The sequence below is a fragment of the Cyprinodon tularosa genome, unplaced genomic scaffold (assembly GCF_016077235.1).
Source record: "Cyprinodon tularosa strain WSP-4 unplaced genomic scaffold, ASM1607723v1 ctg358, whole genome shotgun sequence".
NCBI lineage: Eukaryota > Metazoa > Chordata > Actinopteri > Cyprinodontiformes > Cyprinodontidae > Cyprinodon > Cyprinodon tularosa.
This window is the reverse complement of record NW_024039072.1, coordinates 557,222-618,169: the sequence shown is the minus strand read 5'-3', so window position 1 is coordinate 618,169 and position 60,948 is coordinate 557,222. Positions and strand designations below refer to the sequence as shown.

The window sequence follows — 60,948 nt, the reverse complement described above, 5'->3', positions numbered from 1 at the left end:
ATGAAGAAACCTCCAGCAGAACCAGGCTCAATATGAGCAACCGTGTGCGGAGGCCGACTGGGGTTCAAGCAGATAGAAGCAGAGATACAAAAAGCAGCTGTAAAAGGGCAGCCCCGTCCAGGAAACACACAGCCAGGCAGACGAACTCTGAGCCAGCTCCCATGTCAGAGGATGAAGAGAGCACATCCAGCCAGTCATAGTCAGAGAAACAGGACTACACTGAAAAACAGGCAGATCTCCAACATCTATAAACAAAGATGTTGATGGCAGCTGCACAGCTGATATTTCTCTCCAGGATGGTGTCACAGCCAAACAGGAACAAACGAGGCAAAACTACTATGAGAAAAAGCACAGAGAGCATAACGTTAGAGATTGAACTGACAGATTCTGCAGAGTCGGAGAATAGAGGTAGAATGAAGCAAAAATGATGAAATAGTAATGGTATGTGAGGATTGTTTGAACTAAATCAGAGCCTATTTTGTTAGTCACCCTTGTTGTTTTTTGCACTGAAATATATAGAATATTTCCTAATAGAACATTTTAGAAATTCCCATTTTTGTAGACTTGATGATTTGCAATGATAATTTTTCATATCTTATATGATATTATATGATTTCCTTTATACAACAGCAATATTCATTATTTTTTAAAGAACGATGAATGAAGTTTCCAAAAGATCTTTTTAAAGTATTGGTGAGCAGTCATGAGATAATTTTCAGGGACTTCTAGTGACCCAGTCTTGGTAGATTGGTATGAGGACGCAGCTGCTGAAATCGAACGCACCCATTCCTCTCGCGTCCGCTTTCCGTGCGTAATGCGGAGAGGAGTGGCTTTAATTTGTTGCTGGTCATATGATGTTATTTAAACAAACAAGATCTAGCTGGCAAGAAGAAATCCATTCCAGTTGGCAGGAGATCCCAACGCTGGCAGCAGAGGTAGGTGGACATAAGCGGCAGATTAATTATTTATTTTCGGCTCATTTTGTGCGTAAGTTTCGTTTCTTCCTCGCGCAGCCCCGCCGTTGACAAACACTGCGCAGCTAATCATGGCCGACTTAGAGGATTCTGGGTTTTCTCTCATGAGCCTGGAGGATGAGCTGACCTGCAGTATCTGCCTGAGCCCCTTTGACTGTCCGGTCACCATCCCCTGCGGACACAACTTCTGCCAGGACTGCCTGCTTTCCTCTTGGACAGACTCCTACAGCTGCCCGCAGTGTCGGACCCCCTTTGAAAACAAGCCGGAACTGAAGAAGAACACGGTCCTCAGCACAGTGGTGGAGACCTTCAGGGTCAGGGCCACTAAAGGAGAAGGTGTTCAGCATGTAGATGAGGAGGAGGAGGGTGATGATGATGATTATGAGGAGGATGAGGATGATGATGAGGAGGAGGAGAATAATGTAATCCGCTGTGACACCTGCATGGAGGCAGAGGCGGCTCAGACCTGTCTCACCTGCATGGCCTCCTTCTGTGAGGAGCACCTGCGGCCCCACAAAGAAAACCCCACATTCCGCCTCCACCAGCTGACGGATCCCATAGAGGATCTGTCTAAACACATCTGCTCTGACCACCACAAGCTGATGGAGCACTTCTGCTCCAACCATGGCCGCCTAATCTGCAGCCTCTGCCTGCAGCAGGTCCACAAAGGCTGTGCTTTCACTTCTCCAGAGGAGCAAAGAAGCCTGAAAGAGGTATGTGGGGTCTTATTTCAACAGATTTTTATTTTCTGACAGCTCTGATGCTCTATAGAATATCCTTCAGGAATAGTTGAGCACATTTGCTTTTACCAATAAGAATAGTACTTTCCTGCGTAATTATTCTATTTATGTAATGGTCCTCACAGTTCTATTAGTTTTTATCCATAGTAATTAAGATGTTTTCTGATTCAAATGACTGCTCCTCCTCTGCATGCCATCCTGTTAACCACAACTTTGTATCTAAGGAAAACCAGTTGATTGCATCGACTCATTGACTTGAATGCAATCCCTCACACCAACCATGCTTGTAGCGACAGTGGAGAGGAAAAACTCCCTTTTAATAGGAAGAAACCTCCAGCAGAACAAGGCTCACTGTGAGCGGCCATCTGCCGAGGCCGACTGAGGTTCAAGGAGACGGAAGCAGACATACAGAAAGAAACAGATACAAAAGGCAACTATCAACTAGCTCCACAGGCATTAAGGAAACACACACCCATGTTAGAGGATGAAGAGAGCACATACAGTTAGTCACAGTCAGAGAAACGGGACTACACTGAAAAACAGGCCAAGCTCCAACACCTATAACCAAAGGTGTTGATGGCAGCAGCACAGCTTATATTTCTATCCAGGATGGAGTCGCAGCCAAACAGGAACACACCGGATGAAACTACTATGATGAGAAAAAGGGTTAGGGTTATTGGAAAAAACAAGTATTGCACAATGTGAGAATAGAGATACAGTAGAATGATGAGAAAGGGATCCCTATGTCCTCTAGTCTAAGCTTATAGTAACATAACTATAGAAATAGCCCAGGATAACCTGAGCCACTCTAACTATAAGCTTTATCAGAAATTAAAGTTTTAAGCCTACCCTTAAAAGTAGACAGGGTGTTTGCCTCATGGACCAAAGAGTAGGTAGTATTCCCGTAGGCATGTATTGCCATTTTCTCTCCAGTTTCCTAGCATTTTGCTTCAGAGTGTGCAGCTCTGCATTAAATCAGGCAGCCAGCCTTCTATTTTTTAAAGTTTTTTTCCTTTTCAAAGGGGCTGCATCGTCTAAGGCAGTACACAGAGAACTAGCAACCCCATCAACAAAATAATCAATTTGTGAAGGGGAATAAACTATACTTTTGCCCTCTGCAGCATTGCTCAGTGACACAAAGCGTAGAGAAAGTGAAACGGATTCTTTAAAATGTACAACTGTATTATCTGATAGTGCCAGAGTGAAACCTTCTTTTAAGAATTCTGTTGAATTAATCCTGAAGACATTCAATGCCATATATCAGCACAAGGTCCAAAGTATGAAGATGAATATGTGTGGGACTGTTTACATTTTGAAAAAACCAATAGCATCTAAGATATCATTAAAGGCTGCACTTAAGCTATCACCTTCAATGTCTGCATGGATTTTAAAATTCTCCACTATGATGATCCTGTCAGTATTCACACCAAATCAGATAGGAACTCTGAAAACTCATCTAAAATGTCAGAGTAAGGACCTAGTGGATGATAAAAAGTTAACAAAAGAAGGGGGTTTTGTGGCTTTGCTATTTGAATGAGGGAAACTAAGGGTTAAATGTTCAAAGAGATGTATTATTAGCTACCTTTGGAGTAATCATTAAGTCCGACTGGAAGTTGCTGCTTGTTGCCCTCCTTGCCCAGAATTACTACAATTTATGAATTTTTACATCTGGAAAAAAATACCAAAACAGAATAACTAACTTTAACATCATAGTTCAAATTCACTAGCTTCTGCAGTCTTATTTGTTGCCTTGTCATTGTCAATGGACATGAAAGGTAATTTCTTTATTTTCTTAAACTAGTTTTTAGTTTGATTATTATTAATATTAAGCTTATATTATGTCCAGGGGTGCAAGTGGTAGTTTCCAGTAGTCCTGCTATATGAAATAAAATGTATTGACTGATATTGATTGTTGTTGTTGTTGTTTTTTTTATTATTCACTTCATAGGAAACAGAGAAAACAAGGAAATACATCTTATTTAAATAGAAGCAGAAACTATTAGTAAGAAATACTCAAAGAAAATCTATGTGCCTTTTCATCTGGGTCTTTATCCAAAAATAAATGATACGCAACTAAATATTTATTCTGGATATAATTTAGGGATTCCTTTGGTAGAAATTAAAGGAAGTTTTGCATCACTTACTATGAGCTGGAAGAAATCAAATCCTAATAGCTAGACAAAGGTATTTTTTTACTTTTTAATTGGCAGATGGTGTTTATCCACCCCAAACTGTTTATTAAGTAGCATGTGCAGACACAGTTGAGCATTGAGCTGCTGAGTGCACCACTGGGGTGGAGCGCAAGCGCAGACATGGAGCTAAGAGACTGCTCTCTAGACGAGCTCAGCTGGCAGAGCAGAGTTTTTAAGAGTTGAGAGCGCATCAGACATGTATTGAATGAGATTAAAACATTTTACATTTGTCTCACCTAACTCTCAGAATTGTAACTATGGACTAAAGTTGGCACAAAATAGCAGACAGAACTAACTGCATCTATTGGGTTGCTAAGTTTGATTATTTTTACTCTTGCACGCTACCAACTTTGAATTCCTTGTCTTTTTGTTTGCCAAGTTATCTAAGCTATTTTATTTTCATTTATTATTTCTGGTCTTTCTTAATCAGAGATGGACTGATGGATTAATAGATTTATGCATTTTTCACAACTTTGTGCAACAATTCAAAGTCCTTTATATGGATGAAACTGTACAATACAAACAGAATAATAAGATAAAATCCAATTACACTACTTCCAAATATCAAAGGCTGCACGAATTTGTTAATTCAGTTAGAGCCATACATTGTTTTGTTTTTTCCTGTATGTATAATGTTTCTATAAGATGAAATTAATAATAAGCGAGTTTTCTATCATATGCTGGCCTCTGCAATTTATTTGAAAAATGTGAAAGAGAGCCATGATTAAAAAAAGGATGACTATTTGTGTACATATTTTGTCTTTTGTTTTTAGCTTAATTCAAACATAAAAGTGACAGCAACTATTTATTTTTTATAAAGATTGCTTTTTTCCAGTCCTCTACTAGGCCTAAAGTGGTTCCCAACCTTTTTGGACTTGTGCAGACCTTTTTGCATTTTGTCTTACCATTATCATTCTAATTTCATTCTTTGATTTCTTCCTCTGTAGTCTGAGTTCAGAGACAAGTTGGGTATACTGGACTTAAAGATCGACAAGACTGATAACATTGTGCTTCAGATGAATGAACTCCAGGGCAAGCTCAAGGTAACTTTTTCTCCCCTCAAACCAAAGTTTATAAAATGCAGATGAATCATTCCAATTGTTTTTATAACCACCATCCAGGATGCAGCAAACAAGAAAAAGATGGCGCTGGCTGCCGTATACCAGCAGATAAGGGAGATGTTGGCTCAGGATGAACGTGTGGCCCAGCATGAGGTGGATTGTGAGTTAGAGGCTGGTCAGAACAAACTTGGAGACCTTACCAAGAAGTTCAACGACAACAGTGAGAGGATGAAGAAAGCCAGAGAGGAGGTCTACAATCTGCTGAGTCATGCTCAAACACCAGCCTTTCTTCAGGTGGGTTCAAGTTACTTCCTCTTTTTGTAGCACCACCAGAAACATGCTCTTTTTTTTTCACCAAAATCCACATTTATAACAATGAATTATGAGTTTCTCTTATTACTTAATCTATTTATTTTTTCCACAGGCATCTTTTGAGCTGCCCAAGGTGGTTAAGTTTGACCCCCACCCCCCTCGAGTCAACCTGGACTCCAAGAGGGTGATGGCAACCCAGAGCTTTGCTACTACCCTGCAGGAGAGCCTGACGATGCTCTTCAATCAGCCTTTTGAGGCCAGAGGGCCACTGCTTAAACCAGGTAAATATACCAGTACATCATAATCAGTAATGTTGTGTTATTTTTTTCTCCATACAATAGAGCTAAGGCTGTTTGATAAATATATTTTTTCCCGACAGAACTGAACACCGGCTCTGATGCATCTGGTGGGTGAAAGTTATACAGAAAAAATGGATATATCAGAAATAAATACCTTTTACTTTGACATAGATGCAGCCACTTTTAATGATTAGAAGTGTGGGAAATATTCTGTGTCCTGATATGAGCTTTGTCTTTCTTCAGGGAAGGCAGAAGCTTCTCTCCCAAGGGCTGAAAACAGTACATCCTGGACTGAGTCCCGTATGTATATATTTATTTTGCCACAAAACGGGCTTAGATCAGATTTTCTGAAGACTTTTCACCAGTCCTTATCAAATCTGTCGGGTCTCACCGGAGCAATCTCTAGTCGGAGCGCTAGTGTTTTAACAAGCAACATAAGCACATCCTGAGCACATTTTAATTGGATGCAATTGATAGACTTGGAGTATTTATATAATTTATTTGGAATGAGATTCGGGACTGAATTGTAGATGCTTGGAAGATTAAACCACATCTTCCCCCTCTGTTCAGTGATGGTTTTTCTCTTTTTAACAAAGATTCAATTCACTTTATTTATATAGCGCCAATTCACAACACAAAATGAGTTGATTGCATCGACTCATTGACTCGAATGCAACCCCTCATGCTAAGAATGATTGTAGCGACAGTGGAGAGGAAAAACTTCCTTTTAACAGGAAAAAACCTCCAGCAGAACCAGGCTCAGTGTGAGTGGCCATCTGCCGAGGCCGACTGCTTCTGTCTCCTTGACAGAGATACAGGCGGCCCCGTCCAGGAAACACAGCCAGGCAAACGAGCCAACTCCCATGTCAGAGGATGAAGAGGGCACATCCAGTTAGTCACACTCAGAGAAACAGGACTACACTGAAAAACAGGCCAATCTCAAACATCTATGAACAAAGGTGTTAATGGCAGCAGCACAGCTGATATTTCTTTCCAGGATGGTGTCACAGCCAAACAGGAACAGACGAGGAAAGATGGCTTCCTGTCGCCCTCTTTCAAATAATCTTTCCAATATCTTTCTATTAATAATTTTTTTTTCTTACATAAAGAATGCTGGAGTTCAGGGGGAATATATTTGTTAGGTACTTTATTCTTTGCTTTTTTTTACAAACTTAAGAGTTTAATATAAGAAAAGTCATAGTAGTATTGAAAGCAAATATGTTTTATTATACATGTATGTAATGAAAAGGCAACAAATTCTCTTAATTTCATCTGTGTTCCAGAATCCTATCAGCCACCAGATCAGAGACCTCCACCCAGGTCTCATAGTCCAGGTTGTCCACCTATCCAGACAGTCTACCAGCCGGTCCATATTCCATTTTACATACAGGGAAAGCCACCATGGAATCCAAAGCCGGGTCAGTCCACTGGTTTTACCAGGCCTCCGTTCTTTCCTGGACAGAAACCATGTGAGTAGCAAAAAACCCAAACATCAACACTCAAACCCAGCATATCTTACCAAAAATAAACCACCAAATAATTAAAAAGCTAAATGGTAGCATACTAACTGTTGGTGTTTGAAGAGCTCCAGCTCAGAATTTTTCAAACTTTAGCAGCTCACAGACAACCAAGAAAATGGCAGGAAAACCTTTGTTTAAAGCAGCCCATTTAGCTGTGTCACACAATAGTGGAGATGAGAGCCATCCACCCAAAACCAAAGATAAATAACTTCCTGTTCATGATCCATTCAGCACCATACCCTGTTCACCTCTGGCATCTTGAGTATTTCTGATAATCAATGAATTACAGAGTTTAAACTACTCTACCCAGGAATACACAATGCTAATGAATATTCAGCCCCTTAATGCATTTATAACCAAGTATGGGTGCAGACCTCTTCAGCTCAGGGTTGTGCATCAAAATAAAAGGAAAAATCTGCATAGAGGGGATAAATGGCTACAGCCTATAGAGCAGCCACTCCTTCTATGCAGTATGTGCCTTGATACCTGCTCATGGAGGACAGAGGTGATCAGGACCAGGATGAGCCTGAAAACCTAAAATTCAAACATTATTGGAAAAATATTTAAACCCTAGATAAGTAATTTACATTTGTTGTTAGGGGTTGGTAAAGAGGAAAATTGTGCAATATGTTTTAGGATATAAAAACCTATGCTCATTGAAAGGTTCAGTTTATGCTTGAGACACGTACGTTCTGTACAGACAACGTCTGTGTATGTATATTTTAATGTAGAATAATGCAGTCCAGGTTTGAAGGGTCTAGGTGTTGGACTTTATTAACTGGCCCTGTTAAAATCAGAACAAAATGCAATAAGATCAATTGCAATAGTTTTTTATTGAACGTACACAAGAAAATTTCAACCTCTGTTTGACTATTGAATCCTTTTTTTTGGTACAGAGTAATGCATTTTAGGTTTAAAGAGTATAGGTGCCCCTCTCTCATACCCCCTTTCTTGTCAGCCTACTGTCAGGAAAAACGAGCCACTAGTTCCATTAAAAACTAAAATAAAAAAGTATATAGAGGGTTCACACATAAAACACAGGTTAAATGCTACAAGTCTTGTTAAAAAACTACTGCAGGAAAGGGAGGGATTAGCAGCAAAGCACAGCCTCTCTAATGGTGCATTCAGAGCGGGCGCGATGCCTGCTGCCAGCGGTAAATCCCACACTCGGTGCTCTGCTCTCACCTCGTGCTACTAGATAGTGCTGTGGTGTTGTAAAACAGCAGCACCACATGGAGAGAGCGGAGTGGTGATCGCTGAAGTTAAAAGGACTTGAACTTTTCTTGAAATCATTCAGGGACTCACTGTAGGTAACCCTTTTTTAAATTTTAAATGGAATACAGAGAAAATGATGTTAACAAAGGTAGAAATATGGAATGCCCTCAAGAGGTCCTTAGGTGGTTTTAAAAAAAGACATTTTAATTTAGTCCAAGAAGGACTGCTCATCATCCTCCTTTACCTCCAGCACAGAGCCCGGTCTGTCACTGCCCTGCATCAGTGCTCTCTACATGGGTAGATTTACAAGAAAGTACTGCCGAATCTCACTGTCATCTAGACACAGAGGTGAACTCCCCGCATTGCCTACAGAAATCACTGCATCCACTATGGCGGTCTGAATGCACCATAAGGATGGGAATGTGCAGCACGACCCTAAACACTCCGAGGCCATGTCTTTGAAACCCCCCTGATTCTTTTTTTTATTCAATTTTTTTTTATAAATATGGCCTTGCACACTGACTTTATTTACCTAAAGCTGCAGCTGAAAAGTCTGCCCCACTCTACCAGGCTTTATTATATGGGGCATTTTGTGCCGAACAAATGCTCGTAGCACTGGTATAAAAATGCTTGTCGATGTCATTCTTGTACCTTTTATGATGTAAAGAAATGTCTTCAATGTGAGCACTAGAGGGGTCTTATGCCAAGTCTCATGTTTGTACCTGAAACTGTTTAGGAGAGACGGCGATTAGAAAACTCTAATTATTTAGGATTTTGGCACCACCAGTATTATAAAATATGGTCTGCAGCAGCTGCACCATAATACCTCCTTTTACAGTACCTGCTGTAAAGCATTCAAAAGAAAATATTGCAATATCTTACTGTTTGAATCTTGTTTCAGACAAGAACGCTGACGGCAGCCACAAGCCCCACCAAAGTAAGTTATTCCTGTATTCTGTTCACACATTTACCACCATTGCAGGACCACACTTACTATAGCCCTCACATTAATTTCAGCTTGGATAATGTGAGGGCTTTAGTACCGTATTTTCACGACTATAAGGCGCACTTAAACGTCTTTTTTTTCCCTCAAAATGTGCGGTGCGCCCTATGGTGCGGTGCGCCTTATGTGTGTTGTAACTACGACTTTTGAGACCACCTCATTGAGGAGATGATGAAAGAGTGGCTGAATGTAAGGAGACCAGGTGTTTTTTTTTCCACTCATCACCATCGCTGTTAATATGTAACTCCATGCGTGCCCATCTCACAGCTGATGTGAAAAACATGGGGAAACAAATTAAGGCTGTGCTCGCTGTTCAACCGCTGGACATCGGTGTGAACCGGACCCAGCAGGTGCAGCAGAAGCAGCGAGTTTACATGCAAAGTCAATGGTTGACGCGCGTATAGGTGCAGCAAAAGGTCCTGCAGCGCGTTTTGAGCTGCAGGTGCAGCGCGTCGGGAGCGCGCCGCCAACGCGCTGCTGCTGCTCGAGATGGAAAAATTGAAGTTTTGCTGCTGGAAGCGCCGCATCAACCAATCAGAGAAGCTGATCTGGGAGCTGACAGCGAGACAGACACAGCGCTCTGATGACATATGATATTAACGCAAATGAAACGGGCTGGGGAGATGATGAAAGGCAGGTGTATGTGAGGAGACCAGGTGCTTTTTTCCACGCATCACCATCGCTGCGTGCCCATCTCACAGCCGATGTGGAAAAAAAAAGATGAATCAAATGAACGCTGTGCTCGCCGTTATCCCGGGGGTCTGACAAAGGAACTTCAACCGCTCGACATCGGTGTGAAGCGGCCGTTCAAAGTAAGGCTGTGAGCGGCGTGGGAGCGATAGATGACAGACGGAGAGCACAGTTTCAGGATAAGTGGAAGGCAGCGCCGGGCAAGTTACGCCACCGTTTGCGGATGGATTGTAGATGCTTGGACTAAAGTGTCTGCTGGCTCTGTTGTTCAAGCTTTCGCAAAAGCCGGCATTATTTCTGAGGAGCCGCGCTGCACGGAAAGTGACTGACAGCGAAGAAGGGGAAACTGGCATGTCTGATTTAGCGCAGCTGTTTAATTCAGAAACAGAGGATGGTGACTTTGATGGGTTTGATTAATACTTTGTAATAAATACATGAATAAAGCACAATCATACTCAGTTTTGCTCCCGCTCTATTTTTCTACCTGAAAACTTAATTCAACAGCAGCCTCTGGGCGGGTCTCCTCCTCTTCACCGCGGTGGCTGGCAGGTGTTTTTTCATCTAAATAATCTAAATCTTGCAGCTATATTTGCTGTGATCAGTGGGAATAAAGTAGTTTTAATATGTTTTTAAGTGAGAAAGTCCACCTGAAAACTTAATTGCAGTCAGTTCATCCAGATTATCTATTTCTGTCGGAGGCGCTCAGACCCCCACATGCCAGCGGTACACCGACAGTAAATCCCTTCAACAGCAGCCTCACCGCGGCGGCTGGCAGGTGTTTTTCATCTAAATAATTTACAGTGCAGGCACCAGGATACCGGCAATAAAAGCGAACATATTCCGTCGGCAGGTTTCAGGATTTTAAGTTAATTTAGGAGTAATCACAGCGCTGTGTCATCTGCGATGTTTCTGTCTCATGGCCAGCTCGCAGGTTTGATTAATTTGTAATACATACATGAATAAAGCACAGTCATACTCAGTTTTGGGCCCGCTGTATTTTTAAAATACGCAGTAGAGCTATTTAAAGGTAGTAGAGGACATGTACCTGTATATAAAAAATGCGCCCTATAGTCCGGTGCGCCTTATGTGTGTGTTAAATACAGAAATGGGACACATAACTGAGACTGCGCCTTTTAGTACGGTGCGCCTTATGGTCGTGAAAATACGGTAAGTGTGGATCTTTGAGCTCCTTTACCATTTTGACACGTTATAACAAACTTATATTCCTGTAACAGGAAGTTGTACAGTGATAATTCAATTCAGTTTATTTCTATAACGCCAATTCACAACACGTCATCTCAAGGCACTTTACAGTTCACCAGATCATACCTTCAAATTGATTCAAAGTTTTCTATCTAAGGAAAACCAGTTGATTGCATCGACTCATTGACTTGAATGCAATCCCTCACACTAAGCATGCTTGTAGCGACAGTGGAGAGGAAAAACTCTCTTTTAACAGGAAGAAACCTCCAGCAGAACCAGGCTTAGTGTGAGCGGCCATCTGCCGAGCCCAACTGGGGTTCAAAGAGACAGAAGCAGAGATGCAAAAAGCAGCTATAAAAGGCGGCCCCGTCCAGGAAACACAGCCAGGCAAAAGAGCCAGCTCCCATGTCAGAGGATGAAGAGAGTACATCCAGCCAGTCACAGTCAGAGAAACAGGACTAAACTGGAAAACAGGCCGATCTCCAACATCTATAAACAAAGGTGTTAATGGCAGCAGCAAAGCTGATATTTTTCTCTCCAGGATGGAGTCGCAGCCAAACAGGGATAGATGAGGCAAAGCTACTATGAGGATAAAGCAGAGAGAACATAATGTTAGATTAAACTAACAGATTCTGCAGAGTGGGAGAATAGAGATATGATGAAATGGGGGTCCCTATGTCCTCCAGAAGTCTAAATCTATAGCAGCATAACTATAGAGATGGCTCAGGATAACCTGAGCCACTCTATAAGATTTATGAAAAAGGAAAGTTTTAAGCCTACCCTTCACAGTAGACAGGGTATCTGCCTCATGTACTAAAACTGGTAGCTGGTTCCACAGGAGAGGAGCCTGATAACTAAAAGATCTGCCTCCCATTCTATTTTTAGAAATTCTAGGAACCACTAGTAAACCTGCAGATTGAGAGCAAAGTGTTCTGTTAGGAACATAAGGAACAATCATATCTCTGATATAAGATGGAGCTTGGCCATTTAAGGCTTTATATGTGAGAAGGAGGATTTTAAATTCTATTCTGGATTTAACAGGAAGCCAATGAAGAGAAGCCAGGATAGGAGAGATATGATCTCTCTTTTGTTGAAGGATTTTATTTTGAAGGGCTGTTGAAGACCTGGACTGCTCTTAGTACTTCCTGGATGTGTGAGTCCAGGTCTTCAACAGCCCTTCAAAATAAAATCCCTCTCCAACATTTGTTTACAAAGTTAATTCATTAAATAAATAAAATTGTGCAAAAATAATTTCTTCTGTTACAGTTAAAGTGAATTAAGGGTGTAAAAACTATAATATCTGTCTGTTTTTATCCTGTTTCAGACAAGAAGGCTGACGGCGGCCACCAGCCCCACCACAGTAAGTTATTCCTGGATTCTTTTCCCACATTCACCAGCACTGCAGTTATTGATCACAGCTTGGACAACTTCAGCTCAAGGATAATAAAGCTCATGGACCACACCTACTTGAGTAATAAATACATAATATTTATATTCCTATAACAGGAAGTTGTACAGTGGTAACAGGAAAATAGGAATGCATGTTTTCCATTAAAGATAACAATTAAAAAGTTTTCCCTTCAGCGAAATAGAGGGGTGAATATGTTGCACTCACAGAAAACTAAATAAAGCGGCATTTTGCTGAACAAGATTAACCTTCTAGCAGTTTAGTGATCCCAGATTGGTAACCATAATAAAATGGTTAAGGATATTGGGAATAACTTAGATTAATACAGGGTTTCCGCGGGTCATTAAAAGTCATTAAATTATTATTTTTTTAATTAAGGCCTTAATTGGCATAAAAATTCATTAAATGTGATAATAGTGGCATTTAAAATGCTTTATTTAAAAAAAAAAAAAAGGTTTATAAAAACTATTTTTTTTTTCAGATATATTATATCATATTAACTGGTTCCACATGTTTATGTATATGTATATATATATATATGAGAGTCATGGGTACTTGTTGATGGCATTAAAATTGTTTCTAAGAGCTTTAAAAGAGCATTAAAAAGCATTAATTAGAATTATTCATTTGTGTATAAACCCTGTAATAACAATGCAAGCCACATTAAAGCTTGTTTTCAGCCCTGAGTTTTCAGTAAAATCTTGCATGTTTTATGCTGATTTCACCATGAAGCTGTTGTATTAGACATGTTTGTCAGGTGACTACTGTGTGTCTGCTCTGATCTAGTTAGCTGTCCTTAGGACGAAGTTCATCTGTTTCTTTGCCAGGTAAAACAGTGGCTTCTGTCAGACCTGAATAACCACATTACACACTCAGGCTTTCTAAGGTTTGGCCCTGGACCTCATCCAATCCAACCTAAGATGGCGTTTAAGAATTCAAGCTTTTAACTTCCTGCATTTTGGATAAACAAACCACCCTTATGATACAAATGAAGTAAAAGTAGTACACATTTTATTTCAGAGCAAGGCAAACATCCACCAAGCGCCCAAGGAGGTCAGAAACCTGGTGGGAAGGGACCCGATTCTGCTAAGAAGGACAAACCGAAAAGCCATCCACCATCAGAGAAATGGGCCGGACACAACCCTCACCCTAGAAAAAATAAGTAGGAGTCTTCATCAGCACACCTGGTCTATACGGAGGGGACTACTAAAACCCCATGCATGAAATTAATGTTGTAATTGGTGACATTTGGGCTTTTTTAAAGGTTTTTGTTTTGGGTTATTAAACCTAAACTAATGCATTATAAATAATCTGTATTTTCCCCTTTATTCAGTAATATTTATAGTTTAGCTACCTTTAAAAATGGGAAAAGCAACTCCTTTGTGAAAGTAAAGAGGAAGGCCAGTGATTACTATGTCAATCAGTCCAATAATGGGGAAAATAGATGTTCCAAACATTCCACCTAATCTAATTGCCCACCACTTTGCGTTTGTTTGTTTAATAATTTTTTTTTTTCTGTGCACAAAGCCAGAGCAAGTGGTGAAAACCCACTATGGGGAGCTGAAGGGAAATGAGTCCAAGATTTGATAACCTTTTAATGATCATGCTTGTGAAAGTATATTAGTTGCTTCATACAGCAATACAATATTTATTAATACATTCCTACTCTTATGCAAAATTTTTAAGTAAGGTTATAGACTAACTGCCTTATGTTGATGACATGTTGATACTGTCATATGCTGTAATGTTAACCGCACTTCTTAGTTTGCATCGAGAGATATATATATATATATGTAGAAGTTAAAGCTACATTAAATTAAACAAAAATGAAGCTGGATAACAATGAAAATTAAGCGATGGCCTTTTATTATAAATACTGGTTATCTGTGGATATTGCACTAAACAAAGTAGCATAATGCTCATTGAGGTTGCACACTTTTAAGGAAACACGAATGGAGAAAAGGGCTTATCTATGTCATCTGCACATTTGTAGCTGATTTAAAAATCAAGAAATTCAAAGTTGAATTTACACTTCATGAAGTTGGAATGATTGAGTTGATCTCTCATAAAGGCTTATATAACATTTCAAACAGCAGCCTGCAGAAACGTTACAAAGAGATTATGATTCTGTGTTTGACTCTAAATCATTGCTTGGAAATGAAGTGGTTACTGTAAGCAGGAAGAGTGCCATATTTTACCCCAATGTTATACAATATATGCAATTCATTTAAATGTGACTTAAAGGAGTCTGTAGCTTGAAACCTCTCTCTTGTAAAATACATTTTTAGTGGAAATGTCTGTGAGAATGCTTGATGTTTGGACAGCTTCCTTTACTGGTTAACAAAATGCTCACGATTATTTAGCTGAAGATTACCCAGAAACATAAATCCTGAGGTTAAAGTACTCAACAGCTTTAGTTCAGTATTTATTTTTCCTTGAGCCTCGGGTCGGATTTGGCTCTTTGCAATTAGACATAAATGATAAAAGGCAGATTTAAGAGTGTAGATTCTGTTAACAATAACCAGGACAATGCAAACACAAGTCCTGATGATGCCCCTGGATGCTAGCAAATCAGCTGTTAGACCTGGACAGTCTTTAGCCTGACGACACCCTCTAGAGTAGTTTTTTTTAGTTGGTCTACAATGTGGAAGTCTGTAGTTCATTTAGCCTGTGAGGTGATGGCACGATGTTAATCCACTGATGGTCTAATGGAGAACAAAGGAGTCATTTTAAGCTGCTTAGGTTAAAATGGTAATAAAAAAAATAACACCGCCTGTTACATGCCTTTTGATTTATTAAAGAATAACTGCTTATAGCTTGTTTTCCCGAAGACCCAGAACAGAAAACACAGACACAGCTTGTTTGTATGAAAATATTTATGGGAATGTCTTCATTCAAAACATTCTCTTTACATTCATTTCAATTAAACTTGGACCATGTCAGATTATGTAAACACTTTTTTTTAAATGATTGTTTGAAATAAAGGCTTGTTTCCCCCCTTGATTTTTTTTTTTTTGTAGTTTTTCTTTAAACTTACCCTCACAATTTCCCCAAATGTAATTGATTTAACATCCTTACAGTAGATTCTTCAGTTATTTTATTTCTCACAGCAGAAATGTCAGTGGTTTAATATCCAAATAGTATTTCAGTCATTTTCTTAACCTGAACACCCTCTTCTGTTTTCTTAAACTTTAAATATCACACATGCACAGAAAGGCATTCTGCCCAAGCAATAATAATGTCAGTGACCCCACTACAAAACAGTTCTGTCGGATCAGCTTTAAATGTGAAACTGGTTCAAACCCAAAGAGCTGATCTTCCCAACACACACCTCGATTAAACGGTAATTATGTGTCATCCAGCAAGGGGACGCTGGGATTAAAAAGCATAGGCATCATACTGGCTAACTGATTCCGTTCCACCTTAGAAACTGCTGTAGAAAACTTTTTCTACAGGCTTTTCTGATATTGCTCAGAATCACATCAATCCTGCAAGCACCTACTTAACAGACAGATGTCAGGAGCAACAGCATCTTCTGAACACTACATGCAAACAGATGCTTGAACTATTGAAATAAAACAGCGTGGGACACCTCAACTTCTTAATACTGTCCTCAGTCTGCCACCTTGTGGTGATCACAGGTAAAACACGAAATGTTAAAAGGACTGCTTACACAAAGTCAAATCTCAGCAGGTGTGATTACATTGCAGTAACAGGTATAGAAGCTACATCCTAGGCAGTCTAAGTGCAACACAAGATATGTAAACAAAGGTTTTACAGGTTTAGCAAAGTGGCTCAATATTTACTTGGCAGTGCTTTGAAATTAACCCTCAACCAATCAGCTTTTGTCTTGTAGGAACATTTCCCAAGTCTTTATATTAAACTCCATATTAATAATAGACTGTATGTAAGACTAAACAAAAGGCATCGGCGCCCTTTTGAAATTTGTCACAATATCTAATCTGATAGTCCGATACAAGGCAGCATGAGGTTTTAAGCGGGGAGAAAACACGGGTTTGTTTATATATATATATATATATATATATATATATATATATATATATATATATATATATATATATATATAGTTATATATAACTATATATATATATATATATATATATAGTTATATATAACTATATATATATATATATATATATATATATATATATATATATATCAAGATCAGAAAAAATTATTAGAGACAGAAACAAAAGCAACTGCAATGACTGCAAATGCTGCTTCTATAAAATACTTGTGGTATTGAATGTAAATGCATTCAATAAGCAATTTTTGTTAATGAAAACCATCATTGTTCCTCTTCATAGTTATGCTTTGTGTTGGGCTATCACATAAAATCTATAAAAAAAAAAAAAAAATGTCCCTGACAAAGGTCGCTAATCCGTGTATCATTCGTTCTTTCTATTTTCAATTGTCAATCAAAAAACAAAAAATCAAAAATTGACTGGTTATTTTGTTTTTTATCGTTAAACCAAAAACGAAAAAAGGATTGGTTTTTCATATTTCAATTCTAAGCTCAGATCAAGAATACGAAATGGAAAAACGGACAGCAACGCAGAATTTGATTTTAATATTTAATCGGTACAGTTTACATGACCCGGAAGTTTGGTGGAGCGTTAGCTAAAAAAACAATTGGCTTACTCCCACCACGTTCGATCAAACTGCACCAGATAAGGCAGTCGGACCTATCAGCCATGGACAGTTACGTTTTATTTCGAGGATCCAAGCGTGTGACTCTTGAGGAGGACATGACAACGGAGAAAATTTGCAGGATTTTCCAGGTATAACTTTTTTCTTGAAACTTTTCTGTGCACTGTACTTTTAACTAGCAACAACAAACAGCTTCTCGATCAACATAGTGTGTGGTTCTAGCGTCGCCATGGTAGCCACTTCATTACCCCAACTGCTGCGCAAAGAGCTATTTCCGGGTCACGTAAACTGTACCGATTAAATATTAAAAACAAATTCTGCGTTGCTGTCCGTTTTTCCATTTCGTATTCTTGATCTGAGCTTAGAATTGATATATGAAAAACAAATCCTTTTTTCGTTTTTGGTTTAACCATAAAAAACAAATAACAAAATAACCAGTCAATTTTTTATTTTTTGTTTTTTGATTGGCAATTGAAAATAGAAAGAACGAATGATACACGGATTGTCGCTGTCTCAGAGGTTTTCTTTTCATTCAACTTCATGAATGTTTTGGCAAACATTTCAGCATTAACTGATTACTGAACCTTTTTTGTTTAGTTTTTACCATAAAACCGTCATAAAGGAACCACTGAGAGTTGTTGGCAACAGGACTCTTTGTATCACAGCTTCATGGCCTGCTGAAGGTTTAAATTTGGCTTTTAGAGGACTTGGGAAACATGTCAGATTTGGTTTACTGAAAGGAAAACTATTTTAAATAAAGCAGAATAAATAGCACAATATGGCACAAGGGATCAGTGCAAATACACAGAAAGCTTTCTTTAACATATCCTCACTCGTCCTGACTGCTCCAGAAAGTAAAAACGCCTGAGCTATGGGTTGCAACAAATAAGGGTTTGAAGAATCTAGACTTTTCATTTAGTTATGTGAAATATTTAAAACTATATAACTATTGCACAAAATCGATCAAATGCGATCACTCAAACATGAGTGTGCATACGAAGTAGAAACCAACTCGATCAAATGATGGACCAGTGAAATCAGACTGAAAGGCAGTAACAAACACACGAGGAGCTTGGGATCACAGTGGCCAACTAGGGGGTTCTGGAGGAGCCACAAGGCGCCGGGCTGTCCGCCTCAGAGCTGCTGGACTCGTCATCATCGTCGGTCTGCTCAGCGCTGTGGTACAGCATGAACGCCTGGGTCTTATGGGTGATGGTGATGGTACAGGGTCCCTGAGCCCAAGGCTCCCCGTCTACCTGCATTGGCATTGTGGAGCTCTTCAGAACCAGCTGAGGTGAGAAAATCACCCCACATGTTGTTATATGACATGCTCCTGATCTATAAGTAAGGTCTAACACACACAACCACATCAGCAAATAATCCTGAAGAAATATAACTGTGTGGTACAAAATTAGATAACACTGAAACTACTAAATATAAATATATTCAGTATTAACAATGTGTACATTCAGATGTTTTTTGATATTTTTATTCCTACAGGCATTCCTTAATATGTAAATAATTGAATTGATTTTTTTTTTACTTTATCAAAGTCTTTTTATCCATTAATACAGTTAAATAAAAAGGCACTAAAATATAATTAAACAAAGATAAGTGAGGCAAACAGGTCTTTCAGAGGTTTCTTTGTTATTTTCTATTTCAGACAAATTTATGTTTTACAAAAATATGCAAATAGGACAAAGCTGCCCTTTTCAGACCAGGTGATAAAATGCAAATTAGCTAATTCAGATACAACTATACATCACTAAATGGCAATAAGACCAGCTCCATGTTATTTAACCTATTGTATATACAAAACCATACACAGGCCTGCTTATATTTGGGTAACGTCCCAGATACATGAAATCACTTAAACTATCAACACTGCCGAGTCATTTCAGTTAATAAACTACATGGGCGTATTTAAGTAAAAAGATGTGATAAAAGAGAAAGTAATGCTTGTTTTCCAGCTTTGATGACACAAAAAGGTGGAAATCCACAAAGGTTAGAGATGTACCATGGACTAATTTTATGCAGGCAAAAGAAAAAAATGTTCCAGCTAAACTCATTTAGTTTTCTCAGTTTATTCTCTCCTCAGGCAAGCAGACAGAAAAAGACAAACATTTCCTCCATGTTTAAAAAAAAAACAAAAAAAAAACGCCCACCCAGATGCATGCTGGTCCTACCATTGACTGCCTTTTTATAAAAATAATTCACCCAAATTAATTATAACTAGGGGTGCACCGATTGCAGTTTTCTTTAAAAAGTCTGACCTGCCGATTCCGATTTTGGTTGATACCGATTTGATTATTTTTTTGCTATGACCAACACTTTCAATGTTACAATCTTTTCTTGAAAAACATGCCCTTGAATAATAGCCTTGAACCATTATAAACTTGTTTTAACTGAGGTAGAGCCTTGACATAGAAATGAATTAAATAATAAATATTAATTAAATAAAACAAACTTAAGACTACAACATTGGACTTTTGATTTTTTACATTTCAAAAAACAAAACTTCAACAAAAGATCAGATTAGAGAACTGTTTTAAGATTCTTACCAAAAATAAAGTGCACAGTAGTATTTTGCTTTTACAAAATCGCAAGGTTCAAGGTCCTTTGAGAACATACTAGCAACTTAAAAGAAAATCCCCCGATGCAGGAGCTTTGTGTCCATTTAAATGTATAAGCCATCTAAACAGTAACTTGCAAAATCTTACAATACTAAATCTTCTAACAACATTATCAGGGGTAAGCTTTGATCTCACAGTCTTATTGGAGTCACTTGAGCATTAGTGGCAGGTTTTTCTTGATGAATAAAAACATTTCTGCTTTTCTCATCTATTACTACTCATCCAGCCAAGCTAAACAGGCGTTCACTTTCAATGCTTGTGCATGGGGCAGAGAGATAGGTTTCCTCGTAGTAGCTTTGTTTTTTTTCATTGCTCATAAGAGCTAACAGCGGGCCATCAACTGACTGTTTTCTTCCGGTGACTTTCGCTTTAGCCCTAGCTTGATTGGTCTTTTCAAATGCTGCATATTCAGCGGCGTGGTGGTTTCTTAAATGACGAACGAGGTTTGTAGTATTAAAGCTTTTGGAAGTGGTTCCACCCAGACTAATTTCGGCCTTACAAGAATTGCAAATTGCGAGCTTTTCCTCCTTTAACAGTATAATAATTCCAAACCAACGTCATAGCTGCACCTGATGACCTGTGAACTGCGACACCGGATGTTGTTACAGTTCACTTCGACCCGGTGGGCGGGTCTTTCAGTCAGCCGTCTCTAAGAGCAGAAAAAATATGGAATAGAGACTGATTTTAAGACACTCGCGGAGGTAAATAGATCGGTGGTTAAGATCGGTTTCCTATGTATATATCGGCCGATCACCAATCACCCTAAATTAAGTAAATCGGGGCCGATCGATCGGCCGGCCGAGTTATCGGTGCATCCCTAATTATAACTAAACAAAAACAAAGGAACATCACCAAATAACCAAATAAAAATAATCTCATAATAGACATCAAACATTAAAGTAGAATACGCTTAGCTAGATTAGCCAAAAAAACAAAAAAACGTTGTTTATTATTAACAAAAGATAATTGGCTCCTACAATGATATTAATTGTAAAATTTCAAAAAGCTCAGCGTCGGCACACAGAGACTATTGATTTTGCTCATAAGAGCTCCAGAGTAGAGACAGCTTATTGAGGTCAGCGGCTCTACCTGCCTTTATCCTGCTCTAAGTAGACTTTGACATTTAGGATACAGTAGCTGCATTTTTTTCAACCATCAAATTGTGCTAATTGTAATTACAAAATAATTTTGCTAAATGGAAAAAAATATTTGCCAATAAAATGTTTTTACGCTTTGATGAGCTGTTTATTTTCGTCGCATCGCATTATTATATTTCGCTACACTGCAATGGAAACTTTTTGGCATCATATGAGTCACATGATCTGCAGCTGGACTTTACTGCCTTGTAAAAACACAAGATGACTTGAAATAGAGGAGCATGGCGCTCACTAGAGCTGTGGCTGAAATATGGATATATCTCATGTGTTTACATCCCACGCTGCCATGTTTTAAAGATTTCTCGTGTGAACAAACATATTCATATGCAACTTTAAGAGTATTTTTTACTTAATGGAAATATCCCAACTGCGTAAAGTTGCATTTTCGAAATTAGGAAAATATCTAGGGCTGCAACTAATGATTATTTTGCGAATTGATAAATCTGACGATTATTTTTTTGATTAATAATCAGATAGCCAAAGGTTCTTGAAGAAGAATTTTTTATTTTTTTTATTTTTATGGCACTAGTGGCTCGTTTTTTTCAACAGTAGGCCGACAGGAAAGGACATATGAGAAAAGGGGAGAGACATGCACCAAAAGACCACAGGTCGGATTCAAACCCGGGTCAGTCACGTCAAGGACTAAGGACTCTGTGCATGGGTCCTGCCCGCCAACCACTGCGCCACCGAGGCATGCCCAAGGAATTTTTACTAGTGCTGCATCCATGCCATTTTTTGCCCTCGATACCGATACCCGGCTGTGCAGTATTGGCCGATACCGATACCATCTGTTCGAAATAATGTGTGTGTATATATGCAGAACTGCATACTACTTGGATGTAAAATAATAGCTTTGTCAAGCTGCTGCCTACCTTTGTGAAGCAGGAAAAAACTAAAACAAAGTGAATCCAGTAGAACTTTTTATTGCCTACCTGGAATGGGTGACAATAGTTGAATAAACTTTTGGCTTTCAAAATGGTATTGGTGCCCTAATTGTCATTACTTGCTGATACCGATACCAAATCGGTTAATAAATCCGTTAATCTTAACCATGTAAGTAAATCTAATGGATATCACTGCCAGGTGGGAAATGGCGCAAAAAGACATTTTTTTCACACGTGATGGGAGACATTTTGCAACTTGCATCCTGGGTTAAATCCGATTGATAATATCAGTAGAATTTTTCATTTCTTTATTTGTATCAAATGTAAATCTTGTCAAGCACATCATAGCAGTAATGCTTCTGATGACTTTAAAACGCCTTCAGCTGATTGGTACCACTTCTTTTTCTCAGTTAAAAAGCAGAAAGAAAAAAAAAAATAAATACAGGTGCAATCGATTCCTGAGTATGATTGATCCCTTCTGAAATACTGTAGTAAAGACACAACAAATGTCGTTTTAGGTAGACGCACACGCAGGTGAACCTCACAGGACACCGTTGTGTAATTCTGTTGCAGTTTGGGTAAAATTATGTTTGTTGTAAAAAAAGGCTTAGATATTCTTTGCTTGCTTTTTTCTTGTTCTCTTTGTAATATTGGTTTAACTTTTATCAGGAAGTGATGTAGGCATAGATTCAGCATGTTGGCTGCGTTTCTGTTTGCAGTCTCAAACATTGACGCTCGAGTGTAAATAATAATAATAATAATTGAACATTACTGATCTCACACTGGAGAAATTCCCATCTGCATATTAACCCATCCCCTTGTGGAGCAGAGGGCTGCCACTGTGCAGCACCTGGGGAGCAATCAGGGGTTAAGGGTCTTGCTCAGGGACCCAGAACGCAGGGTGGGGGGATCAAACCGGGTACTTGCAACCTTCTCAGAGCACAATTGGATGGATTAAATACAGAGGTAAATTTCTCCAACATGAGATCTATAGAATTCAATTATTATTATTATTATTATTACTACTACACGCTGGTAATTGAGACCTAAATGACCTTCATAAGTTTACCTTTCATCCATTTACTTGGATGTTCGCCATTCTGTGTTGGAGCGATACATATTGTGATCTAGACATGTGGCCGTGGTTGCCACTGCAGTGTAGTACATTCATTTAGCCACTATTTCAGTTCTTGCATTGCATAAGCCAAGAGATTGGATGTTTACATAATTTGAGTTATATTTATTATGTTGTGAACTAATTTCCACAGATGGATGTTTAAGTTTGTCTTATTAGATATATTTCAGTTTATTAGGTCTAAACCTCTGTTGTTGCACTATATTTTGCCTAATGGCATTTCATTTGTTATTGCATTGAGTATTGAGGTTAAAAAAACCTGCTGACCGTAGCGCCAAATGAAATGAAAGCCTCCTTGTCTTTCTACCTGTATCCTCACTGATACACCATCTTTGTTGGCTGCTAAAGAACTAGCCCTAACCTTTTACTCCTTAACAGTTGTAATTATTTAATGGAACACAGAGAAATGCAGCATTGTGACTGATAAACATGGATTATAGCTTTAAGAGTTGAGACAGAGGAAATAAAAATAGAAAGAGGCGACTGAAGAGCAAAGCAGCAGGTGAAGTGAGGACCATGAATTAAGTTTAATTTGATTCTACAGTGATGCATGGAAGCATACGTCAGCAAAAGTAATTGGATTTACATATTATCTCCCTGCAAACACTCCTAATAAGCCGAGTAGGAAGCTCTGTGATGGGAGTGTGTGTTGGTGGGTGCTATGGCCTCACCCTGACAGTGTGTGCCTGTCCCAGTCGAACAGGGTTGGCCAACTTGACCTGTATCTGAGCACAGTGGAAGGATCCAAAAACACCCACAACCTCCAGCAGCCCGTCGTCCAGCCTGGAGGTTAAAGTCGACAGCCACTTAAGCCTGGATAAATCAACCTTTTTGGTATTTTTACAAATAAAATCTAACATGTCTGAATCAGATCAACAGCCTGAGCTCATCTCACCGAGTCGGGGGGCAGGGTTCGTCTCCCATACCATCCCAAAGCCGGCAGCCTCCTCCCCAGTAGCCGATGTTACAAACGATTATGCCCTCCAGGCTGGGCAGTGCCACTCTCTCCCCATCCAACTCCAGCTGTGGTGTTCAAGGTGAAAAAAGACCTTAAGAATTAAACTTTAAAACATTATAAAACACTATAATCTCACTAATCCCTGCTTAGATTAATTTATATTGAAGGAATTAAAAAAACAGATGATTCATCAGACCACAAAGTGTTTTTAGCTTTTTTGTCATATGGCTGCAGATGTTTTCATTTAATTTCAGATCCAAGCTACAGAGAGGGTTGTTTTAACTGAACTATAAGTTTTTTTTTTTTTATGTTATTAAAATGGACCAAACACTGCCTACTAAACATGGTGCCAGAAGGCAGATTGCTATTCTTTAACTTCCAGTATCTATAATCCCATTACCGTACACATGTCGCGGTCCAATATTTTCAAGTTGTTTTCTACTTGGAAGAATAAGCAAAGTTTAAGTTGGTTGGTTTTTCGTGACACAGATATGACTTTCAGGCATGTTTCCCACCTTTTCAGTGTAGGGCCCTGCAAGGTGCCTGATGTTAGCCTGCTTTTAGCAGTGCTGATGGGTTTGGGCTCACTTCAATACTTTCATTCAGTGGTTTAAAAGAAAGATCCATGCTGTGCTCAGCATTAGTACCACTGACAGCTAAAAAGATCCCCAGCAACACCATGTTTTTTTTTCTTTAAAGTGTTTTAGGGCTTTTTTGGGGGAGTTTAATTTATTTAATTTATGAGCAGATGCTTTTCTCTTGGTCCAACAATCTCCCAATTCACATGGCTGTATAACTAGCTATGCCGTTAGCAGCCATTGAGCAGCTTGCAGTTCCAGTTCAGCCTCGTTTTTCAAGGCTGTGCCTGAAAAAGCTAAACCATCCATTTTCATTAGAGGGTGATACTTCTTTTTAAACTTTGAAAAAAGGGCATGAATCGATAATTTAACCTAAATATTTTCACCAAATTGTGTGAATCTGCACTTCTCCTTCCAGGACCTCAGAGGGTTTTTGACTTCCCCACTGTTCCCAGTAGTTATCCAGTTTAGATTCAAACATCTGGACCCAATACTGGTTTTTTTAAAAATGTATGCTAACTGCTTTGAAACTGTAAAGCACAATAATTATGTAGATGTTTGTTTTAGGCCCGCTTTGGATTAATCTTTTTATCATAACTGTATAAAACGGAGCCTTTAACTTCTAGCAGCATGCACTAATGGATGGACTTATAGGCTTAACTTGACTTTGCATAAATACTTAAAAAGGTATTAACAGTAACCTGCTCAGCTGCCAGGTCAGAATGTGAACAACCAGGACTACTTTACTGTACCTCAATCCTCTTATCCAGATCCTTACACTCCTGCACTAAACAATCTTTGGTGCCATACAGGAAATACACAGCCTGAGGGAGGAGATGAGAAGACAAAGCCACCAAATTTAAAACCAATACCTTTGTTATTATATGAAAATCCAAGTGGTCACATTTGAATGGGATTTGTGTATTTAAGCAAAGTGCTCAGACCTTGTTTATGATGCGGCTGGAGAAGAAGGAGGGCGTTTTCTCGCGATGAGCGTGGAAGTTGAGCGCCATCAGAGCATCAGGCCCTACAGAGAAGTAGTTGTTCATGGACAGAACCTGATGGGGGAGAAAAGCTCAGTGGGTCGGCTTTGGGTTGTAAAAACGTTGGCATGTATTAAGAGGAAAAAAAAGAAATAAAAAAATGTACCTTTGGTTTTCGAAAGTAGACGCCCTTTGAAGCTACCTGCACCTTCCATCTGAAAATGATCAACGTGCAGATCAGCAGAATTAAACTGACCAAGGATAACATCCGCCTTCATGTTCAAACTGTTTTAATAATTGTTTTTTTTGGTAGTTTTGTGTCCCCACCTGTCCATTTTGATCACTTCGGCGTCCAGAACATTACGGAGAACCTGCTCCACGGGGATCTCTCCAGCATACCCAGCTCCCCAGCCTAAAGTGTTGGAAAGGTCATTTCCTGTTCCCAGAGGCAGAATGGTCACCCTGGGGATGAACTGATCTTGGTCCTGAAAGAAAAGGAAAACATAGGGAAATATAATAACATAAAAAAGTACAAATATAGACTTAGTGGCATGGAGGGAGCAAAAGTGAGCATCTTTTAAACCTTTTTACAGCTTGTAGAACTACAAACAAAAACCGTTGGGATTTATTGGGATGCACCAACACAAAGTAAAGCAATACCATGAGGGGGAAGTTAATTATCTTTTTTTTTTGTTGGATTTTCATTTAAAGATATGCTGCGTGTATATGACTTTAGGTTTAGACTTTGGCCTCTAACAGGCTGTCCTCTATTACTGCTCTTTATTAAGCTCCCTTCATCAGAGCTAATCTGCCTTCCTATCCCTGCTGAAAATAAACATCCCAACAGGATGATGCTGCCACCACCATGTATCACAGAGGGGAACTGCTGCATTTCATGTGTTTTTTTAAAATGATATCATCATTTGATAAGCGGCTTCCTGCTGACCCCCTACAAGGCTACTGGAAAACTGTCACTCATAGTTACTATGAGTTCCTTCTTCTCCTCGTTTTACACTAAAATCCAGATATATGATACTAATAGTTGTCCTGGTAAACACATTCTCCCAATTTAGCAATGAATCTCAGCAACTCATCCAAAGTCTGTTTCCAGCTGCTCTGTAGAAGTCCATATCTTGGTAGGTTTTTGGTTGTATTATGCTCTTTCCATTTGAGATAATAAACAAAACAATTTTTCATGATAATTTCAATGGTTAGGATTAGGGCTAGGCGATTCACCGGATTTTTACAATTACCTTCATTCACTACGATAAATGGGGCAAATTTTCCCATGTCGGTAAATTCGGTTAATAAGCCGGCAAATAATTCTGCTGTTTTTCTTGTGTGCACTGGTGGCTGGTATTTCCTTCCCCTTTAAAGCTGCGTCACACTGGACGCAGCAGGATCAGCAAAAACGCGTCTGCTGCTTCCTTTATGCTGCTTATACCAGTTTAGTTCTGACGCACGGCTGAAGCATCTTTGCTGCTCTGGCTGTGCAGTGGAAAAGTGTGTCTGACACGCGTTGGGCGGAGCTACTCTATCCTTTCTTTGCCCTGCAGCTGTATTTGCTGTGATCAGTGGGAATAAAGTAGTTTTATTATGTTTTTAAGTGAGAAAATACACCTGAAAACTTAATCAGTGCACTCAGTTCATCCAGATTACCATCCTGCCTTACAATATTATTTCTGTCGGAGCCGCTCAGCCCCCCACATTCCAGAGGTGCGCCTGCTGCTCAACAGCACATTTTGCTGCGTCCTGACGCTCGTCAACCATTGACTTTGCATGTAAACTGGCTGCTCCTGCTGCGTTCGGTGTGAACGCAGCATAAGAAAGTGAAGCATGTGCGATCATGTGACTCCACTGATCCGGTCAGAAGCAAAATAAAGAGAATGATGGATAACCCCATTGAAGAAGCTTCTAACATAGCTGAGCGCGCAGAGAAGAGGTCAAGAGGGCGTAGTCAGAGTTGTGTGCGTGGCAGACGTTTTTGAGCGAGGATGCGAGGGTTTAAACGACGTACATTGTTCTCATTGCACACTCAGATTGGTGGCACCAAAATTACGCCACAGATGTTGAGCAAAAGAACACGAAACGCTAATTTTTTCTGAAATCGGGTCTATCAAAAGTAACACATCCAACCTCCAAGCTGTTTAGTTTAAAGATGTGCAAAAGGCTCCATTACCTTTGCACAAAAATGTTTGCAAGAGAGGAAACATTATTCACCTGTTCAATGAGACATTGTTTAATGTTCAAACCTGAATAGGTACAATAATTTAATATTAAATTGAAAGTAATATGAAATGTGATTTATTCAATGTATAAATTATAAATAGCTCAGTTGCATTTCCTGCACATGCCTTTAATTCTGATAGAGCAGCTGGGGAATTTATTGTTATCGAGGTAAAACTGTCCAATTTAAGGTGATACTGATTTGAGGTGATATCGCCCCGCCCTAGTTAGGATACTGTTTTATAAGCTCTGGTAAGAACTTGACCACAACGATCATTTGTTTCAAATGGTTCTCTAAAAGTCCTCAGAGGTTTTCATAGAACGTATACTGAGATAAAAATGATGCATAAGAGGACTCCATGCACTCAGGGGACTTTTAAAAGCATCTGGATTATAGTTAGGACTGTCAGAATATTAGGAGACTCAATACAACTTTTAATTATAAAACATGTGAAAACAATAAATCTTGTTCATGTCAAAACTATAAATTTAATGGTGCTGGTCTGCATAATTGTCCCTTATAAACAAGTACAAGATCTCTTGTAATGCACCAAACAGGCAGTGGTGCACATTTCCTCCAGTTTTCTTTACACTTGGTCTTGATTAAAAGTATCTTATTATTGTAAAGCTAATTTAAAAGGGTTTGGACCGCATTGAACATAAAGAAGATATAAAAATCTTACCTTGAGCTTCATTGCATCAATTGCATCCAGGACCCAGCCCACAGTGCCATCACCTCCACATACTAACACCCGGACCCTGCCGGGGGGGAGTAAGGTGCACAGCTGGAGGGCTTTGGAAGGAGTCAGCTCAGATAGGTCAAACACCTGGAGAAGGACGGAGACGTTCTGATCAAAATGGAGGGCGACACACCTGGAGGGAGACAAACGAAGCAAGAGACACTGACCTGCACAGGGTTGAGAAGGGTTCGAAACTCTCCCAGCAGAGCCTCCCCCATGTTGTTGCCGCTTCGTGTGTTGGCCAAAACCAATACAGGAGTCCAGCTGCTCCCACAGGAGGCCCCCAGCTGCAGAGCGCAGAAAGAAACAAAAAAATGGGAGTACAATATTCATTTGTCTGCTTAGATATACAACTTAAAACTATATAAGAAAAAATGGTCATTTAAGCCTTACCTTGCTGAACTCATCAGGATGCCGGCGCCGCAACTTGTTGACGCGGTAGAGGTAGTGCGGAGGGATGATGAGGCTGTGGAATTCACCCAGATCACACACGTCTCCATCCGCTAAGCCATCAACGCAGTCGTCATGGACTGTGGTCTGACACCAGGCGCACCTTAAAGGAGGAGCAGAGGGAGAAAAACAAATCAAAGAAGAAGAAAAGAGTTGCTGCTGCTCACAGACAGTGTTGACATTTTGGGGTTAAACTAGAAACATGGGGATGAATGTGAGCGATCCCTAAGCCTGGTCATCAGAAGAAAACTATTCAAGATACAAGGTTCAAATCTGCCTGATTTTTACCCCAGACTAAAACCTAGAACGATCAACTTATTTCTTCTAAAATGATGATACAAATGTGAAACAAGCCTTCTGATATGAGAGCCAAAGACATTAAGCTATAAAGGAGGAACGTCTCCTTCTTTGTTATGGAAACCTTGAAGAGTTTAAGTGTGTTTGATCTCCGTCTGTCAGACGGGTTCTGTCAACATCCCAGGATAAGAGGAAAGGCAGACGTCAGAGATACAGACGCCGAGGCGTAAACAGTGAAGCTGCAGCTTTGGAAGCTGTACTGCTGAAAAGTAGAGGAGTAGGGCTGGGCAGATTAGATTTTGATTCATACAGTTCTAAATCGATTCAATCTGTTTTTACAATAATGAAAGTGGTTCAATTGTGTTTCAAAATACTCATGTATTTTATTTTTTCCTCTCACATTAAACACAAAGTGCAAACTTGTAAATCAGACAGTTTAAACTCATAAGAGCAAATTGTTTGTGAAAAGTGAAAAAGTGAAGCCTCACTCACTCAGACATTCATGAGCTGCATTATCTTCGATGCACAAACTACAGGTGCTGGTCATAAAATTAGAATATCATGAAAAAGTAGATTGATTTCAGTAATTCCATTTAAAAAGTGAAACTTGTATATTATATTCATACATTACATACAAACTCATATATTTCAGATGTTTATTTTGTTTAATTTTGATGATTACAAATGACAACAAATGAAAATCTCAAATTCATCATATCAGAAAATTAGAATATTGTGAAAAGGTTCAAAATTGATGGCCCCTGGTGCCACACTCTAATCAGCTAATTAACTCAAACCACCTGCAAAAGCCTTTAAATGGTCTTTCAGTCTAGTTCTATAGGCTACACAATCATGGGGAAGACTGCTGACTTGACAGTTGTCCAAAAGACGACCATCGACACCTTGCACAAGGAGGGCAAGACACAAAAGGTCATCGCTAAAGAGGCTGGCTGTTCACAGAGCTCAGTGTCCAAGCACATTAATAGAGAGGCGAAGGGAAGGAAAAGATGTGGTCGAAAAAAGTGTACAAGCAAGAGAGATAACCGCACCCTGGAGAGGATTGTGAAACAAAACCCATTCAAAAATGTGGGGGAGATTCACAAAGAGTGGACTGCAGCTGGAGTGAGTGCTTCAAGAACCACCACACACAGACGTATGAAAGACATGGGTTTCTGCTGTCGCATTCCTTGTGTCAAGCCACTCTTGAACCACAGACAGCGTCAGAAGCGTCTTGTCTGGGCTAAAGAGAAACAGGACCAAAGTTATGTTCTCTGATGAAAGTAAATTTTGCATTTCCTTTGGAAATCAAGGTCCCAGAGTCTGGAGGAAAAGAAGAGAGGCACTTCATCCACGTTGCTTGAAGTCCAGTGTAAAGTTTCCACAGTCAGTGATGGTTTGGGGTGCCATGTCATCTGCTGGTGTTGGTCCATTGTGTTTTCTGAGGTCCAGGGTCAACGCAGCCACATACCAGGAAGTTTTAGAGCACTTCATGCTTCCTGCAGCTGACCAACTTTTTGGAGATGCAGATTTCATTTTCCAACAGGACTTGGCACCTGCACACAGTGCCAAAGCTACCAGTACCTGGTTGAAGGACCATGGTATCCCTGTTCTTAATTGGCCAGCAAACTCTCCTGACCTTAACCCCATAGAAAATCTATGGGGTATTGTGAAGAAGAAGATGCAATACACCAGACCCAACAATTCAGAAGAGCTAAAAGCCACTATTAGAGCAACCTGGGCTATCATAACACCTGAGCAGTGCCACAGACTGATCGACTCCATGCCACGCCGCATTGCTGCAGTAATACAGGCCAAAGGAGGCCCAACTAAATACTGAGTGCTGTACATGCTCATACTTTTCATGTTCATACTTTTCAGTTGGCCAACATTTCTATAAATCCTTTGTTTTTATTGGTCTTCAGTAATATTCTAATTTTCTGATATGATGAATTTCAGATTTTCATTTGTTGTCATTTGTAATCATCAAAATTAAACAAAATAAACATCTGAAATATATGAGTTTGTATGTAATGTATGAATATAATATACAAGTTTCACTTTTTAAATGGAATTACTGAAATCAATCTACTTTTTCATGATATTCTAATTTTATGACCAGCACCTGTATATGTGCAGCGTTGTCTGTAACAACTACAGGGTGTTTGCTGGTCAGCCTCCATTTGTTAATGTCTTCAGTCAACCTATTGGCTATATTTGCAGCTTTCTGGCTTGAAGTCATCTTAATTTGAATGTGAACATCACGCGCGTCACTATAAAACTAATCGATCTCATTCGCTAGATATCGATTTTACAAAAATGTAAAGGAATCGATTCAAAATCGATTAATACATTTTTTTTATTCAGCCCTATAGAGGAGGTTGCAAATCTTTTAAATATCAGGGCATAATTAAAAAAACTGTAGATTTGCTCATATTCAATAACTGTCCATTAAAAAAAAAAGCCAGGTTTTCTATTATGGAATGTCTCACATTATTAATCTTTTATAGATCATCGCTTCAGCTTATTAAGGTTAAATGAAACACGATAACATGAGGTTGGATTGAAAAATCAGTCTCTGTTTATATTGAGATTAAATGATTAGCCCTCCACCCAAATTCATTTATATATTATATATATCCTCAGAGAAGTAAGATGGGGACAGTAGAACCTGATTTTAGAATAGAAGTTCTACTTTCTATTCAATTCTGTATATAGCCTCTGCAAAGTAAGATAAGGTCAGTAGAATCAGATCTTAGAATAGAAATTCTATTTTCTATTATATTCTGTTCTATTTTATATATATAGTCTCTGTAAAGTAAGATAGTGACAGTAGAACCTGATCTTATCTATACTTTTAAGCTTAGACAAAACATTGCAATGAGATTACTGTTTATTTGCTCACCAAAAAACAAAACTGTAGGCTACTGACAAATACTATTTTTTTTTTTTTTAGAATATGATTTAACAGGTTACAGTTGATTATACTATGAATAAAGATCAGGTTCTACTAATCGCCACCGGATGCAGATATGTCTCAAAGACTCTTGACAACAATTTTATATTTTTCCTATTAAAAAAACTAAAATAAAGGTATATATGGACTACAGATTTACAGATTCTTTGTTTATTTACCTAACTGACAAAACCTGAATGTATAAATCCTTGCTGAGTTTAGAGTACTTTGCATATTTGACTGTATGTATGACCAGAGGCGTAGCCAGAAATTTTTTATAAGGGTGGCCAGGCAATAACCAATGTAGACAGAGGGGTGGCCAAAAGTAGATAACCTCAGAACCTCCGGTTCAATATGCACTGTTCCAACAGGAAAATAATGAGCATAACTTCCAGATTTTCTAAATAAAGACAAACTATACTTTCCCACAGCCTTTGCTAACAAACAGACAAATATATCCAAACATCCATGCTTTCTAGATTACTTACCTACTTTTATCAGTAATCTTTATGCATAAAATTGATATTTACAAGCACTAATATCTACATAAATTGATTATTTAAAATGTTTTTATTAAAAATGTATCTATGATTTCACTGAAGACTCCTAGATGACTTGCAGAGACACATCATTTTCTCTTCACCCTATAAAACACAAAATGTATTTCTGCTTGAATTCTGTATTTATCATCTTTAATGTTAGTATATTTATGTGCATAATTAACCACAGTGTTTTTGTTGTCAAGTAATTGTTAATATATGCAAAATAAAATGTTCATCCAGCTGCGCCCCTGTGTATGACTGGGGTTACCTGAGGTCGCACAGTTTGGGCTGGGTACCACACTGCTGTTTGCACACAGCACAGTAACTAGCCAGGGGCACATTTCCGCGGACCCAGCGGTGCTCCATGGTTCCGTCGGGTCGGGACGGAGCCACGATCTCCTTGCAGGGGAGGCTCCGGTCGGCCCGATGCAAACATTCCTCATCCGCGCACACGCCGCAGCAGTCGCAGTAAGCTCCGTGCAGGATGTGCTGGGAGCAGACGCAGCAGTAGGTGGGCTTATTGAACAGGTCGGTGTAATGCCAGCCGTGTTTGCTCTTCCTGAAGAACTCCTTGATGTAGGTTTTCCTCTTGGAGCGCTGCGCGCTGCACCACAGCGTCAGGAGGACCGGGATGATGACGGCCAGAGAGGTCCAGAATAACAGCGTCCACTCCTCCCTGGAGCCGCAGTCCTCCTGCTGCCCCTCGCCCCCCTCCTGGCACATGGCGGCCGCGGTTCGGACACAAGCGACGGGCGGATTTTAACAAGAGAAGCGCAGAGTCACCAAAAAGCGACGTTTTTCCGCTAAGGCCATGTTCTCTGGCATCAACAGGATGCTGCTCTGTAGTTTGGAGACAGGAAAACTACAAACAGGAAGAGGACGACGTCACCCTGACGTCACTTCTGAAGAGAGCATTTGCACATCAAGATAATTCCTCCACACGAGAAGTACAGGCTGACTTCTTGAGGGAGATTATACAAACATCGATTTTAAAGGCTGTATCCTCGTTCTGTGTGGACTGGATTCTTCGAGGTCTGTGAAAATAAGGAGACTTAATCATTTCTTTTATGAATGTAAAGAAGTAAGAAACCTATGGGATCGACTTCAGATCTAGATCTATAAATGTGGACTTTAATTCCTTAAAAATAATCCAGTTTGGTTTATATATCAATGAAAAAAAGTGGAATTCTTTTTTAATGCTTTTGATGATTTTAGCCAAATATTATATCCATAAATGTCTTTATGCAGAATGCTCCCTCTCATTCTCTGCTCTCAAAAACTTTCCTCCTTTAACCGATGTCTGAAAAACATGCAGAACCTTAAAGCAAATAAACTGTCTGATTTAATGGAAGAGTTTCAGTTAGTCCCCTCTTCATAATAATTTAATTTTTATTTTATTTTTGTTTGTTTGTTTGTTTTCCCACCCTGTTCTAACCTCAAATTTAATAGGAGTTGTGATCTTATTTTTTTTTGTAATGTTCATTATTGACGTATTGTTTGAGATTGTCATTGATATTCTTTATTTTCAATGAAAAATAAATAAATAAAAAGAAAATAAGGATGCGTTTTGGCGGTGAATTCAAATCAAATACACTTCCCTGCTGTCAGTCTCATATCTTATATGGACATGGTGCTATTGCACTCCGGAAATGAAGGGGGCGCTAGTGACACTATTTCCTGTACCAATATAAATGATCTTTGGCGCACTTGCCCGGGTTCCAAACTGCGCATGCGCGGTGGTCAGCTCCAGTGGCGCAAAGGCAACATCACACATCAGAGGGATCCAGGCAAAGTGCTTATTTAATTGCTCACGCTTTCTGGAAAAAACAAAAGAAAAAAGAAAAAACTACGAGAAGTGGGAACGGAAATAATGACACAGAATGACGTACTCGGGTTTTTGTTTTTCTTTGTAGTCGTACATAAACATAAATCACATAGATATTTATTGAGAATCAGTCTATTAAAACCCGTGGACAACTGGAATCTAGCCTCAGATGTTTTAAAGTATAAAGCTTAGTTTAATTTCTCAATTCCAAATCTAAAATCTCCCATGAAATGTGATTCTAGATAAGGTGATCAGGCTTGTCTGAGAAAGCCAGAGGAATCCGTGGATCTCCGTGTTAGTACTGCCATCTAGTGGTTGACCCTCTCCATTACTGCTGCCACCGAAATTATTACTAGCACCCTCAATGCAATCAGAATCAGAAAATCTGATTGCATTGGGGGTGCTAATAAGGCAGAACCTACTGTAAAAAATTGATAGATATACATTTGACTAGAAAATAGAGTTGATGAAGGAAATAGTGCCTGTTCTAAAATGATTTTAAGACAACATAAAAAAGCAAAGAGAAAACAGAGTAGTGATATATATGAAACAGGTGCTTTATAGGTAAGTGTACCTTTAGACTAGCTGCACAACACACTCCCCAACCACTAAACATATCCAGTACCTGCCTTTACCCTCTTCTGTTTTAATTTATAATGATATAGCTTGTGTCAAAGAATGATAGCATTAAACAATCTCTGAAGCTTAGTTTTCGCATGATGTTAATCTCTTGTTCCACCACACCCCGATGGAGCTCCATTGATTTGAGATACGGTTAGACTAAAATCCACTGAAGTACTATTAACTCTAAATCTTTAAGAAACCAGTTTAGGATGCTGAATGCACTGCTGTTAAATGTAGCAATCAGAATCAGAATCAGGTTTATTGCCATTGGTAATAAAGATGGGTAGGATACAGACAGAATGGAAATTGTTCAGGAATTACACTCCTTCAGGAGGATATAGTGTCATTCACTATCACACAAGACATTAATCCCACATACTATGACCAGGCAACATGAGTGAGTTGATTTTAACTGCAGTGACTGTTTCCTGTTTTTAATTAGAACAAGAGGCCCCAACTACGTTCCTCTGCTGTTCTAGCCTCTCTGTCAGAAATTGCCTTTTTTTTATTTATTATTTATGTGTTTGTAGCAAATTGTTTTGCTTCTTCTTCTCTAATTGCCTCTGATTTACCTGTAGCAACATTTTTAGCAGAATGATTGAAAGATTTTAAGACATTTGCAGAAATATTTCTTAAAATCTATAGCCTCCCTAACTAAAAAAAAGAAGCAAAAAAACAGCTTAGTACATTTGCACAATATTTACCAAGTTTGTGGGTGATGGGAAGGAGGAGGAAGAGAAGGAGGAGAATTCCCCCCCGTTATACATTTTGGGCTGTGGTGTTGAGCTCAGAGTAGAGAAGACTCAGGTGGGAAAGATGAAGATGAAGCTGGTGGTTGTTTTGCTTTGCCTGGTCCTGCTGACTGTTCACACAGGTAGGAATGCATAAGGAAATAAATCTGATGATAAAATCTAATTTACAGGAACATGTGGCAAGAGGATTATAAGAAAACCTTATCGTGTATATTCACTGTGTTGCTCCAGTAGTGAGAATATTTCTCTATCCAGATTATAAAGGATAAAGCATCCCATAAAAAAATGTTCCTTGTTTTGTTTGCATACATTATTTACTTTTAAAAACTGATCTAAGTAATAGCATCTAAAGTTTTTGTTTATATAACTCAGGCTGGCTGATTTCTTTTTAAGACCATTAAATATCATAGATGTCACATTTTTTTTCCATTTGATATCCGTATTTGTGGGTGAAAAAAAATTGCCACGTATTAATGTGAGGTCATGGCTGCAGTAGACTGGGCCCTAATGTTGACAAAAGTAGGAACCTTTCCCCTGCTGCTCCCTCTCGCAGCAGAGGAAGACAGTGCCTCCCTGGCTGCATGCTCGAGTCACGTGCTGCTCAGACTCCCCTCTCTCCAAGGAGTGTGAAGGATGAATGAGCACTTTGTTACCTAACTGGCCTCCTAACACAGCCCTGGGCTTACAGAGAGCAAGAGAGAGGGGACAGAGAGTCCTCATTCTGCAGAGAGCAATGTTTACAGTACCAGATCCCATGGGATTGGCTTTGGGGGGAAAAAATCTGCCTCACATCGACAAATAGAGCTAAATTGCGCTATCTGTAGACTGCTTTCAATGTGAAGGGGTGTTGATCTGATTAGCCAATACCAGCTGTCACAAAAAAGCTGGTATGTTTATGGAAAGACAAACAAAAACAGACTGAGTTTCAACGTCAAGCTGAGAATACGAGGAAGCACATTGACTCACAACCATGTGGCCAAACATTGAAAAAAAAAAACCCCAACAAAATAGCAAAAACAGTCCCTGTACTTGGTAATACAATTAACCAGAAAACAATGAATACATTCAGAATAACTCCTTTTTCCCCTCTTCAGATGCCAACCCTATTATTACAGAGAAGAATGCCAAGCAACTTCTTCGCCGCAAGAGACAGGACAGGCCGCAGAAGGCCGGCCACCCTGACGAGCCGATGAGGGTAAGGGTCACTGGGAGGCAAAAACACAAACATAAATATTCAACATTCATTTGTATATTTCTGTCAGATTTACATATCATTTTTCATATTATTCAACATGATAAAGGATTAAACATTTTATATTATCTGTCAGGGTCAATGGGGGCTGGTGCTTATCTCCAACAATCTTTGGGTGAAAGGCAGGATAAATCCTGGACAGGTCACCCAATCGATCACAGAAATAAAACAACTCAAAGCAGAAAATGACAAGAAGATCCATAAAAAAAAATAAATAAATAAAATAAAAATATATATATATATTGCTGCACTTTAGTCTCATAATTCAAAATTGTTCACTTAGACCATGATATGTTTTCTCCTGTTCTTTTTTCTATGTTTCATTCTTATCTGCACTGAAAAATGCGGTTCAGGTGTCGGTTAATGTTTCAGAAGACAATTGCAATGCTTCCATAAGTGAAAATTTGCTCTTTTTTTTTTACAAGCAACACAGCAAAAACCTATTCCATTATGAATTCAAATCCTACATTTTGACTGAAACTGTCCAGTTGAGTAAAACAGCAGCAAACATCAGTTGGTTCAGATGTAAAAAAGATACATGGAAAATCTGTGATCCTGTGGGCCAAGTTTCTATTTCCTAAGGTCCTGAAAGATCTTGTCAGATCTCAGAGCATCTGTACTCCTTTAAATTAACAAATTAATAAAATACAAATACTAAAACATCCTACTTCCTTGGCCATCCCAGTGTTTAGAAATAACTGAAAAGAGGGGAGTATGGAAGAGCACGAGAGCTTATGTGATGAATGAATTGTGAAAGATCCTCGCAGGGTCCCAACCTTGAGAATGTTGTGTCGGTCTATATGCAATAGATAGTTATGATTATTTTGATAACAGTAGTTTCTTAATGGTGAGTCCTATACTGTATTTCTAAGGTATTTAGACATCTTTATCAGGGAAAAAAACAAAAAAAAGCAATAATTGCTCAAAGTACTATGTTAGATCATTTCCCCCAGAGCAGAAACATTTGATAAAAGCTGAGCCAAATTAAATTTGCTTTGAAACTGGGATTAGAACACAGCGCTATAAAACTGCACAGATGAAAGAATAGAATAGTGGGGTGTGGTGGTGGATTTAGATCTGGGTTATGTGGCTCATTGCCCAGGGCAGTGAGGGCCGTGTGGGTGGTCCAAGCACAATCCTGCTATGCCTTTCTAGTGAAATGGGAATGTGCTTCCCCTGGTGTTGTGCAGACAGTATAAATTAACATATAATACTCCATATTTGGCAGGGAAGCTGAAATATAGTGTTCAATTTAAAGCCTTCAATCAAAAAAATAAATGCACTGATAAGGTATATAATTTTTCCTCTTCTGGCTTCTTTTTTGGAGTATGCGTTACTTGTTTACAGCAGGAACGGTGATATATTCGGCTTGGATGCAAAAAGGCATCCAGTATGCTATTTATGCAGTATTGCCACCGCTAAAGTATTATGTTTTTTAACTTCATATAACACAAAATGAATAATACAAACCCTACCGTTCTAAATCAACAGGGATTTTTAGTTGCAAAAGGTTTCTGAACCAGTGTGAATGTGAAATAGCACTGATTCAGTGGGGGGAAGTGAACTGTAGAAATCATCTATTGGTTTGGTTTCTTATGATCACCTCAGGGGGGCGCTATAGAACATCAGAAATCAGTTTAAAATGTCATTTATTTCGCTCAGTCTACAGCATAAGGAGAATATTTGGAAGGACACAGCGGAGCACCAGTGTGTGCTTTTTTTTTTTTTTTTTTTCTAAATGGGAGAGTCCATTTTATTTTGGTTATCTGTGCACTAGTTTTTACTAAGCAGTTAAAACTAAAGGTTGCGCAGCTCAGTGGCGTAACGACACAACAAAAGGCCCGAAAGCAACATTATCTGGATGGGCCCCATATGAAGTACAACATGTAATGGTTATGTTTTCCATTTATGCTCTGGATTACCCATAATTACAAGTTGTATTGTAAAAAAAAAAAAAAAAAAAAAATACTCAAATACATCCTTGTTTTAAGATCTTTATTGCAGTTTGAAACATATGATATGAGTGTATTTTTTTTAACCAACCGTCTAATGAACTAAGTTATTAACATAGTAATTAAAAGTACCACTGTCTGCTTTCTCTTATAAGTTTGTAAGATTGGAAATGGAAAATACTTTTGAAGTAAAGTCAAATGATATGTGAATAATCTAATTAGGTTATATTTAAATTTCTATACAAACATTAATTCTTGTTAATTTAGTTAAAAGTAAGCATATTAGGTTGGTCCTATGTCAATATATTAGTTTGGTTGATGAACTGAAATGTTCAGAAAATAACTTGGAATAGGGCAAAGATTTTAAGTTGTGTCAAGTGCAGTATTATTGTTTACATCAACATAATATAATCAGGTCATATCAAGAGATTAAATTCAGATTTTGTGAAGTCAAATATTTTACATGTGATATCTGGACATCATTTCTTTTAGTTTGACTAAGGTTATACTTTTTCCAGTGTAGCAAAAAGCATTATACTTGAAGTAAATTCTATTAAGAATACTTAAGTATACCAAACATTGTACTTTTAGTGTACTTGAAGTATTACTAAAGTAATCCTTTTTCTAACTCAATTGGGGCATTTTTAAGTTTACTAAAGTATACTTTAAGTATACTTTAGTAAACAATAAAGTAAACAATAGTATAGTCAAGTACACTTGACTATACTATTTTTAAGTATATGAAATATAGTTTAAAATAAGTAAACTCTAAGTGCACTGCCTGATTTTAAGTGTTAAATTATTGCCATTTAGTATACTTGAATAAACTAAATTTAGCTAAGAGTTGCTATTGGCTCACCATCCTGCTGAACTCTGCCATGTGTTGGGGTATAAATAAGGTCCGGTCAATCAGATCAAATCATCAGAGCCATATTACATCTGCAAAGAGACGTCCTAGTCCTCAATTGCGTAGTGGGCCTACCATGTCTTAGTGATGGGGCCCCTAAGCAACTGCATAGTCTGCTTACCGATAGTTACGCAATTGGCGCAAATAAATTCGACTTATCTATGCACTTTGGCTCCCTCCACATGCCTAAACTTAATCTGAATCTGCAGGGTTTCACTCTGACTCTGTGATCGTCTCATTTAGTTGAATTTGTGCAAAAGGTCAAACAGGCTATGATCCATCATGGCTCATGCGGCTGCTCTCTGGATGTTTAATGTCTCCATAGGAACATATGCTCCACATGCAGGCTCTGCAGCAGAGGGCCCAGGAGACCAACATGGAGTACTGGCTGAACCCACACTGCCCACCGCGCTGCGACAGAAACTACGGCCACCCGGTCTGAGCAGCACCAAGGTCTCCAAATGTCCAGATTTAGTCTGTCTGCTGCTGACTTTATTAATTATTGACTTCATCTATGAGTAGAAAAACCAATAGATCCTCCTCTCTGCGCGCTATTTCTTTATTTGCATGAAGGCCTACCAAATAACGCGTCTGCAAATGTTCATCTACATTTTATTCCCTGTATTATTTTTTAAACATCCTATAGGTTAAATCAGAGACAGTAAAAAGATGCAAATAGCACCTTATTGTTCAAACATCAGCAGCAGAGATTCTGTGTTTTACTTTAGTCTAATTTCTAATGTCCTCCATCTGTTTTGCAGAGAACCATCTGGAGCGACGGATTTCACGAAGAGAAATGGAAACAAGCGTTAAAAATATATCCTAAAACTTTTCTTCTCACAATTTCTGGAGAAACGTTGTTAGAAATATTTCCTAATGTAGAAAAGTGTAGTTTACCTCCTTTAATAGCTTTTATTTTCTGTATTTTTTATAGTACCAATTATGAAAAGAAATAAATAATACAAAAATAAACTAACATTGAATAAATAACACACGCCCAGCCCATTATTATTATTATAATTAAGCTTTAAACCTACATATTGATATTTTCAAAATAAGCGCGCATTGGAACCTGCAGGTAAAACCTAATATTTATCTGTTAAAGTTTTAACAAGTCGAACCATTTGCTGCTTGATGTAAACGCATTTGTTGTTCTTTATTTTGTCTGTAAATGATCAGTCATCCGGTGTCATGGCAACCACAAACAGGTAGGGTGACCAAACGTCCGTATTTCCCGGGACATATCCGTATTTCACGTCCTGTCCCGGGCGTCCCGGGTTTTTTTTAGAAAGTGAGGAAATGTCCTGATTTCACTGCGCACGACGCTCCGTGTGACGTAATCCCTGAGCCGCGTCAGTGCGGGCAGCCCTGCTCTTAATCAGAGGCTCTGTTCGAAAACCTGGGCTGCATCCTCCAAGGACGCGGTCTACCTAGACTGGATCCTTCGAAGTCCTTGAAAATAAGGAGGCCGGAAGAGTTTTGGCTGTAAATTTGAACAGGTCCTCCCTTCGGCGGGTTTTACCGCCGTATGCTCTGTTGCTTAGCAACCGTGAAAGTTGACACACAAAGCAGGAAAAGAATGAATACCGAGGTTTTCAAAACTGTTTGTTTATTTATTTATTTAAAAAAAAAGTTAAAGTGAACAAAGACTACACTCACAAGAATCCAGAGTGGAATAAAGGTTCCAACCAGCGGGAGCAGGAACAAATAAAATCAAATGTAATGATAGAAACCTTAGTCAGTTAAATAACGTGCTGCTGTCATTCTGCACATCTCTGATGTTGCTGCTATTTTCAAATATCCATTACTGTAAAAATGTCCATAGCTGCATATTGGTTATTTATTCTACAGTTTATATTGTTAAAACACTTTACAGAATTGTATTGTTTATATTTTAACTCTTCCCTATTATGTTATTCTTATACATTTTTCTAAGGTCCTCATTTGTGTGACCATTTTCAATAATCTTTCTGCTGCTGTAAATGTCCCCATTGTGGGACAATAAAGGGATTTTCTATTCTATTCTATAAAAGGGTTAAAAATATATAAGTAAATCTAAACAATGTATCTACAAAATGTATCTGCAAAATCTCTAATATTCAACAACAAAAAATACTTAGTTAAGCATATTGTGCAAAACAACAATAAAAAAATTAAACTCCTATTAGATGTATAGTTCCCACTCTGCAGATCTATTAGAATCTGTCCTTAAATTACAGCCAAACCCATTTACATAATAACAGATAAAAACCTTTAGATAAATCAAACATTACCGCCACATATCTGACTCTATAACCATTAAAACAACTTGTAACAAGTAACACTTCCTCTCATCACTGAGCAAATCCCGATGATGAGACATTTGTTCTTTCAATCAACCCCCCCCGCCCCCCCTCCAAGGTGTCCTGATTTTCCCAAATGAAAATATGGTCACCCTAAAACAGGCTTAGATTGGAAGGCAGATTTTCGTTTCCAGGAGTCTGGCGCGCGCCAACAGATATGGAAACGATTCCTGGATAGACGTCTAAAAGTCTTCAGAAAACTGAGACAAGGTCCGGTTTCCTTCCGATCTAAGCCTGTGTGTTCATTCTTTGTTTATTAATTTTATTAAATAAAGCCCACTTTATAGGCATACTGGGTGGTTTAAAAATATATATATATAAACGCAGACCTACAGTGCGCACGCAGGCGCGCGTTTCTAAACTGCATATAAAAAAATTATATTTTTAAAATGTGTTGAGATGCCACTGTATTAAGGTTTAGCTTGGTTTTCAGTTAAAATGAAAAAGCTTCGCATTAAAAATAAATAAATAACACAACCATCTTTTTTTATTCTAGCAGGCCTAAACTTCCTACTCAGGGATTCATAGTAACACATTTTAAAAGTAATTTTACCAATTAGTCTTTTTGAAAGAATAAAAATCGATTTTTTTTTGTCACAACCATCTATTTATTTTATAGGATATATAAAACTTTAGGTAATCTTTGTAGTTTAGAAGAAGTCCCCTGTTAGGAAAAAAAAAGAAGACCACTAAGCTCAAAGAACTGATTTATTGCAAAGCATCTAAAAACTTTCTGTTACATCAAACATTTCTAGGAAAATATAAAATGGGGTGTTGTAATGGGAAAAGTTTGAAGTATGAAACCTGGACAAAAGTTTTTTCTTTATGCTAAAAATACAAAACTCCTTAGGAAAACAAATATATATATATATTTTTTAAATATGTCTGAAGTAAAAGTGCTTGAGTTCCTTTTTAAATACAAACCTCTTCTTAAGCAGCCAAGTTAATACAGACTAAATGTAGCTTTTAAAGAGTCATCTTGTTTTAACTAAACTTGGAGAATATACTGAAAAGAAAACTCATGTTACTGAATTCAGCAGGAAAATAGTGAAATCCAGGAGTGCTGTACAGTGGGTTGCTTCCTCATGTAAAGGAAGCATCACATTCACTGACACCCTAGGTCAAACCGACTTCATTTTATTTGGTCAATACATTCAATATATGTCCAACATTTTATTTATACACATATGAATATTAGAAAGTAATTAGCCTCTATACACGATATACAAAACCGTGTTGCTTATATCTCATATACTTCAGAGTCAGAAAAAACAAAGTGGTTCAGAATCATCTTTTGTCCTTAAAGAAGCCCTTTGAGGTGCTGCTCTCCTTGATGGTGACAGTCAGGAAGTTGGCGGTGACGTCCGTCACCAGCACCTTCTCCACGTCGCTGAGGTTCGGCCTCCAGGTCGTTTCTTCCTGGTCGTCGTCATCCAACCTGGTTGGTGACTGCCTGTCCAGAAAGTAAGGCTTTTCCATCTGCGGGAACTCGGCGGCTCCACTTCTGCTCTGGTTGGTTTTGTGATGGTGTTTGACCTGAGCTGCTGCCAGATAGCTGCAGCGGTCCTTCGTCCTGTGTGGGTGTGTGCTGTGATGAGAAAGGAACCGTTTGTAGGAACCGCCGCTGGACAGTTTCTGTGTGAGGTGATGATGATAGTGGTGCTGATAGTGGTGTTTAGAGCTGCGAGGGTGGTCCTCTGAGTGTCTGTGGGACAACTTCTGCAGCCTCATCTCACCTCCATGCAATTTGGAGAGTTTGTAAGGACCTTGCCCCCCCACCTCCTCAGCTATCCTCTTGCTTGTCTCCAAGACCACCGGGCTGCGGCCGTCACCTATAAAGCGGAGCTTTGGCTTGGGCCCCCTCTTTTTGGGTGTCTGGACAAGCCTGTCTGAAACACTCTGCTGAGGCGACGGCTGGTGCTCGTGGGGAATCACGTGCACGCTTTCTCCTCGGTTGATTGTGCTCGGTGGAAAGATGGTGGGAACAACCGCTCTCAGGCCCTCTCTAGCCCTGGGGGTGAAGACCGGCTCGGGGGTTAGATAGGTGATGTGCATCCCTCTGACTGCCTCGCTCCTGAACTCATAAGACTTAGTTTTAACTTTAGCCTGGGCCTAAAAGAAAACATAAAATTAGCCATTTTTTAATAAAACAAAAAAAATAAATTGTGTTTATTTATTCTTTCATCTTGATAGCTTAATAAAACCTCTACCTATCAGAGTTTGGGCTTTTTTTGGGGTACTGTCTAATTAAAAACGGTTTATAAAAGAAAATCCGCAAATATAACCCTTTCACATGATTTCACATGGCCTGTATTATTACCTAAACATTTTTTTACCCGAATCAAAATACAAAATCCCATAATATTATCAGCTTATATTTCTGTTCACGTAAATCAAAGCCCTTATAACAACAGAGATGCTCCATAGAGAAAATTCATCAAGTACTTTCCTTAGTTATCATGACATGACATTTGATTCATTTTACTATTTCATTTAGTCTTTTATTTATTGAAAGGAATAACAGAAACATCAATAACTTTGCTCCTTTCCCTCCGAAAAGAAATAGGATATATATTTTTTTAAATTTTATATTACACCATATCTAAACAACTTGGTAAGTATGAGATTTCATAATCTGAAAATAATATAAAAAAATATATATATTAAAACAAGAAACAAATAGACCCCAAAATTGTTGCAATTTCCAAACACTATAGGAGTTAAATCACAATCCATCCAGTTGAATGATTTTGCACTTTGTTAAGAATTGCCATCACTGGAGTGCTTATAGAAATTACTACAAAAATAAAATGATATATAAACATGTCTATAATTGACATTCCAACTGCTATCTATTTAAACAAGTTAGGGATTCAATGCTAGCAAACTGGTTGTAATGACTCTATAACAATCTAAGAAACATTCAAGGATGGATCATATAAAATTAAGGACAAACACTGCTCTGGTGGCAGGTGTGTTTACTAAAAGTTGGACATCCAAAGGAGTTTGTTCTATTTTTTATTTTTTTATAATGACTAATTTCTGCACAAATTGACAAACGAAGAATTTTAAGAAGACAACAGCGTAATGAAAGAACATATAGAAAAATCAAACATTCAGCTCAGGGCCTTCCCGGGTTGGCTCTGATTGCAGCTCCCAGAGAGTAAAATGAAATGATCAAACACGAGGAAGCTGTAAAAATAAATAACAACATCGGATAAAAAATAAATTCACCTTGAGGAGAAAGGTTTTCGGTTTTGGTCCCCTCTTTTTGGGTCCATACAGCTCTCTCTCACGCTCTCTGTTAAAACAACGACAGAGAGAGACATGCCTGCTGAAGTGCCATGGGAGCAAAGTGCACGAAGCGTAAGTGTGCAGACTTTATTCTATGTTTACTGGCTCTGTCCATAAATGCTTAAACATGAATCACCTTTGCTCGAAAGCGGCAAACAAGCGAGAGTCCAAAATGTTCTCCTCTGGCTCCCAAGTGCTGTATCTGCGGAGTGAAGCACTAAATCAGACTGACAGCTCTATACTGGTTAGCCCCACAGCTAAAAGCCCTCTAGGTGATTTTAATCCCGCTAGCTTCTGCGAACCAACCAAACGCTGAGCGGTACAGACAGCTCTGCGTTTCGTTAAAAACATATCAAAGATGCAGTGTAGCACAACTTACTTGGGCGACCATCCCTTCCATTTCACCAGGTACTCAATGCTACCCTACGTGCCGTCAGAAGCAAACAGAACGGGACTCGGTTAGCTTACGGAGGCAACAGTACTGTTACGGTGATGATAACGCTGTATTCTGGGATAGCAGAATAGAACCTCCTCCCTCCTTACCTTCCTTATCCTCCGTTTGATAATAGACTCGGCCGCGAACACCCTCTCCCCAACGGCAGACAGCTCCATGTTTACTCCAGTGCTACCTACCGTTAGCCTGATGGGCGCTAGTTCAGTAGATATCCCCCTCCCCTCCCTTCGACAGAATTCCCGACAGACCATAATAGTGCGAAACAGCAAAGGACGTCAGCACAGTTTTTTTTTTACGGTGTTGCTAAGTAACCGCAGACGGTGGAATCACTGCTTGGCCGCTCATTGGTCCAGCCATTAACACGTGATTCGGACTTGTTAGTGGAGGAGGAGCGTGGATGAATTCTTTCGAAGAGTAAAATGGTGGCCTATTTTTTTTTTATTCAGCTTAACCTGCGCAACAAATGAATTCTCTCACTCAACCTATATGACGTCAACTAAATAATTTACTATATTTACTGATGTGATGGTGCTGTCAAGTCAATAAACAAACAACATGGAACAAAATTACACATCTACGAAATGTATAATGAAAGTTTTAGATAATGTTAAATCGTTATTAATTTGATCAATTTAATTGGTTTATTCAGTTTTCATATGTAATAAAAATCGGGTTAGTAGTACAATATATATTACTGTTACGTTTTTATTTATTTATTTATTGACTAGCCTATGATATATATATATTTTTTTTTTGTTTCCGGAATTTTTTTGAAATAATAATAATAATAAAAAAATGACCTCAAAGTTTGCAAAGAGGTCAAAGCTTAAGGGTTCAATTATTGTTAAATATTTATATCCGATTCTTTACAAAGGAATAGTCAAAATCTCCTAAATTTAGAAAGCAATTGTTTGGATTATTTTAAATAAAATGAACCGATAACCTATAGGCCTATCTTAAAAAAAGATAATAGTTTCTGTAAGTTTTTTTATTTATTTATTTATTTATTTTTTCTTTTTTACCTTAAATTAGGTCTGTTAGGGAAATAATGATAATAAAATTATATGGTCATTATTAAAATACGAGGCCGGGAAGTTTTTTCATGTAGCTCTATATAACGCTGCAACTGAGCAATAATAGTGTTGCAAGTTTAAACCCTTTTTTGTAAATTATGTATTTTTTGGTATCAAATATGTTGTAATAAACGTCTTATACATGTCACGGGGAGTTTAAAAAAATAAACGATAGCATAACAACAAAGCACAATTTATTTCAATAAACAATAGTCTACAGATGACGTAAATGGAAAGATACAATCAACGCAATTACACATTAACACAACATTTTTATTATAAGGAATATAATCAGGCCTGTGATAACTACAGTTGCTTGTTCTTATCTGAATAAGCTGGGGTTTTAAATTAATTGGTTATTCCTGATGCACCCAAACGCCGCACGAGACATTCTGTGACCATGAATCCAAGTCGATGGGTCATATGTATATATATAAAAAAAAAAAGTGTCACAATGTGACTTTAAGCTTGAAGAATGTCTTTGACTTTCGGAAATAAATGGAGCCAATCGTACAAATTGGGCTCAAGGTTGTGTAATAAATGATTTGATGAGATTTAACCTCGAGATTAATCCAAAACTAATGCGCAAAAGCGTGTTTGAAATAATTAAAGTGCTTTAGTTCGGATGTCGACGGGATCTGTTTTATTCCCTATTAGTTGTAGAATTAAATTAACCAGCGACACTAAAGATTATACAATATTAAACCAAGGCTTTCACCCACATTTTCTTTCTTTTTTTATCAATCAATAGTCTGATCAGAGTTATTGGGACGTTCTGAGACATTTGATAAACCTATTATAGATACATAGGCCTAAAAAATAAACACCTCAGTGAAACATGATATCTAAAAGTAAAATGGTAAAACAAATCAAACCATCCAAATATTATGGCTATAATCTCATATTAAGCGCGAACTAAATAAATCGCCTAATGTCTTTAATAAACTACAATGGATACCATTAATTCCTGTATGCACTGCTCCTCAAAAACACTGTTGAACACTCAAAACCTAAATGCAGCAATTCATGAAAGGAACTTAAATAAAGAGATTTTCCTTACTGTGCTTCTAGAAGATAATTGGGCCTTAATCTGGACGAGATGCAGATTTGAACACAGATCATTTCAGTTTGATTTCCGCTCTGATATTCAACCAAGCAGTTTGCGCATAGTCTGATGCACGGGAAGTTTGCTCATTTTAACACATTAAGCTTTATTATTCAAATCTATATAAATATTACACAGAATATCCAGTTGTTTAAAAAATGCAAGCAGTAGATAAACCAAGACGCACCACATTTTAAGGGGAGTTCTGTTCTTTTACAGTCTGAGTTTAAAAATATTAGGATCAAATACACTAAAGATTTTTTTTTTTATTTAAGGATGAATCCCGAAATAGCTGAAACTAGACCCAAAATATGTATCCTTAAATATAATACAGGCTACAAATTGCCTGGTTAGATGGCAGGGGACTTCCTCCGCTTTCACACAGCACATCACAGCAATGATATATCTAATTGATTACAAATCTGCGAGCATCTGAATGAACAAAATAGCAGACAGAAAATGGAAGATGGGCGCAGCTCAGAGTGAGGCTGCGATTGGTCTCGGCGCGCCTGCAGTGCAGCACCGCTGCTGCGTTCTGATACCATTGGCTGGCTTGTATCCGGGCAAAGACGCGCGGGTTGTCGGTGCGCAAGAGACAGGAAAAAACACAAACTCCGCTCAGAACCCCAGACAGATAAAGGATGATTCACATTGGGATTCAGCTTTTACATCTTAGGTGTAGAATGACGCGTTCCAAAGAATCGCGTAAAAACCATGCAGTAAAACTATCTGTTTATATTATAATTAATGGGTCCAGGTAGCCTTCTTCTTCTTTTTCAGTCCCAATATTATAATTGCCAAAAACAAAAACAAACAAACACTGAGTTCATGGATTTATTACAGCCAAACAAGCACATTTAGCTTTATGTGTTTTTGCAAATGCGTGTCAAGAAAGCAGAGAACTTCCCTCAAACCCTGTTATTTTAGGATTACAAACTTAAAAGGCCCAGGATCAGAGATGCAGGCTGACACATAGCATATGCCTCCAACCCAGCAGAAACGACCCAAACGTTTTCAGGGTATCCATGGTTCTATAATTGGTACCAAATTTCAAGTCTTTTTATTATTTATTTTTTTTTTTTACATTTTCCAACTAAACAGAAGGTTATTCATCCGAATAACTAATTTGGTGGGATGTCATTTCAGTGTAGTCAGAGCGGTGCCAATTGTCATTTGTTATTTATGGGTTTGTACTGGCAATCAGCATTCCAGCTAATTTAAATCAATGCTTTTAACATTTCAAACTGGGAGTTTTCATTTTTATGACTCATCATACATTAAATACATTTTAATTGTTGTTCTCTGGAAATTATGATCTATAGATTTGTAGATACTCAATGTTGCTCATGGTCTCTCCTGGGGATTTAAGCTGCATATGGTCCAGGCTGCATGGCTACCTCCAAAAGCTTTAAAAGCTGGAGCACATCATGACAAATTTGCATGCTGATTGATAACACAGCCATAAATGCAATTAGACAACGATTTTTCAAAAGCAGAAAGTGCACCATTCTTATTTTACAAAAAAAATTGTTAATCCAGATTAACATAATCTATTATCCAGTTTTTAAATCGACCCAACTGGGATTACACATAAATGTTAGGGCGCAAATGATTGCACAGATTAATTAGTTTTGTTTAATTCTTTAAACTTCCATTTGTTCGACAGAGTTAATATCAACCACATAGATTTTGCTGAAACGCATTTATTTGTGCATTTAAAAAAAATAAGTCCATACAGATGGAAAACATGTTCCGGAAGCTCATTCTAGCTGCTTTTTTTCTGATTTTCTATGAGTTCCTCTTTCATAAGCAGAACCAATCCACTCCCTGAGAGTTTCTTATTAAAGATCAGCGGGTGGCCCAGCCTTAATCATGTGTGCAAATTCTGCCTCCGTTCTTAGAAAATGACTTTATACATCTGAATCTGTGTGTGAGATGACGCCGCATCTTATTATAGGCTGTTAATTATATGCAAGACAACAAGCCGCAGGCTTGCGCAAATTCTGCAGCTATACGCGGGGAATCTGTTGCGCGTCTTTTTGGAACAGAAACTGCGCAGAGGAGAGGAGCGAGGACAGCCATTTTCTCTGTCGTTGCTCACATTAATGCGGGCTGAGAGCTGTTCCACTTGCAGCAGAGGAGGAAATGGTTGAGCTGCTGCCGCTTTCTTCGCCAAATCATCTCGTTTCCTTCCAAACAAAGGAGGATATCAGCCAGTTGTTTTTATTTTAGTGGTCAGAAAAGACGCATTTGGTTCTTTTCGGGCAAGAGAGCGCCAAAGTGCGCCCTGCACCTTGTAGGGAAATATCCTCTCATTTAATTACTGTCGAAATATCTTTTACTTTGCTTTTATGACACATGGAACATGCATTCAAACCTTAAAGAGGTGACTGAAAGAGCCTCTCAGGTCTATACGTCCAGCTTTTAATGAGTATATTTTACCGGGAGGACTCTATTCAACCATTTTACCATCTAAATTATGGTTTTTAGGTCTGTTCATTTGAATAAAACCAAATTTCTGTTAAATAAAGCACAAACTACTGACTAATCACACAAAAAAATGTTGATAGACTGACATAGTGAACATGTCACTGCTATAGAAGCTGGTTGTTCTCAGAATGTCATTTATAAGCATTTATGGTGGAAGTAAACATTGCAGTCAAGTTCAAAGCAATGGGGATAGCAGTTGAGATAATTGAAATGATTCACAAGCAGGACTCAGGGTTTTTATAAAGCCAACAAATGGTTGGACTTTTTCCCTTGTGGTCCTATATTCAGATTAAAATACATTTTTAATTTGAGTCTGAAGAGAGTGGAAAGACACAGATCCCATGATGCCCAAGATCCGCTGTGAAGTTAACACAGTGAGACATCATTCTCATCTGCTGGTGGTGGTCCTCTGATTTTATTTGGTCTAAAGTGCATGCTGTCATCTCTCTCAGGACACTTTAAGGTGTTTTCTGCTGACAAGCTTTATAATTATGCTCATTTCATTTCCCAGCAGGTCCCGGTATCTCACACTTAGAAAAGTGCCAGCACCTGACATGACCCAGATATCAGAATCAGCTTTATTTAACAATATTGAGAGGGTTTGATTTCGGATCCAGGAACCCTTTCCACACTAAAAATAAGTGTAAATACTCATCTTAAGCGAAAATCATAAGAAAACCCAAGCAGTACAGGATGCTTTTTTATATATCTACACCCTTTTTTTTACTCCTTAGTTGATCAGTATACCTGCCTGACCCGAGCCTGCTGAATCTGTGTGGTTTTGTAGAGAAGAAGATATGAGGCATCAGACTCAACAACGCAGATGAGCTCAATGCTGCATCCTGGGATTCCATAACACCTCAGCAGAGACACACTGGACTAACATTGTAGTTCATGCAAGAGAAGCCCCAACAAGTGCATAGAAGTAGATAACTATTAGCCATAATCTGTTTTAAAAAAAAATCTTTATTTTTATTTTGATGTTTTCTGAAAAATGTCAAAGAAATGTGGACATTTTCAAACTGTAAATCAGAATTCAAATCAACAAATGCTTGCAACAACCCTCTGCATTGAACAAATATGGGTTTCAAATTTGAAATGAGCTTTTATTGATACCTAAACTGATAAGGTGACACCCACTAAACACAGCACAGACTAGCTCTGCACAGTCTGCATGATAATCCTCCAAAAAGACTCCCCAGTTTCTGATATCCCCCAGTATACAAAGAGGCCACAAACAGTCAGATCACTGAAAAAAAAAGAATGAAAGTGTTTTTGGCATTTATCTAATTATATTTAGTAACTTTAACACAATTGTTTTATGTTAATAGGGTAGGACAAAACAATTGTGTTAAAGTAACTAAATATGATTAAGTAAATGCAAAAAGTGATTGCATTATTTTTTTCAGTGTATAAAATTGGCTTCAGAACCTCTACACATGTTGAGGTCACAGTAGTCCAGGCATTGAACATTACAGATAAAAGCGGTATAAAGAGAATTACACCTTACAGATTTTCTTGCAGAAAAAAACAAAACAAAAAAGAATTATTGCAATTAGTATCATGGGGAATCTTCAGTTTTTTATTCTGCTCCTTTTGTTCCCATTAACCATGAGGCTTCAAATGTTATCTGAAAAGGGTTTAAAGTTGCTGCTGTTCCCCCCCCCCCCCCCCCCCCCCCCCCCCCCAAAGTTGATTGTGCCCGAACTCCCACTAAAAGAAGACCCCGTTAGTAGGTTAAACAGATGCTGGAAACTAAACGGAAGTGACTTGTGCTCAGTTTAAGATCATAGGGGGCATAAAGGTTCTGAAACGAAACAATAGGTGATCATGACTGATGGTCACCTTTCTTCTGGTTCTATGACACACATTGACAGTAAAGGTGCTTAATTTGTCTTTATCTGCCCGTCTAAACATGCCTAATGGCATCATCAACATCCAAGCAGCACACATTCATGTTTAAAACAGTCCCAGTCTCTAACACACATACATACACACACTCTCTGACACAGTGTATTGTACCTTGATTAGATATATTTTTTCCCTTACAAAAACTCTCTTTAAAGCCTACATTTATCCAATATTATCCATAGACAGCTGAGTGTATAAATCCAATTATATCCATGAAAAACTTTCTACAAATGTAAGTGCGTGTTACGCTAGTTTAATCAATTATTTGATTACAATTTGCAGCTCAGATAAGGCTTAAACTTGAAAATACCAACAGATGGGCTTGTACTTAGAAAATATACAAGAAAAGCAGTAAAAGAGTCTTTCTTGTTGAACTCTTGAGTTTTACAAAATGAAAACATTAATGCCTGATCTGCACATTCAGGAATCAGAAAATACAAATATGTCCTGCAGGTGGTACCCAGCCGTGTTATGCTGTTATGTATTCCTTAAAGGTAACGGTGAGGCAGTTTGCAGTAATGTCTGTGATGACTATATTCCCAAGGCTAGGCTGGAAAGAAGGAAAGGCCTCTTCTTTTTTTGCTTGGTGGGGGGAACCAGACACAGAGTCGACTCGCTCCTCCATTGAGGGGCTGTGTGTCTCAGTCTGGCTCTCTGTTTTTGTGTCTGTCTGTGTTGGTGTGTCGTGTGATTGTACATGTTCCTCGGTTTGTGTCTCCGGCTCAGTCTCGCAAAAGACTGAGGATACGGGCCTCGACTTTACAATACTCAGGTCCATGGGCTCCTCTTGGTCTGCGTAGCGATAGTCCTGCAGTAAAGCGGGACTCAGTCCGTTTTGGTCGAACGCAGGGCTCTGGGAGGGAGGAGGAATAGTGTTGAGAACACTGATGCTTTTGTTACTTATTAACCTCTTACTGCATCCGTGTTCCTCAGCATCTGCATCAGAGAGGTGCCGCTTTAGTCCATGAAGCCCATTCTGGGTACCTCTAAAGTCTAGGGCCCCTCTCTCTGGGGGTACATGTAGTAGGTCGGGCTTATTTGTCAGCTGTAAAGGCTGATGTTGTGGAAACTGCCCCTCGCCCCCTACCGCTGTGGGTTTATCCTGTTCGGCCACAGTTCGATCTGTTTGAGGGGATAGTTCTTTCTCTTTGCAGCAATCTCCATTTATTCCCGGACCGGGAGGGGTCAGGTTGTCTTTGGGTTGCTTAGGGAATCCGTTCATAAGGCCAAGCTTTTTGACGAGCTTCATTTTTGCCAGGTGCCTCTCCATGCTGCTGTCTGCACCTTGCAGTGGCCTTTCAGCGCCATCAGAGTCTCCGTGTTTGGTTTTAGCGCTCTGTATTCCGTTTTCCATGTACTTGCTCATGACAATGACAATCCGCCCGTTCTTGTTCTTGTTCTTAACAATTTTTAGTTTACTGCTGCTGACACCGTTGGGATGTGGAGAGGTGTCCTCTTTAGGTTTTATCCTCTCTGGCTCTTTTTGTCCGTTAAGGTCAGCTGGAAGTTTCTTTAGCTCCATAGTAATATCCTTCACTTTAGTCAGACAGCCCGAGTCCTTGTCCCGAACCCACTTTTGCTGCAACACTGCTGGGAGGTTATATCCTTTGTTAGCCAGCTCTGGAGCTTGTATGTCTCTGGGTTTGCTGAAAACAGGCTCTTGTGACTTCAGGTCAGGTTGATACTGGTGATGCTTCTTGCTGTTGAGCTCATAGAAGAACTTCTTGCCATTGGGTTGCTGCTCTGCCTCACGCTCCCTGCTCAGAGGCTGGTACTGGTGAAGCTTCTTATTGTTCAGCTGGAACTGCTGGGACTGGGGGCGTATCATCTGGATAGGGCTGGATTTCTGACAGCTGTCATCTTCCAGGGACGCCTCCTGAAGTTTTGCCAGAAAGTTGGACCTCTTGGCAAATGATGGCACCTGCAAAACAGGACAACAATTACTCAAAAGGCACATGTTTGACGTAAATAATTAGGTGTTCTTTGAATAGAGACTTCCTTTTATCTAAAAAAATCTAATTAATGGCGCATCTATGTCAGAGTACAACAGAAAGCCCATTGCTTTCATGGTGCTGCTACAGAGACGCTAAGATTGGAATGTGTGCGAGGGTTCTTGTGAGGCCCAAATGAGTACACAGTTTATTTCAGGGGCCTTGAGCCCATGTTCACACAGCCCTCCTGCAGTTCCCCTGCAGCTCTTCGAGCCACCAGGCCGGAGATCAGAGTGACATTTCAAAGTGTCTCCTGTGGCTGTGACCTCAGCCTTGAGGAATGTCACTTGTGGCTTTGTGTATCCTCATTGACTTTATCCCATGTGTTACCAAAACACCCTCCTGAGAGGAACAAAGACCGCCTCTGAGGGGGATCCTTTGACCTTTAGGGAGCCTCGATTGATACATTAAATCAACGATTTGCACTTTTTTAATAACAGCTATAGATTTAGGAATCTGGAGGTTAATTAAACTAAAAACAATAGAATCATTGAAATCTGAGTAACTGCTAGTAACAACCAAATGGTACCTCTCATTTCTTACAAATGTATTTACATCCATTTCATATTTTTACTGCTAAAAACACAAGCTTATATCTATTTTCTATGTTTGTAATAGAGCAAGACAAAGTATCCCAATAAAAAGAGTACACGGTTTTCTTGCTTTACGTCACAAATCTGAGAAATTAGGCCTGTTTTTATAAGCTTAAATCTCCTTAGAGGCTGCAAGTCTCTATCTCTGTCAAGCCTCTATAGTTTTTAAAGTTGAGTGCTGCTTACAACTAGTATTTGCTGCATCAACAGATGCTGTTAACTGATCAGTGGATCCTCTTCCTGGTTAGCCACAGTCAGTTCTGATCAATGGACATGTATTGGTAGGATGCTGTTGTGTCCGTTTTCAAAAGATGGATTGAATAGTGCTATTGAGATGGTATGGATACAGGATATGGTTTTATAACCAAATATAGCTTTAAACTTTCATGGTGTTCTTTGGTATTTGTGATGCATTTTCTTTTAAATTAACCTTCTAGAAAAAGCCTCAAAAGCCTTCACAGAAAAGCTGGAGTTAAATCAATGGTCTAAATTGTTGGACTTCATTTACTGTAAGGTTACTAGAAAAAAGAGGGCTAAACGTACATGATACCACTATTTTCAAATCTTTATTTGTTTGAGTTGGTCTACCACATAAAATCCCAATAAAATACCTTGCAGTCTGATAGCAAACAGAAAAAGTTCTGGAAGAGGGAATGGTCTCAACATAATACTAATTCACATTTTTATGAAAATAAATTCTATTTATTTGTCTTACCTGAACAAGAAGGTGCTTAGGCTTGGGTCCTCTCTTGCGGTATCCCATCAGCTGCTCCTGACGTTCCCTGTGGGAGTGGAAAACAGCAGCTAATCAGTCACCGTTGCATGGCAACAAAACGTCACAGATGATCCCTTCAGGTTGGGTCACACTGAGTCAATGCTATAACTCAGAGTGACGCTTTCTTTAGAAAATTATCCTCAGCCTTCCATTCTCTCTTTGAATCCAAAAGGTGTGACTCTGAGGGCTTATTCTCATCATCCCTTTAGAATAAAGCATGATCTCATGTACCGCTTGGTTGTGCATATCCTACTTGAAGGCGAAGGAAACCCCTGTTTGCTCTGTCTCAATGGGCGCCTCTCCAAGGGTAGTAACTCAACACCGCAGACAGGAGTGATGTCAGATTCCTCCCCTGCCCTCCCTCCCATCACGTCTAATTACAATGACGACTCGGTGTATTTTCATTGCCTGGCATTCAGGCGATCTGGCTCCCCAGAGGGATGCGTAATTAGTTTCAATAAACCCCCCCTCCTCCCCTTTAAACAGAAGACTGGTGATAATTGCAAAAACAGAGGCAGACTTTGCTCTCTAACGTGTGACCTGTACCTTAAAGGGTACTGAGGCTGAGAGAAAAGCCAGTGACAGTTTAACATGCTGCACGGCTGAGAAATTCAATAACAAAGACCAGCAGCTGTGAGGCCACACGCACCGAACGGTGATCATGTAGCCAGAACAAGAACATTTTTATTTATTCTGCTGTGACATTATAACCGTTAACATATCACTTTATTGGGCATGTATGGGTCTTCCATGTCACTTACAAAAGGAAGCTGTGAATTTGGTCTTCACAGTGCAAAGCGATGAAATGGCCTGAGTTTGAATCCCACTGGACGTGTCTTGTTCTTAAGGAAGTTTTTTTTTCTCCCATGCTCAATACACATCTAATTTGTTTAGACCTGGGCTCATGTAGTACATGATGTCATGCTATGCTGATGATATTCAAATGTCTGATACTTTTTAACCTTAAAAGTATCAGTCCTACACAACTGAATGAAAGGCGGAACGCTGTCTTTTATTTTTGAGCTTTGAAAAACGCAAGTGTTGCAAAATGCCAACACATTGCGTTCCCAATGTGTTGGCGATTCGGATCCATTTTCCACACATTCTTAGGACAGACTTTTACTCATTTGATCTATATGTCAAATTGCTCTTGTCTTTGCAGAGGAATAGTATTAAACTAAGAATGTTGACATAAAAATGTAGCTCCTCATTCTTATTATTTATTTTTTATTAAGCTTTTTATATATTTTTCCAAGCTTTTTGAATTGATCTCATTTGAGCTGGACTTTCTGGATTTACTCCCCCTTTAATACAGTTTTTTTTTTGGCTTTGTATGGTTCTTCTCCTTTTCTAAAAAATGGGAAGCTGGCTACCCGTTCTAGAGAGAAGATGTTCTGATTAACAAGTCTAAAAACATCAACCAGCAGTACCGATTAACATTTCTTTAAGATACAGGTTAGCGATATATAATCTGATGAATCAACACAGATTCTCTTGTAATTCCCTAATCTTCCATTTAAAAACTCTATTAGACAATCTACAGTCCGTTCTTACCCTCATGTTTTAAAATACTTAGAATCTAAATGGCCAGATCAAACCTTAAATAATACAAGGACCTTGTATAACCCACAAAAAGCCTTTTGGGTTCTTCCTGGAGCCTACCTACTTAGACCTACAGCTAAAGCACTCATTTAGAGCTCTGGTCATGGTTCACTTCTGGAATCTCCTGTAGTATAAAAAGGTGTCAAAAAGTAGCTGCTTAACACGGTTGCTTTCTTTGTCCTGGTAACCTGACACACGGATAATTCTAAAATAAACACAACCCTAAATCCAGATACTCTTAGCATCTCTGACTGACAAGCAATGCAGACCAGTCACTGAGGGATCATCCAAGAAACTGGGTTTGAACCAACAAACACACATTAATTTCCTGCGAACCAATGGCGGTTAAGGTCAAGTTCTGTGACTGGAACCAGAAAGGTGGGAAACTATTCATCTATAAACCAGTTTTTTTATTGTTGTTTTATTTTTTCTTGAAGGTGTCCTTACTTGTGAAGCTGGTTTATCCAACTCTGAACTCACCTATCTTGGAAAGCATCTAGCAGCCTTGGATCCAGTATGTTTTCCTCTGGTTCCCATGTATTGTATCTGCACAGAGAGGAAAAGTGGAGAAACCAGTTGGGAAAAGCTGTCTAAAAAAAAAAGGCTGATATTGACAGGCAGTGAAGTTGTTATTAACACAGAGTGTAGTTTATGAGCCCTCATATCCCTCTTAAAGCAGGTTTGCACATGAGTTAACACGCCGAGACACTTGTCCCTCCTCAGTTGGTACACGTGTAATAAATCAGTCACAACTTTTTACGCGCTCAGATTCAGATCACAAACCCACATCTACAGGCGGGGTTCTTTACCATCGCCCCCCCAATTACAGACCTCTAATTGGCACATTGGGGATTGCACAGATCGTAAAACCACATCCATCATCGGGGCCAACGAGCCGGGCGCCCGAGACCAAGAACGCCCAAACCGCCCATCTGCGCGCACCCGTCCACAAGAAATCTCCCGTTTGCTCGCCCCTGTTATTTATTTATTCCGATTGCTGATGTTAAGCGATGCTGTTTCCGGACTCACCTTGGAGACCATCCTCTCCACTTGACCAGATACTCGACCCTCCCCTGTGTTTGAGAAATAGAGAGAGAGAAAGCAAACGGGATGAGATGACTTTACTCATCGCTGCACCGTCACCATTAGAGGAATATATTAATAAAGCATAATAAACATGCAGACAGTTGTATTAAACAGATGTGATAAATCATTCCCGCATGCATGTGCGTAAAAAGCCAACCTTCCTGCTGCGCTTCTTTTCGATGCTCTCCACCGCAAAGACGTGCTCTCCAGCGGCGGGTAGCTCCATTTTCCAGCGTAAGAGAGGCGACTCTGGTTTCTCTTAGCGCGGACACCTGATCTATTCTGTCAGGGCTTCCTTTATTTTTTCCCCCCCACCAATCTCTCTCTCTCTCCTGCGTCTTCCCTGATGTAAAGGATCCCCCTCTTACTCCACCTCCTCCTGGTTTAACTGCGCTTCTTCCCTCGCTTTTACCCCTCGGAGACTATCACTCTGCAGGCGAGTTGGGGCTGCAGCACGAAAACACTTCATGCAAATAGCCGTGGGTGTGACGTTTCATCACGGGGGTGGCGACTGGGGTGGAGTTTGTTAGCTGCGCTACCTTCAGGGGCTGTTGGAAAAATGAAGAACCACGACTTCAAGCATCTGGTGACAGGTTTTAGGCTTTCAGATTGATAGATAGATAGATAGATAGATAGATAGATAGATAGATAGATAGATAGATAGATAGATAGATAGATAGATAGATAGATAGATAGATAGACAGACAGACAGACAGACAGACAGACAGACAGACAGACAGATCTACAGCATGCCATCTTTTCAGATGGTCCATGGTCAGCTAAATCAGGAGGTGTTTCACGCATGGGAAGAGGCCAAGGGACGACCCAGGACATGCTGGGGGGAATTAATTTTGTGAGTCTCTGCCTTGACTGCTAAGAGGTCTGGCCCCATGGCCAGATGATGAGTTTAGCTTTGTCTCCCATAACAGACCGATTAACAGAGACGGGACTGGCTTGCTGCTCAGTGGGGCAGTGGGTAGCAATACGGCTTTACAGCAAGAAGGGTCTGGGTTCAATTGGGGTCTTCTGGGGTCTTCTGCATGGAGTTGGCATGGTGAGTTCTCTCCAGGTACTCTTGCTTCCTCACAGTCTAAAAACATGACTGTTAAGGTTAATTTGCACCTCACTCCTTAGGTGTGAGTGTTTGTGTGAATGGTTGTTTGTGTCTGCCCTGTGATAGACTGGTGACCTGTCCAGGGTGTACCCCGCCTCTCGCCTTCGACTGCTGGAGATAGGCACCAGAACCCCTCGGGACCCAAACTGGGATAAATCGTGACAGAAAATGTATGGATGGACTGATGGTATCTTGTACCTTAATTTATGTAACAGATATTTTTGCCAATATATAATAATTTGGAAATATATTCTGTTTTCAGAAGGTTTACATCGTTTTAAATCTAAAATTCCTGTTTAGAGATGCTTTTTTTTTATTTCAATCTGAGCTGAGTGACATCTATTAGAGATCCTCTACCTATTGTGTAAACACATGGAAAATTGCTAGAAAGCAAACATTCAAAAAGTGTGGTTAAATGTGGTTGAAAGGTTGTTCGGGTTAAACAAATAGGATAATCAAGCCTAATTTTTACATTTAGGCAAAATACGTTTTCAGCATGCTGTGGACAATCACTTGCCAACCGGATATATAAAAAGATCCTCTTAAAAGAATCATAATTTATTTTATGACAAATATCATCTTCTCAGCCTTGAGGCTACATTTTCTTCTTTTGTCTGCTGCAAAAAATGGTTTGATTCAGAGAGCTGGCAATACTTTGCTGTTTGCCAAATGTCAAAAGAGAGGAAGAAGAAAATTTTGTCAGATGACTTCCGAGCAGTTTTTGTTTACTTGTAATTGCTGAATGATTTGATTATATATAGGAGTATGAACTGTTTCCTTAAAACAAATGTCCTTGCTGTCCGTTTCCACAGTTGTGTATTTGGTGTCATTTTTTGTAACACTTGCACTGTAACAGGGATTAGAAAAGCTGTTTTGTCATAGGTAGCTATTGATTACTCTTGTATTCTCATTGTGCAAATAATATACATTTCATATCTGTTTATCGTCTACTGGGAAAGTAATATGCTGACTTATTGCTCAT

At 39.0% G+C, this 60,948-nt stretch overlaps 5 protein-coding genes across 5 annotated transcripts; 2 read left to right on the top strand and 3 right to left on the bottom strand.

Moving 5' to 3' along the window:
- Positions 1–800: 800 nt before the first annotated feature.
- LOC119790212 (E3 ubiquitin/ISG15 ligase TRIM25-like) lies at positions 801–15,620 on the top strand. Its single transcript, XM_038295655.1, has 11 exons — positions 801–935; positions 1,014–1,687; positions 4,854–4,949; positions 5,028–5,261; positions 5,392–5,560; positions 5,659–5,685; positions 5,822–5,878; positions 6,862–7,047; positions 9,215–9,250; positions 12,534–12,569; positions 13,638–15,620. The coding sequence occupies exons 2-11, from the start codon at positions 1,046–1,048 to the stop codon at positions 13,781–13,783; spliced, it is 1,629 nt and encodes a 542-aa protein (XP_038151583.1). The 5' UTR covers positions 801–935; positions 1,014–1,045; the 3' UTR covers positions 13,784–15,620.
- A 2,240-nt stretch (positions 15,621–17,860) lies between these two features.
- On the bottom strand, positions 17,861–33,702 carry dgke (diacylglycerol kinase, epsilon). The gene is made up of 11 exons (XM_038295662.1): positions 33,093–33,702; positions 28,976–29,135; positions 28,750–28,869; positions 28,526–28,669; positions 25,944–26,101; positions 25,783–25,831; positions 25,578–25,691; positions 25,386–25,457; positions 23,993–24,120; positions 23,769–23,880; positions 17,861–18,577 (listed from the first exon to the last, which is right to left on the bottom strand). Exons 1-11 carry the CDS (start codon positions 33,545–33,547, stop codon positions 18,380–18,382), a joined length of 1,710 nt encoding a protein of 569 aa, XP_038151590.1. The 5' UTR covers positions 33,548–33,702; the 3' UTR covers positions 17,861–18,379.
- A 2,292-nt stretch (positions 33,703–35,994) lies between these two features.
- On the top strand, positions 35,995–41,126 carry cunh17orf67 (chromosome unknown C17orf67 homolog). The gene is made up of 4 exons (XM_038295656.1): positions 35,995–36,147; positions 37,120–37,220; positions 40,462–40,589; positions 40,898–41,126. Exons 1-3 carry the CDS (start codon positions 36,090–36,092, stop codon positions 40,576–40,578), a joined length of 276 nt encoding a protein of 91 aa, XP_038151584.1. The 5' UTR covers positions 35,995–36,089; the 3' UTR covers positions 40,579–40,589; positions 40,898–41,126.
- Positions 41,127–43,172: 2,046 nt separating this feature from the next.
- On the bottom strand, positions 43,173–46,470 carry cbx8b (chromobox homolog 8b). Its single transcript, XM_038295661.1, has 5 exons — positions 46,316–46,470; positions 46,152–46,195; positions 45,909–45,974; positions 45,713–45,779; positions 43,173–44,590 (listed from the first exon to the last, which is right to left on the bottom strand). The coding sequence occupies exons 1-5, from the start codon at positions 46,382–46,384 to the stop codon at positions 43,766–43,768; spliced, it is 1,071 nt and encodes a 356-aa protein (XP_038151589.1). The 5' UTR covers positions 46,385–46,470; the 3' UTR covers positions 43,173–43,765.
- A 6,105-nt stretch (positions 46,471–52,575) lies between these two features.
- On the bottom strand, positions 52,576–59,324 carry LOC119790214 (E3 SUMO-protein ligase CBX4-like). Its single transcript, XM_038295657.1, has 5 exons — positions 59,010–59,324; positions 58,796–58,839; positions 58,247–58,312; positions 56,105–56,171; positions 52,576–54,726 (listed from the first exon to the last, which is right to left on the bottom strand). The coding sequence occupies exons 1-5, from the start codon at positions 59,076–59,078 to the stop codon at positions 53,275–53,277; spliced, it is 1,698 nt and encodes a 565-aa protein (XP_038151585.1). The 5' UTR covers positions 59,079–59,324; the 3' UTR covers positions 52,576–53,274.
- Between the last annotated feature and the right edge of the window lie 1,624 nt (positions 59,325–60,948).

What these genes read in the sequence shown, in the direction of transcription:
- cbx8b (XM_038295661.1), bottom strand. Translation starts at nt 46,384, where the DNA reads ATGGAGCTGTCTGCCGTTGGGGAGAGGGTGTTCGCGGCCGAGTCTATT. An exon ending in TGGAAGGGATGGTCGCCCAA is followed by an intron (nt 45,975 to 46,151) that starts GTAAGTTGTGCT and finishes TTCACTCCGCAG; the next exon opens with ATACAGCACTTGGGAGCCAG. An exon ending in CGAAAACCTTTCTCCTCAAG is followed by an intron (nt 44,591 to 45,712) that starts GTGAATTTATTT and finishes GTTTTCTTTTAG; the next exon opens with GCCCAGGCTAAAGTTAAAAC.
- cunh17orf67 (XM_038295656.1), top strand. Translation starts at nt 36,090, where the DNA reads ATGAAGATGAAGCTGGTGGTTGTTTTGCTTTGCCTGGTCCTGCTGACT. An exon ending in CCTGCTGACTGTTCACACAG is followed by an intron (nt 36,148 to 37,119) that starts GTAGGAATGCAT and finishes TCCCCTCTTCAG; the next exon opens with ATGCCAACCCTATTATTACA. An exon ending in ACCCTGACGAGCCGATGAGG is followed by an intron (nt 37,221 to 40,461) that starts GTAAGGGTCACT and finishes ATGTCTCCATAG; the next exon opens with GAACATATGCTCCACATGCA.
- LOC119790212 (XM_038295655.1), top strand. Translation starts at nt 1,046, where the DNA reads ATGGCCGACTTAGAGGATTCTGGGTTTTCTCTCATGAGCCTGGAGGAT. An exon ending in TACATCCTGGACTGAGTCCC is followed by an intron (nt 5,879 to 6,861) that starts GTATGTATATAT and finishes TCTGTGTTCCAG; the next exon opens with AATCCTATCAGCCACCAGAT. An exon ending in CTTTCCTGGACAGAAACCAT is followed by an intron (nt 7,048 to 9,214) that starts GTGAGTAGCAAA and finishes ATCTTGTTTCAG; the next exon opens with ACAAGAACGCTGACGGCAGC.
- LOC119790214 (XM_038295657.1), bottom strand. Translation starts at nt 59,078, where the DNA reads ATGGAGCTACCCGCCGCTGGAGAGCACGTCTTTGCGGTGGAGAGCATC. An exon ending in AAAAGAAGCGCAGCAGGAAG is followed by an intron (nt 58,840 to 59,009) that starts GTTGGCTTTTTA and finishes TCTCAAACACAG; the next exon opens with GGGAGGGTCGAGTATCTGGT. An exon ending in TGGAGAGGATGGTCTCCAAG is followed by an intron (nt 58,313 to 58,795) that starts GTGAGTCCGGAA and finishes CTCTCTGTGCAG; the next exon opens with ATACAATACATGGGAACCAG.
- dgke (XM_038295662.1), bottom strand. Translation starts at nt 33,547, where the DNA reads ATGTGCCAGGAGGGGGGCGAGGGGCAGCAGGAGGACTGCGGCTCCAGG. An exon ending in CCCAAACTGTGCGACCTCAG is followed by an intron (nt 29,136 to 33,092) that starts GTAACCCCAGTC and finishes TCCTCCTTTAAG; the next exon opens with GTGCGCCTGGTGTCAGACCA. An exon ending in ATCTGGATAAGAGGATTGAG is followed by an intron (nt 24,121 to 25,385) that starts GTACAGTAAAGT and finishes TGAACACCACAG; the next exon opens with CTGGAGTTGGATGGGGAGAG.